A 72,089-nucleotide genomic window follows, 5' to 3' on the forward strand; every position below is an offset into this window, starting at 1 on the left:
GCATGGTGGGAGTAGTAGTGCAGGCCTCCCACCCACAAACAGAACAACCTTGGTAAATGGCTACCTACCTGTTAGTTTGTTTGCAGTGATACAATGGCTGCCACATGCATCTGGGTGGGAGGGAGTGCTCCATATTGATGACCTGGGGAACAAGGGGGCATGGTGGGAATAGTAGTGCGGGCCTCCCACCCACAAACAGAACAACCTTGGCAAATGGCTACCTACATGTTTGTTTGTAGTGATACAATGGCTGCCACATGCATCTGCGTGGGAGGGAGTGCTCCACCCTGCTAAGGGGTGGAATAGGGGGCCTGGTGGGAGTTGTTGTGCAGGCGTCCCACCCCAGACAGCCCTCCCTGGGAAGATGGCTACCTAGGTGTTAGGTGAGGGTGAACCATACAATGGCTGACACATGCTTCTGTGTGGGGGAGTGCTACATCCTGCTCAGGGGTGGGACAGGGGACCCTGATGGAAGTTGTAGTGCTGGCCTCCCACCCACCCACACCCCTCCATATTAAGATGGCTACCTACCTGTAAGTTTGGTTGATTAGATACAATGGCTCCCACATGCTTCTGGGTGGGGGGAGTGCTCCATCCTGCTCACGTGTGTGACAGAGGGCCTGGTGGGAGTTGTTGTGCAGGCCTCCCACCTCCAAACAGGCCTCCCAGGGAATATGGCTACCTGCCTGTAAGTTTGTTTGTAGTGATGCAATGGCTTCCAACTGCTTCTGGGGGGAGTGCTCCATCCTGTTTAGGTGTGTGACAGGGGGCCTGCTGGGAGTTGTTGTGCAGGCCTCCCACCCCCAAACAGCCCTCCCAGGGAAGATGGGTACCTACCTGTAAGTTTGTTTGTAGTGATACAATGGCTTCTAACTGCTTCGGGAGGGAGTGCTCTATCCTGCTCAGGTGTGTGACAGGGAGCCTGGTGGGAGTTGTTGTGCAGGCCTCTCACCCCAAACAGCCCTCTCAGGAAAGATGGCTAGCTACCTGTAAGGTGAGGGTGAACCATACAATGGCAGCCAACTGCTTCTGTGTTGGTGTGGAGTGCTCCATCCTGCTCATGGGTGGGACAGGGGGCATGGTGGGAGTTGTAGTGCTGGTTGCCTGGACACATACAACCCTGTAAATGTTGGCTACCTTTGTGGTGATTCAGATGGGGTGAATGTTACATCTGTGGAACATGTGTTGGGTATTGTGGTGCATATGGATATACTTGGGCCTCTGAGATGTGGCTTTGTAGTTGTGCTGGACAGTACATAGCTGTGTAATGGTCTACATTTGTTTGTACTTACCAGCCTGCACTTCCCCGGCTATTCCTGTGAGACTCTCTGGATGCAGTATGGCAAGCACCTTCTCCTCCCATGCAGTGAATATTTTGGGTGCAATGGGAGGGCCACTGCCAGTCCTCTGAGCCAGCTCATGGTTCTTGCTCCTCTTCTCTTTCACAACCCTCTTCAAGTCATGCCACCGCTTCATGATTTCCTTTTTTGTTCGCGGGGTGGTCCCTACTGGATTGACCTTATTGACTATCCTTGCCCACATTTGTGCTCTTGTGGCTAATGGTGTCTGCTGGACCAGGATACCAAACACGGTTCTACTCGGATTATCTCGTCTACCATGACTGTCAACTCACTCTCGGTGAATTTGGGCATTTTCTGTGTTGCCATGGTGTGTGATGTGCTAAGGGGTTTATAGATGCAGGGGTGTAAGTGGTGGGGGTGTGGGTGATGTGTATGGTGTGTGATGTGCAGGGGGTTAGAGGTGCAGGTGTGGAAGTGGTGGTGGTGGTGTGTGGTGTGAGTAGTGATGGTGTGTTGATTTGCCTCTCTTTTGTGCTCTGGTGTTGGGCCCTTCAGTTGTGGAGTATTGCAAAGGATTCTGGGTAGGGAAGGGGTTGGTTTTATACTCAGTTATGTGTGTGTGTCCAAATGGGGTATTGCTGTCAGGTGTGTAGTGTGGGTTGTCCTAGGATTTGTATTTTTGTAGTTGCCATGTGGTTGTGTCATTGGGATGTGTTAGGTGTTTTTGGGGGTATGGCTAGTTTGCTTTGTGCACTTTGTGGCCTTGTTGTGAGTTTTTTCTGTCGACCGCCATATTTGTCACAGAGCGTCCGCAGCGGTGGCTATGCTACAGCTCTTCCGCCAGCTCTCCCATTCATCACTGTTGACGTACCGCGGTCTCATCGGGAAATACCCTAATTTTCCATGCGGTGTCTCCGCTATCATGCTGCGGTTTGGTGATTTTCTGCCATGAATCAGACCACCGCTGATGGATTTTAGCCTTCTCCGCCCGCTATGGGCGGTTTCCGGGTGCCTCGTTCCACCGCGGCCTGATTTTTTGGGCGGTTGATCATAATTGTGCCTCCGGTCTTTCCGCGGTACCGGCGGGCGGTTGATTTCCCCTACCATGGCGGTCGGCATGGTTTACCGCCCGTCATCCTAATGGGCCCCTTAGTGTGCATAGTCCAATCCTCCTCCCACCCTGAGCCACGAGCCCCACCCTGCCCTTACCCAGCCCACAGCAACTAAAAATAAAACAATGATAACCTTGTTATTATCGTTTTATTTTACCCCTTTTCACTGTTCTAAAAAAAGGGGGGAGATGCTCCTCCGCCTTAGCACTGCACTGCACTGCAGATTCAAGACATTTGAGAACTTCATTTATATTTTAGTAATTCTTTTAAGATTGTGTATCTTGTGTGTAGAATGAATGTGCACAACCCTCATTACATGTGACCTATTAATTCCAATGGGGCAGATAACACCAGTTCTGGTTCCATAAAAATGATGAGATCCAATGGAACTGCGCCTCTCTGCTTAATATGGCATTCTTAAAGCAGTCAAAATCTCTGTGAAAGAATCCAGGAAGAAATGAGCAACTCCCATAGAAATCAGACCAGAATTACCAATACCTCTGGTAATTCCTCATTTCTAAAGGCACCTTCAGGTTCCGCAACATAATCCCCTGTAACTTTTGCACTCCATAGTAACAGGTTCATCTGGTATTATTATGTCCGGGGTCCACAGTTACCAGAAAGATTACCAGGCAGCTCACCATGAGGGCACAAGTGAGCAACCTATTATTACTCTTATTTTCTTACTTATGGCGTCATAAGTTTCCAAGCAAAGAGTGAAGGACGTGGATCTCTAGGGCCACGCTGGTACTTGCGACCACCTGCTATGCCTTCCCTAAATGAAGAGTCGATCAGACAGTAGAGAATGAAAACTCACGTTATTTATTATATATTCTCTGCAGAGGAGCCCTGTCAGACCTTCACCCTGAGATGGATGCCGAGGGACTAACTCTCCAACATTCGCTAATAGATGATAAACCCTTTAGGAGACTTCGGCCACGCCTCTAATGGAAAAGTACCGGCCTGAGCTAGACACGAACACAGAAGGCACAGAAAGATGGGCTAACACCTGCCAGATGAGCGCACATCAGTGACCCAAGGCCACTGTGCCAAGTCTCAGCGTCTCTTAACGTGGTAGCAGAATTACATGTATTCAATGGAATGCAGAGCAGAATATTAGTCCTATTGGCAAGTCGATTTGTAGCCTTGAACATGAACAGAAAATGTAATGTTCTGCTGAGGCAAGTTATTCTAAATTCTAAGACCTAACATGAGCACTGCACAGTTATTCTCATAAGAAGTGCTAAATACAAAATGGAGTCACACTGGCTAATGGAGCCTGCATACTGAGAGGAATTCTTAACGGGCCACTGGATGCGAGCATCAATTTATTTATTTATTTTATTTATCAATACATGTAATTTAGCCTCACACTGCTAATCTAAAACAGCACGGCAGAGGCATCATAGGAAAGGGAATTTTAAATCTAACAAGAGGTTGGTCAAACCTCCATGTCACACATTTGAGCTGAGTGTCCTCCAGTTTCTGCACAAAAAACGGCAAATAAGCAATCATTTTATACAACCTTTTGCTTGATTTGCCTTGGCAGTTGCTGTCAGCTAAAATATGGTGCTAAGTCCGAGCACTAATTGTGAGTGCACACAATTTGCTGTGAGCTGTTCATACACGCTGATGCTAAAATGTATTCAAAATATATAATGTCTGCTCCTCTTCAGCACTATCACCGGGGTCTATTTGATTCCATTAGTGAGGCGAGTGACATAGCCCCCGCGAAACAGTGTCACAAAGCAATATTCCTGCCACTTCCCGCACTGAGCCTGTGCAAATACTCAGAAATATCCATGCAGGAATGATACGCCTGTTTTCAGTCTAACTGATACAACATAGGTTTGAATATTTTGTTTTATTTCAAAACCTTGCACGTTGGTAGTAAAAACTACCTGAAGTCCCTGATAACAAAGTCAGTTAAATTATTATCATTATTAAATAAAAAAGTTATTTTACAGAAGTCTGATAACTATTTTAAAAAGGCAGGATTTAGATTATCAATTCGAAAGGATTAAATTAGAAAAGAAAACTCTCCCCCCCCCACCCCCCCGAGGGAACACAGATGCTCTAGGTGACTTGTAACCGAGCAGAAAGAGGTTTACATTTTATAGGTAATAATAAAGATCAAGATAAAGAGTTCAATTTCCCCTTTGTTCTGCTCCCCTGAGCCCAGTAAGCTATAACTTTGATTTAGCATGGATGGGCAAATTGCAAATGATAACACAGCTACTATTCATAATATGATACAATTTGATTTTGCATAACATTTTCTGACAGCAGTGCAGAATTTGACAGCCAAAGCCATCACACCCCAATGAAGAAAAAAAGATGTAAAAGCCAATACTCAATTTAAGACTTTGATAACCTATTTTTAATGCTGTGCACTGTAAAAATACGAGGTATGGCCAATGCAATTATTGTTTGGTATGGAACACGGTGTACTGCTGCAACAAAGCAGTCTATGAAAAATCTGTATGAGACATATGCTTTAGGGCATCAGACTTTTCCTACCTCGCCTTTGAGATTTTACCAAATCACGGTCCTGATTTCGCCCAAATCTGGGCAAAGTTTAAAAGAGTTCAGTGTCATTCTCCAATTTAGAACAGTCTGAGAATGGCCAAAAGTGAAACAAATTAAATAAGCAAATACATTATTACATAAATACATTCATGACCTGTGTGACTTTAGGCAAATCATTGTTTCTGCCTTTATCCTACATTACACATATATGTTTAATTACGTAATGCAATTTAATGGTACAGTTTATTGTATTGTAATGTTTGAGATGCATTGTTTCACAGTGACTTCGCATCACCTCGTGGGTTCTGGGGTTTGGTCTTAACCAGAGCCCACCTATGGTACTCTTTGTTACAAAACTGCTTTGCTGCACCTTGGAATTACATCCAGTGGTGTAACACAAGCCCCGCATCCCGCGGTGCGGAGGGCCCAAGTTCCATGGGGGCCCCTCAGCACAGAATTCTGCTTGGAGAGCTCCTTAATCAGACCAGAGGGGGCCCCTCCACGTACCTTGCAGGGGGGGGCTCAAGTTTCATTACACCAGTGATTACATCTGCAGTATAGCAAATATCAAAGATTGATATGTTGGTTTCTCCTTGTTTTCCCTTTTCTTTCCTAATTATGTACCAAACTAAATTTTCCCTGTGCCTCCTTCAATCCCTGTGTAGAGTAGAAGCACCTATTTTTCTGCCTCTCTCTCTATAAAACAGAGAGCCAGTTGAGACCACGCTGTTGCAATGTTACATCATTCTCTTTGATATAAAGTGCCCAATTATTAATAGTTATTTCCTTTTTTACTGGATTGTATTTTACACCTGATTTGGATCATGAATAAATGAATGGAATTTGCAGTTACTAAGATGTTTGATCAAGCTGCCTCAAAATTTCCAGAAGATCGGCACACGCTCAGCATATTTTCTCTTCTGCTCTGAGCAGGGCAATGGCTGATTTTTGTGCTGAATGCAGGACTTCATCCTTGGCGGTCCACAGGCTGACATTATAAGTGATGCTTTCTAGTTTCAAGATTGGGAGGCAGAGTATTGCTCTCCACCACACAGCTATAATGGTGGATGGCCTTCAGCTAGAGATTGTCAGAATCCAGATCCTCAGATGCCATGTTTTGAAAAAATAAATAGTAATTACAATCTTGAAGAAAATGTGCGCCAAGATGCATCTATAATTAAAAAGTATCTTACACCATTTTCGCCAGTGATCTCACATACTTTGTTACACCCCTAATCATCAATGCCAGCAACTTCATCTTCCTCAGAGACCTTAACTTTCACTTAGAAGACCGCAGCGACCCAAACACTACGGACGTTTTAGAAAACTTTGGAAACCTTGGCCTCACCGAGCACATTACCAAATCCACCCGCACCACCAGACACATACTGGACCTAATTTTCTCCTCGATCAGAAACATAGCAGTTGACAAGCCAGTAACTATGACCTGAACAGACCACACCCTTCTCAGTTTCAGCATATCCATAACGGACCATGACAGTCCTTCCACCACAGAATCGTCCACAGCAGCAGGAAAAGCATCTCAGAAGAGGGATAGGCAACCCAAAGGACGAGAGCCTGACCACAGGCTAGTTGGTATACAGAAGAACTCAGGCTGACAAAATGTCAGTACAAGCAACTAGGGCACAAACTGAGAACAAGTCAAGACAGTGCACATCTTTAAATAAGCCCTAAGATACAACCTCCAGCAGATATTGAACACTGACTGAACAGCTCTTGCAGATAGCATTGACCACAGCACTAACATCAGCAAGGAAATCGTCTCCATAATCAAAGATTTCACCATGCCTCCTGCTGCCTCTAGCAACATCACCTCCTCACAAGACCTTTGCAACAAGCTCTGAAATTAAGTGGACAGCCATCACCATTGCTACTCAACTTCCCATAATGACTGATAAACAAACCCATATCTCAGGGCCTGCCATCACCACAGTCAAAATTGCTGCAACTATGAAGAGCATTCACTCAGTGGCTCTATCTGACACTTGCCACCACCACGCATTCACTAAAGAACTCCTACCAATCAGTGATGCACTAGCACCCATCCTTAACTCCTCCAATGACTCAGCCATATTTCTGGACACCTGGAAACATGCTACCATCATTCCCCTACTCAAGAAACCATCCGCTAACACAACCACGTTTTTCAACTACAGTCCTATTTACTTCTGACCGTACCAAACAAAGCTCTTTGAGAAACTAATCAACCGACACTGCAGTGACCACCTCAGCAACCATCATTTCCTTAACGCCACGCAGTCAAGATTCAAACCAAACCACAGTACAGAAACAGCACTCATCTCTGCCACAGATGACATCCGCATAATCCTTGACAGAGGAGACACAGCTTCCCTCATTCTCCTGAACGTGCAGAATTTGAGACTGTCTCACACTCCATCCTCATTAGGTAACTACACAAAATTGGCATCCAAGGACCCGTACGCCGCTCTATCTGCTCCTGGATAGAACACAAGCTATCAGCCTGGCACCTTATTCCTTGGAAGCCCACAAACTCATCTATGGAGTGCCCCAATGCTCAGTTCCACTCTCTTCAATGCATATGTGATCCCTCTGGCCAATGTTATCTGCACACCCATCAACATCCTCTCTTACAGAGATGACATACAACTCATATTCTCCTTCTAGGACAAGATCCCCCAAAAAACGTTCACTGGCTGCATAACTGGAGTCACTAACTGGTTGAAAGCCAACTGTCTCCAGCTCCACACTAACAAGAGATAAATAGTGAACTTGGACCCAGGACCCACACCAGGAACCTCGGAATAATCATCAATAGCAAACTGGACATGACCACACAAATCAATGCTGTCACTGCATCCTGCTTCCACATCCTGATGATACTGAGGAAGTTCTTCAAAAGGTTCACAGGAAGCACCAGAAAAACTATCACTCATGCCCTAGTCACCAGCAAGTTGAACTATGGGAACGCCGTTTATACGGGGGTCGCCAAGATGCACACTAGAAGGTTTTGAGCTGTCCAGAACTTGGCAGCCAGAGTTATCGTCAACCTCCCACACAGAACTCACATAACACCACACTTCAGGGAACTACACTGGCTCCCAATACACAAATGTACTCAATTTGAATTCCCCACACACACAGTCAACATAACTCAGGCCCCACCTATCTGAACCGTCGCATCTACTTTCACCAGCAATCCAGACACCTCTCCTCAGCAGGACTTCTTCTCACATCCCATATATATACAGAACCAGATCAGAAGGGTTGGTGTTCTCTTAAATCACTAATAAAGCATGGAACAACCTCCCACTCCACATTGGAGCCTCCTTTACTCTTCTTGAATTCCATAAGAAGTTGAAGACCTGACTTTTCAATTAACCAACCTATCATAGGCAGGGTTAGACAGACACCTGCTTTGCGCCAGATACATAGAGGTTGAAAATGACCTTTACAAATACACATTACATAAAATACTATAACATTTTTGGATTCCGTTCAGCATCAGGACCACTGAATCAGGTTTGGTGCTGCAGATAAAAACATACCAAAGTTACAGCGAAAACATGCCCAATGGCGATGTACTCTAAGCGGACGGACTTGGCAGGTTGGCCCGGTCTTCTGTCAGTTCTCCAGGCAAAAAGTCTTGAAAAGTTTTCTACATTCCAGGTTTTAGATTTAGGGAAGAAGAGTGGGCTGCTTGCAGCTTTTGTTTCCCTGTATATTAACCGGAGGTCATCCAATTGACACTTGGTGGCCAGTTCTTTGCTCTTTGTACAAGTAAGAGCAGATCTAGCCCTTAGGGTACTCCTCATGGGTCTCAATAGCAGGTGCAGTCCATCTTGTGCCTTCCACAGGTCTAGTAGTGTTCTGAAGAGTGTGGCCAGGGCTGCCAATTTATGCCTGGCACTAGCTTGTTGATGGGGGTGATTCCTGTCATCTCCCAAACCAAAAGGGATAAAGTTCCCAGGGGCAACTTTACCCTCTTTTGCAGCATTTCCTGGTAGTCTGGCAGCAAACAACCCACCATGTAGGAAGCTGGCTCTGTATATACTATACCAAAATGAGGCATAGTGTGCACAGAGTCCAGTGGAACCCCAAAGGTAGGCAGAGGTAAAAGTAGATAGTACCTTACTCTCTAATTGTGGTAGTGTGGGCGAGCATTAAGGCTTTATCAGAGGGTAGTGTTAAGCATTTGTTGTACACACTCAGGCAAGAAAGAATGTCACACACTCAAAAACTGAACTCAGACAAATTTGTTTGTATCAAAAATATTATTTAGTTATTTTATTTCTAGAACCAAGCCAAGTCTGGTGCAGGTAAGTGAAATAATACTTTACAAAATCTTATGCAGTAATTTACAGTTGAATGCAGGTTCAAATGCAGTTGGTTGAGTTACAGGTAAGTCAACAGCTCAAAATAACTTTTTAGTTACTTTATACAATACAGTACACAATACTTATTGGATTACTTTTTGAGTTACTTTTGCTAATCAGTGTGATATGCCTACATATCGCACTGAAACATTTTCTAGACAAAAGGTAGGTAAATCCGTTTTTACAGTTATGCAATTTTTCAATGTTTCATACAAACCAACTCCACACTTAGAAGAATTTTCAAGGAAAGCAGTTAATGCAATCCGATGGGAGGAAATGAAGTTAACAGGTAAGTACCTATTTGTGGGAGTTGAAATCTGGGGTTACAACCAGGGTTTCACCAGGGTCGAGGATGCACTCTCAGCGGCACTGGGGCGGCCTAGTGCAGAGTGCTGAGGCCCAATGCTATCCAATGGGTGTCAGGGGGCCTCCGGTGGGTGGCTGCTCACGAGCAGGCCACAAGGTTGTGGGAGCGAAGCTCCTGGTGTTAGGCTCAGGGCAACGGGGGATCTGGTTTAACACACAAAGTACACCCACAGAGGCCCAGGGGCAGCTGGGTGCAGGGTGCTGATTTGGCGTCGGGGGCCCAGTTGTTTGAAATGGGGATTTTCCGGTTGCAACAAACACTGCAGGCTTGTGGACGAAGATCTTCTAGAGGTGACCACCAGTTGGAGGGGTGAGTTGGGATGCCTGGGGTTGCTGGGATGGTTGGGCCACCCAAGGCAGTGGGATGTCGGGTGCAGGGATGTCTTTAGGTGTCGGATTTTCTTACCAGCTCTGGTCGTGGTGGTCCTCCAGAAAGGGGCTGCAGGCATCGATTGGAGATTTGAGGCAGGTCAGAGATCATCAGATCTCAGGTCAGGATTGGCAGGGAGACCACCTTGTTGTGCTGGGCCACTCAAACTCGGGCCGTGGGTGTTGGGTGCAGAGTGGTGCAGACTTGCTTATTTTGCCCGAGTCTGAGGGTGAGCAAATCCGGTGCTCACAGGATACAAAGTCTTGATTTTGGAAGTAGGGCAGGTCCTTCGGGTTGTTGAGGGCTGCTGGCTGCAGGACACACTGGGATTTCGCTGGAGCAGGTCTGAGGTGCGGACAGGCTGGTAGGGTGTCCTCCTCTTGTAGTCCAGGATGGCTTCTTCGGTCCTTCTTCTTCACTTCTTCTGGTTGGTTCTTGTCTGAGGAGGCAAAGTTTGGGGTTGCCCCTAAATACTAGATTTTGGGGCGTTATAGGTAAGTAAATGTCGGGACTAATGGGTCCCTTCCTTACAGTGGGTACACTTCCTATTATGTCACCCTCCAGTGGGAGGGGGGCATACGCCTCTCTCTCTGGTTGGCTGGGTCCCCCCATCTGCAAGAGGTGGAGTTGGCAAAGGTGAGCACAGCTCCTTTCCTCACTTGGTTTTCCCGCCAATTCTCCCGACCAAAGTGGGGATCATAACCGGTGGGGGGCAGTTGCCGGAATCAGCAAAGGGCTGGGGTAGCTCACAAAGGCAGAAAGCCTTTGAAACTTCCCCTTTGTGGACCCTGCCGATCCTGGGGAAGAAGGCTTGGTACCTCGTCCAGGATGTGCATTGTTTCAGACCAATGAGAGCAGCAGGTTCTCGACCAAGGGGTCCAAAAACATGTCAGGTAGTAGCAGCTGGTGAGCAGCCACTCACCCAGGGCACTACAGCTAGGTCATTCTTGCCCTCTGAGCGCATTTTTCATGAAATCTCACACTGGGAAACTCCCAGCTACTCTTAATGGCATTACTACACTTACAATGTCCAAGAATTGGTTTAGACATTGTAGGGGTACAAGGCTCATGCATCTGTACCCTCACCACTGGTATAGTGCACCCAGCTAGAGGGGTGGCTTACTTATACCAGGGCAGTGTTTTGTAGGCATAACACACAGGGATGTGTGCCATGTTGATTCTTTGTTATGCACCAAAACATGCAGCCTGCAATGACACGGTGTGTGTAAAGGTACAGGGCCTCTAAAGGTGGCACATTAAGTGCTGCAGCCCTTAGAGGCCTTCCCTGGCCACAGTGCCCATGGTACCTATGGTTCCATTTACAAGGGACTTACATGTGGCCAAAGAGTGCCAATTGGGCTTTGATCAATGCAGTTTTAGGGAAAGAAGTAAGGCCTGGGTACCTGGTTGGCAGGAACCTAGGGCACACTCAGTCAAAGTACATCAACAGTTTAGCAAAAATTAGGGGCACCATGCAAAAAGAGAGCACTTTCTTACACACCCTGCACCTCTCTACCCAAAACCAAAATGGCAGAACCATTCTTCCTCTGCGAAGAGCTCCTGTGCCCACCCTAAGGTGTGACCAGGAAACCTAGCAACCCCTCCTCTGTGATCACTCAAATTGGGTTCGGGGGCAGCATGTCTCCCACTGGAATTGGAGCTTGGTTGGCTAAGAGGACAAAATAAGGAGTAGACCCAGGTATTAGCTAATATGCTAAGATAATTAAGTTCCTGGGCACTTCCCAGATTGTCATCCTGTGAGGGGAACATAATATCTCCCCACACCCAAGACCTTTGTCTCAGTCCTGGGAGTAGGTTCACACCTCATAAAGGAGCAATTCAGCTCTTAAGTGACAGTTGGACTCTCAAGCAAATGGGCCTTTGTACCATGAATAAGGGACGTATTGGTAAATGACATGTGCCAATTGAGAGTGTAGTCAAATTTGATATGTTTTAGTGGTAAAAGAAACAGCGGCATTGGTTCAAGAAATGGGAAAGATGATGCAGAAAGAGGCTTTTTATTAAAATATGCTTGATGAAAGTATTAACGCAGGATTAACTGTTGTGAATTTACTTCCAAACCATTGGCCATGTTGAAGTTTTGATTAATTGGTCCTTTCTCTTTTTTTAACCCCTCAACCTCTATTTTGTAGCAAGGCAACACCTTTGGCATGTTTGCTCATGCAGATGTGCCAGTTCCTGCTAACACATTTCTTTTCTGAATACAGTAACGATCACGCTTTTCAGCTTCTCTCCTGTAGCCTCTCCAAACAGTGAGTACAGCATTCCAGTTGTCCTGCCTGTCAGTGATTTTTAGAGGGCTTCCGTTCTCTGGCCTCAAGCATAGCTCATTCAATCAATTTTCTTTTCCAGGACAGTGATTTACACACTGCCTTTTAAAAGGGATTTCTATTATCAAGACCTGTTTCTTCCATTCATGTAGAGATGAGGCCAGTTGCTTTGTCTTTTTTTAATTGAATCCTTGACTCTTAAACCATGATCACTGAGGAGATCTCTTTATACCCACTCACAAGTCCTTACATTAAAATGCCACTTCAACCTAACCAGCAGCTGGGAGTAACTCCTTGCTGCAGGACCTTATGTTTGAATCTGGGAACAGTTACATTTTTAGGTCGAGCTAGACAGCACAGTTGTCTCTACGAGATTTGCTGTAATCAGGTTGTGGGCATCAAATCCATCCCGTTTTTAACATTGCTTGTCATTTGTCTATATCATAGTCCTTCAAAAATCCCTACTTGCTAATGGTCAGTCCTGCCTCTTTATCCCTACTTTCTCTCTACTGTTCCTCCCACAGAGTAGCGACTTAATACTGTTTCATTCCGCTATGTTTCTTTAAATGTTCTGCGGGGGACTATTTTTTTCTTGTTTTATTTGTCCTCTAACAGCGCTCCTGCTCTGCAGATGGCTGCCTTTTCTTTCTTCAGTGCGAGCTTCAAAGTCGGCCCCTTTCATGATCTATTGCTTTCCCTCTCCTGATGAAGCCTTTCCTCCCACCCCCCTCCCCTCCCAGCAGCAATGCAGCGTTTCCCTCCTCCCACCCTTTCTGTGTCCATTTCGTCCAGGGGCTCCCTAAGGCTAGCGCTCACTTAATGATTGCCTTTAATTTTATTTAACTGGCACAGCTTCATATTTATTGCCACTACAGTATCCCACCTGGGAGCTTCAAAGCTGTCCGCTCTTATGAAAATGTAGATTTTCCTAGTTGTTATGACGGAAAGTCTTAATTTTATTAAAGACACGGAGGCGAGTATTATGCTTACTTATCTTGCATTTTATTCAACAGCAGCCAAGATAAGTGAGAAAACTACAGTTCCCAGGGGCCCAGGAAGACCAACTGGCCAATGGGAACACAGAAAAAACGAGAGTTAGGAACCAATCATGAGCTAACTTGTCCGTAAAACGTCACATCTGACTGCGCAGCTTCCTCTTTTCGCTGACAAGCAGATCAGATAAAGTCTGAAAACAGTGGAATAATCGCCAAAACTATTGAGAACGCCAAAGTCCAGGAACAAACTTCTTGAACCAGGTCCATCCAGAGGAAACGAACAACTTGATGCTCCGAGAATGACTCCAAACAGGAAGGAGAGATGCTCTGATGAGGAGAAGACCACATCCGGTGATGAACTGGACCTTTACGAAGATGCCGGTGGCAAGGCTGGATTTGCTGGAAGGGAAGGAGAACACAGGTTAGTGAACTAGAGGCGGGATAATACTCACCTCCGTGTCTTTAATAAAAATGAAGACTTTCCGTCATAACAACTAGGAAAATCTACATTTTATGTCAAGACCGGAGGCTCCTATTATGCTTGTTTAAAGCATATCAACTACTAAAGAAGCCACAGTATAAATAGGTTTGCAATAAAACATACGAAAAACATTGTCATTAGTCCAGTCGGCTGATCTCAGAATGTCCTCAAGGCTTTAGAAGCCATGGCTCCCCTGGTGGAATGAGCTCCAAAAACGGAGACATCAATGCCTGCAAGGGACATAACCCAACGAACCCAACGGGCAAGAGTAGCAGAAGAAACAGATAGGGGAGGTTTACAAAAAGAAATGAGGAGCTGGGAATGAGAAGGCATTCTGAGATCAGCAGTCCTTTGTTCATACATTTTAAGATATTGGCCTATGCATAGTTTGGGATGCGAGGGAAAGTAAGGATAAAACACAGAATTCAAATTTGTTTTGGTTCGTCTATGAATCTGAAACACAACACCTGTAGGAGAAAATTGACGACCTGAAATATCTAACGCTTTAACATTCAGAAACGCGTTTAATGGAAACAAGGCACAAAAGCATGGTAAGTTTAGCAGATAACATTTTTAGAGAAAGAGAAGCATAGTTTGGCCAATCAGAAAACAACTTGAGCCCTACAGAAACATCCCATAAACTGGAATACTTAGCCAACGGAGGTTTGGAACAACAAACTCCCTTCAGAAGGCGACATATCAAAGGGTGAGCGCCAACTGGTTTGCCGTCGATAGGAGAGTGGTTGAGGGAAATGGTAGATCTGTATAAATTAACTGTTCTGTAAGACTTACCCGCACTAGCTTCAGAAGCCAGGAAATTGACTACAAAATTTAGAGGGACTGAAAGGGGATCGACATGCCTTTCCAGACACCAGCTTGCCCAAAGAGACAAAGCGGACTTGTAAGCTTTTGAGGTCCCAGGGGCCCAGGCTTTGCTGATAAAGAGAGAAGCTTCCTGCGAAAGGAGGATGTCAGAAGGGGCAGACCGGAAACCTTCCAGGCGGACAAAATCAGAGAATTGTTCAGGATGAGGCTGTGAGGCTGACCCAGGGGATTGAGAAGTAAGTCTTCACGTGTTGGAAGAAGAACTGGAAAGTCCTTGGTCATCTCTAAAAGAGACAGGAACCAAATCTGAGATTGCCAGAACGGGACGACCAGGACCAGGGATGTCGACTGACAACGCACCTGGGACAGGACCCTGTTGATCATGAGGAAAGGAGGAAAAGCATAGTTGAGGTGGAGAGACCAGTCTTGAAGAAAAGCATCCGTCGCAAGGGCTGAAGGATCTGGATGCCAACTGAAGAAGCGGGGTAACTGAGAGTTGAGACAGGAAGCGAAGAGGTCTATATAAAAAGGACCCTATTTGAGAGAAAGGGATCGGAAGACGGATGGCAGCAGCTTCCAGTTGCTGGAATCTCGAAGATATCGAGAATGCCAGTCTGCCACCGAATTGAGATTTCCCGGAAGATATTCCGCCGTCAAGGATAGTTGGTTTGACAGACAGTATTCCCGAAGGCTCTTTGCCAATTCCGCCAGGGGTTTGGATTTGGTACCGCCGAGATGGTTGATGTAACGGACCGCAGAAACATTGTCCATGCGAAGGAGGATGGAACATCAAACTCTGTTCTTTGAAAGGCTTTGGATCGCAAAGGAACCTGCAAGCATCTCTAAACAGTTGATGTGCAATTTTGACTCCTCTCGAGACCATGTACCGCCAGTCGAGATTGGACCACAGCGGGCGCCCCAACCCGCCAGGCTTGCATCGGATTCTAATACAAGATCTGGGGCCGAAGCGAAGATAGTGCGCCCGTTCCACGCATCTAAATGGTCGATCCACCATTGCAGTTGTTCGCGTGATTCTTGATCCAAGACAATAAGGTTGCCGTAAGCCAAGCCCTGGCGAAGGTGTCTGATTTTTAGGCGTTGAAGGGCCCGATAATGCAGGGGGCCCGGAAAAATGGCTTGAATGGATGCAGAAAGGAGACCGACTATTCTCGCCAGCGATCTTAGAGAGATGAGAGAAGTCCGAAGGACGGAAGAAATTTCCGCCTTGATTGTTGAGGCCTTTGACTGAGGAAGAAGAAGAGAGGCAGCCGCGGAATCAGAAAACCCAAGAACTCGATGTTCTGAGACGGGATAAGCATAGATTTCTCGAGATTGCGGAGGAAACCCAGATCCAAAAGCAAGGATTGAGTGGTGCCAAGTTGAGACAGAAGGAGTTGTTTGTCTGAATTCATGATCAAAATGTCGTCCAAGTAAATGATTAGTCTGATCCCGAGGGATCGTAGGAACGCCACCACTGGTTTTAAACATTTTGTGAAGCACCAGGGTGCTGAGGAGAGGCCGAAAGGAAGAGAGGTGAAACAATAGGTCACGCCCGACCACTGGAATTGAAGGAATTTGGAATGAGAAGGATGAATGGGAACCGTGAGGTAAGCGTCTTGCAAGTCTAATCGTACATCCAATCGTTTGGACGAAGGGTATCCCTTAAATGTAGAATGGTCTCCATTTTGAAGTGGCGGTATACCACAAACTGGTTGAACCATTTCAGGTTGATCACTGGACGAAGTTTTTTGTTCTTTTTTCGAACGAGAAAAATGGAACTTAGGAAACCCGTAGGATCGAAAGGAGCGATTTGAATGGCTTGTTTCTGGAGAAGGGCGTGGATCTCCGACGAGATCAGAGAAGCCATGCTTTCCGAAAAAACTAGAGGAGGGGGGAACATAGTTTGGGAAGGTGGCGAGTAAAGCTCTATAAGATAGCCTTGAACGGTATTTAGAACCCAAGGATCGGAGCTGATTGGAAGAAACAGTTTTAAGCGGCCTCCCACAGGGGGACGGTGCAAAGGACCTACCTTGCTGATTGAAGTTGTTGTTGCAATAACTTTTCTGGCCTCGACCTCGGAAACCCCTACCCCGCTGAGGGTAGAATTGAGGCTTGTATTCTTGGGTGGAAGAGGAGGATCCCCTGGAGCCTTGGTTGTGATAGGGACGGCCGGAAGAGAGACCCCTGCCTCTGCCGGCCCGTCCAAAAACCCGGGGCAAAAAAACCTTTTTTATAGATTGCTGCGCCTTGTCTAGAGACGCGAAAGTGGACACAAATCTGCTGAGATCTTTAATTAGAGATTGTCCGAAGAGAAGACCATTAGCTTTACTGCCCGGATCCTGAGGGGCTAAGTTGGCCAACTTGGGGTCCAACTTGATCAGCGGGCCTTTGCGACATTCGTGAGTGATGGAGGCATTGGCGTTCCCAAGCAGACAGAAGGCGCGTTGGACCCACAAAGAGACATCCTCACCTGACAATTCAGAGCCTTCTAAGCGAGCAGACTTGGCCATATCGAAAACGCATGCCAAAGGACCCACCACGTCGAGGAGTTTATCCTGACAAGTGGACCAGGCTTTGTCCACTCCTTTACGCGGGTCCTTACCAAACTTAGAGAAGAAGTTAAGTAAGGGTTGGTCGATAGCAGGGACCATGGTAATCTTTTCGGGCAAGGAGGGTTTGGGACATTCTGATTTCAACCTTGACCTGACCGAAGAGTCTAACGGGAGGCGAAGTCTGGCGGAAATGTAATCTCCCACATGGGAGGCAGGCAACCATTCAGTGGAGTTGGGATGACGTATAGACGAGGGATCGAACATAGGGACGCCCTCGGAGTCTACCACTGGCTCAAAAGCAAAAGAATCCAATTTAGATTTTTTTGGAAGGAGGAGAGGGAGGGTCAGAAACATAAAAAAGATCAAAGAGATCATCTGCGTCAGCCATGTCATCATCAGTGTCCAAAATGGTGGAAATAATCAATTTTTGGGGTAACTCTGCATGCTTGGATTTGTATTTACATTTGCCCTCGGCACCTAAAGTCCCCTCCCTAGAAGGAGGCCTGGGAGGAACTAGGTCCTCATTCAAGCACGAGGAAACCTCGCCAGTCAACAATTACGCAGTTTTTGAAGCATGAGAAGAAACAGAGGAAACCACCTTTTTTGATCTGCTATCCCCCGCAGACTGGGCCAGAGCTTTGGACAAGAGACTTAACATGGAATTCTCCATGCCCTTGGACATGCACCTCATGGATGCCTCCACAGCATTCTCCACTGAGGAATTAATAAATGTATTTAAATCATGTTTGAAGGCTTCGCCTTCCTCATTGAGCTGAACATGCTCAGGGGAGCTGTCTAACTCCATAACACAGAAGTCAAGATGTGCATGGCAAGAAAGGGTTAACAGTCAGGCAGTGGGAGGGACACAATGGCACAAAGAACACTCCCTGGGGGCGTGACTTAGCCTTCGAGCGTGACCGGAGCTCAGAAAGTCAGTCGGGAGTGAAGGGGCTGAAGCGCTGGTGCCAAGAGCGCTGAAACAGCAGAAAACACTCAAACGCGAGAGTCAGGAGCGCTGAAGGGGTAAAGGAATCAACAATGCGTGTGTGGAGACCGTTAACGATAGGCGCGAGCGCTCAGGGAAGACGGAGCGGGAAGAGCGCGTCGGCCCGAACCACGGGGCAAAATCCGCAGGGGGAAGGGGAGAGCTGAAAGCGGGACCGCGGAAGACAGAGGGAAAAAGCACTCAAGAGCGCATGTGTTACCAATAAATAGCGCATAAAAGAAGTATTACCACATAAACCAAGTCAACATATTAAGTACAAGTATTAAAGAAGTTGAGGAAGTCACTTATCTGACTGCGAGCAGCAAGAAAAGAGGAAGCTGTGCAGTCAGATGTGACGTTTTACAGACAAGTTAGCTCATGATTGGTTCCTAACTCTCGTTTTTTCTGTGTTCCCATTGGCCAGTTGGTCTTCCTGGGCCCCTGGGAACTGTAGTTTTCTCACTTATCTTGGCTGCTGTTGAATAAACTGCAAGATAAGTAAGCATAATAGGATCCTCCGGTTTTGACATAAAATTGTTTTTAGCCTCCCGAATCGCGTTGAGCCCCCCCAGCACAAACAAAGCATTTTACTACCCCCCCACCTTTCCCATTTGCATCAAGTGAGGCACTATCTGTGTCGGTATGTGGAAGCAGGGAACATATAGGCTCTTTTTTAAAGGCGATGGCCAAGGTATAAGCTCATCAAATCCTGCCAGGAAACTAAGTTCCTGTGTGACAGGTCATTCCACTCCGTTTCCCTGAAAACTCACAACTCCACACGATTTTTTTTTTTTGGTAAGCGGACAGTGATGTTGACAAATTGTTGTTGAAGACAGCAGCAGGATTTTTTTTTTTTAGAAGGGTGCACGTTCACTTGTTTTCATGACCTCAGTACGTTTTGCATTCATACATATTTTGGTGCACGCTTTTGATAAAATAAAAACATGGTATATGCTTGGTGCATTATGTACGTTTTGCTTTACGTTTTTTTGTCACCTATTAATTGGCCAGACAGCTGTATGTGTCCAGAATAAAGGATATAATGATGTCATTGGGTGTTCGGGCCATCTGGAGTCCTCCTTTGAGAACACTTGATGAGAGGACTGGGTTCTGAACAGCAAATGGCCAATGACAGCTTTCTGTGGGACACACAGGTGTGATTGAAATGGACATTCTTTTGATCAAATATTAATCTTTCTGATACTACACAGCCAAGCTAAGCTAACTCGTAAATATTGACTTGTATCTCAAGGCCTTATTTTTGGTGTGTCACACTCTGTTTTCTTCACATGCACAAGTCACTTAAACTGGGTAGCAACTGAGGGGCAGATTTACAAGCCCCTTGGGCCACTTTTGCGTCATTTTTAACATGGGAAAAGTGACGCAAAAGTGTCGCAGGGGGCTTGTAAATCTGCCCCTGAGAGTTTTAACACCACTGCACCAGAATACATTTGGGTCACTTTGAAGTGCTAACAGCTGTGATACTTTCAAACTCGTCCATGTGAGGTGCTACCACCCATTACAAAAGCTGCTTTTTCAGGGTAAGTGAGGCCCTCATGACCCTTTTGCCGTTTTTGCTAAATGCAATATGCATACGTATTTATGTGTTAAAATTAATGCAGTTAAGCAAAAGAAATAAAACATTGCATTTGAAAGCATGTAGTACATTTTCAAATATATAAATACATTTTCCTGAAGGAAAGTGGTGCCCGGGAAATGTTACCGCCTGGGCTTACTGTCCACTTTTACCCCCTGATGACATTCCCGTCCAGAGGAAAACCAAAAGCAAGAAGTAGGGCTCACTGACTTATTTCAAAATATGGTGATTTGATAGGTGTCTTTTGATGGCTTGGATTTGCTTTGTGTGGGTGATGTAGGTCCTTTGAGTAATCATGGTGCCATACAGTGTTCTTTTACAGTTTTAAGTCGCACATTGTCTGATATTTATATTGTTTCTTGAAACTCAATTGATATTATTGCTTGAAAAGAACGTAATCAGATTAAATTAAATGTATACAATTACTAGGAAAAGAACATAATATCAAAGAATAGTCATAAAGTTACAAACTAACATCGTCATTGCTTTGCAATAACTATTCATAGGATTTGAATGATTTTCATTCTTTGAAGTTATTTTCTTTTCAAGGTGTTTGTTATAATTATATCATTGACAAAATATGTTTGTGTCTATTTTAACACACAGAATTAATCAGACAATCTTGTCATATTCTTTCTAGTAATATTATGAATTTAATTTGATAAATCAGGTTCTGTCCTTTTCAAGCAATATCAATTGAGTTTGAAAAAAGAATACAATTGATTCTACCAAAGTGAATATTTGTCACATGTATTATGTAAGGAGTGTTTTTGCTCCCCCACTTGATAATCGTAGAGTAGTATTGTAAGCAGTTGGTCTAACACAACAGCAAGGAGTCCATGAAGCCTTAAATCATTTTGGTGTCTCAAACAGTACTCTTTAACAAAAGATCTCATTATGAATAACGCAGTGTGGAAATTATAAATAGGGGTCAATCACCCAATAGAGGGCTTGACTCCAAAGAAGCAGTGGTCTTGAAGATGCACAACGGGATCCAGAGATATATTGGGGGAATTGGTGTGGGTAGGGCCAGGGAAAGGGGACAAGAGGTTATAGGAGACACATTGACACATTGCCCAATGCCGCTATGTATAATAAGATGCACATATATGCATCTTCCCTAAGGTATTTAATGTCTTCATGTTTGGTCTCGGGCAGTCCAACTTGATGGTGTATTTCTATCCACACCCTCAGGAATGATCTTTTGGCTGATTGCAATAAGGGTGAAGGGCATGATCCATTAACATGATTACTAAGGCAAGATTAAAAAAAGAGATGAGTCACACCACATTAATTTAAGAAGGCACCCTGAATTAGGTAACACGGCGCCTTCTAGTCTGGTAGACTATCTATAACGTGCTTGTGTGTTGCAAGATTTAGGAGCTCAGTTAACCACTCAGTTTGTGAGGACATTTTGGCTGATCTCCAGTGACTAAGAATACAGACCTTAGCAGCAGAACGTAATGTAGCTATCCATCTGTGCCCTTGTGAGAAAGTGTCCTCTAAGTTGGAGGTGTTGTGTCAGATGGCAAATGTAGCCTAGGGTTTGAATGGGCAATCACTAGTGGCATGCAAGACATGCAAAACTTCCTGCAAGAATGTTGACAGTTGGGACAGAAACTAAGTGTGTGCAACAGGTCACATCCTGGGGGATTTGCATCTCCAGCATTGCTCATTCATACACAGTGCTTCACGTCTTTCTCTTAGATTTGTTTTTTAATATGTAAGTTATTTCAGTTGGTTATTTATTGGCCATGGTTTCTTTACTTTGTTGTTGCACTTTACGTGAAAGACTTCATTCAAAGTAAGTAAACATAATACTTTAATATGTTCCAAATGGAGCTGTTAGACCCGGCCTCGTAGCATGGCTCTTCCGGTCCTCGCACTACCTAACCTGGTACCAGGGACCCCAAGCACACGGCCCAGCCGATCCTTCCCACCAGAACACACACACACAGCCCGGGCCTCCCTGTCCATGGCCTCTTTCCTTTCGGCCACCCCGGGCACACGTACCCACTTCGTGCACCAAGATGGCCGCCCGGCCCCAGCACAACCCGGGCCTAGAGGCGCCACTCCGGCTGGAGGACATCACGCTTCCAGGGGATGAGAGAGGGAGGAGCAGTTTCTATTGCACCTCTGAACTCCCCTGGGACGATGGGTTTCGATCGGCCCTCCGGCCTCCCTGAGGGCTGGCTCTACGCCTGCTGGGTGTCTGGGACTCCTCCCGACCCGGCCCTGAAAGGATCAAAAGACAATAGCAGGAAACCTCGACAAGCGACCCCCAGGTGACAAGACCCCTGCCTGCACAGACTCCGGACATCAAAGAGGGGTCGACCTATAACAAGGGGTGCTCTGGGACTGTCCGGCAGATTCGCCTTGGAACATCTGAGCCCTGCTGAGTGACTCGCGGCTCCCCGAAGAACGTAAGACCTCCGAACCTATGCTTGAGCCCTGCTGAGTGACTCGCGGCTCCCCGAAGAACGTAAGACCTCCGAACTTGTGCTTGAGCCCTGCTGAGTGACTCGCGGCTCCCTGAAGATCGTAAGACCTCCAAACTGGTGCTTGAGCCTGCTGAGTGACTCGCGGCTCCCCCTGACTCTCTTTGGTCCCGCCGGACCCCTCGACGACAAGCGTATCCCCCAGCTCGAGGATTGTGAGCTGTGCACCGGGTACGCTCCTGCATTTGATCCGATCCCCCCAAAGACTGTCCCGCTACCTCCTACCCCTGCCAAGACTCTGTGAGCCCACGCTCTGCTTGTAAATATCTGCCTTGCTGATCATAAAGATCCTACCACTTCGATTTGATAAAGCTTGAATCCTAAGAACCCTCGGTGTGGTGTCTCTTTGTCGTGTGGTGCCAAGTGTACGATCCTAGGTACGAGATTCCTCCCCTGCGGAATCTCCCGCCAGTGCCCGGCTACGATACCTTGAGGGTGGGTCTCAGGACAGTCAGGGCCCCCTCTGGGCTCCCCTGAGGTCGCCTTCTAACATTGGTGGCAAGCGACGGGATTCGGGCCCATAACCTAGAGATCGTACCGTGAACGACTGACACTACCGACAAAGATGGCAGAAGGAAGCGCCATGAGCCCCGCAGAAACCAACACCAACAGGGTGTTCCAGGTGGAACAACTAGAAGAATACACGCACAAAGAACTGAAGCAATTCTGCAAAGAACTTAAAATCGCTACCACCGGTCTCAACACCAAAGAAGATTTGCAGAAAGCACTGAAAGCTTGGGTGGATGCCGGGGCCTCCCGCCCAGAAGGCATGGGGGAGCGACACGACGAAGCAGAACCCACCCAAGGCGAAAGCAGCAGCAATCAGGTGCGAGGCTTCGTGCCAGACGGGGGCCTTTCCCCGGAAGAGCTCGCAGACAGAGAGAGAAGTCGCAATCACGAACTCGAGTTAGCCAAACTCAAAATCGAAGGCGAATTGAAATTAGCAGAAAAAAAGCTAGCAGTAGAACAAATACGCGTACAAGGCGAATTGGAAGAGAAGAAGCTCCAAAGGGAGCATGAAGGAAGGAAGCTTCAACTAGAGCACGAACGCAGCTTGAAGGAGATCGAGCTCAAAGCCAGAAACGAGGAAGGGAGGCCCCCGGGGAACCGAGAGGCGACCTCCCCGGCGGAACAGAAGGTCCACATCCCCAAGGACGTGGTCAAAGAATATGAAAGGATGATGGACAAAACAGGAACGCTTGAAATGTAGTTTAATTGAATACAGAGAGCCGCCCCTGATACAGCCAAGGCACAGGTCGAAATTGTCAACCCTGGAATCCCTGGAACCATGTGGTCCCGTACACTCTAAATGACATAAGAGAGTTCTTGCAACTCTTTAGTTACATGACATCACCACATTTCCCCCTTTTCAATAAAATAACACTAAGTACAACAGGAAAAGAAAAATGAGAAAATTATAAAAGGAAAAAGGAATACCGGAAAGCAAGAAAGTAACTGAAACACCAGTTTTAAACAGAATTAAACATAATCTCGTAATTTGCTAGGTCTAATAGTGATCCTGGAGCTTTTCCTAACACCATCCCCCTTTGAAACATTTAGATTTGGCTTAATAGTATTAAAAGAACTAGAGGGATCCTTGGCAACACGTGAAGTACTCCACCAATTACCATTTGACAACTTTACAGCATTCTTCCGCATCTCCACAATTTGTTGTGATTCAAGAAACTTTGAAAAACCTTTTCTCACTGTGACAGGATTTTTAACTCTGACCCAATCTCCAATTCTGAGTCTGTTTGTTTCTTTCATGTTGGTCAAATTATGAGATTTTGAGCAAACACCACTAGAAGTTTCCCTTGCAGATTCCCACATGCACTTCATGTCACAACCAGAATGAAACGATTTTACCATCCAGAATGGATATACTTCCGATGACGCTTTTCTACCTCTCATAAGCTCGAAAGGAGAAAAATTGGTTGCAACATGAGGTGAAGTGCGGTATGACCAAACAAGATCTTTAACAGCTTGTAAAATACAAAATTTTGATCTAAACGCTGCTTGCACACATTCTACTACAACTCTGTTAAACCTCTCAGTTTTACCATTACTTTGTGGATGGGACAATGGAGTCCTGGTGTGCTTTATGCCACAAGAAAGTAGAAATGAAGTCATTTCATGTGACACGAATTGAACCCCATTATCAGTGAGAATCTCTTCTGGATACCCTTCTCTCAGAAAAATATTATTCAAACAATTTATGACACTTTTAGAATCAGGTATAGAAATGGGTTCAACTTCAACCCATCTAGAAAGATGGTCAACCAAAACCAAAAAATATTTTGAACAAGAAGGAAGAACATGGAAAGGTCCAAGAAAGTCCATACCAAGTTTCTGCCAAGCCCTACTGGGAGGAGGAACTGAAGATTCAACAGAACCTTCAAGCACTAAAACTTTGTCGCTAGTGTTGCAACGTGAACAATGCTTGACTGTATCATCAATCTGAATATCCATTCTCGGCCACCAGAAATCATTTCTAACTTTTCTTTTCGTGATGGTTGACCCAAGATGACCAGAATGTGCAGCCAAAATTATCTTTTCGCGATAGTGAGAAGGAGGCACAAGCTTATCACTTCTTAATATCTTACCACTTTCTAAAGATAGTTCGCTATTGACCTTCCAGAACATCTGAAGTTCTGGTGATAAACATTTTTCTTTAGGCCAACCTTTTTTTATTAGAGATACAACCTCTTTGAGAATAGGATCTTTCTAAATTTGATTGATCCAATCCTCTTCAGCAAAAGACAAATTCTCTTGACCAATGAGTGCCACAAAACACTCCTCAACTTCGACTTCCCAGTCCTGATCATCTGTGTCATGTATGGGAAGTCTTGACAAGCAGTCTGCTCTACAATTTTTCCCTCCAGGAATGTATTCCACGCTGAAAGTATATTCCAAAAGTTTTGTGGATAAACGTGCTATGCGTGCAGTAGTACGCTTAACATTTTTTCCAGAGAGAATATCTACAAGGGGACGATGATCAGTTTTAAGGATAAAAGATCTACCCCATACATACGGTTTGAACTTTTCAATGCTCCAAACACATGCTAAGAGTTCTTTTTCTATTATAGAATATTTTCTTTCTACAGAACGAAGAGTCCTGGATGCAAAGCCAATCGTGTACTCCTTCCCACTGGCACATTGTGACAGCACAGCTCCTAGACCATAGTCAGAAGCATCAACAGTGATAATAGTTTGGTTCCCTTCAACAAATGCTTGCAGGGCAGGAGCTTGAATTATGTGATCTTTAATTGTTTTGAATCCTTTCTCACACTCCTCAGACCATACATAATTTGCACCTTTCTTAAGCAATCCTCTAAAACACTCTGTAGTTTTGGCAAAATCTTTCATAAATTTTGAATAAAACTCACAGAGTCCTAAGAAGGATAACAATTGTTCCTTGTTCTGAGGAGGAGGAGCACTTACTATGCTTTCGATGAGACCTGGTCTCGGTTTAATACCATGCTCAGAGATAACGTGGCCTAAATACTCAATTTCTCTCTTTTTAAAAATACATTTACTTTTCTGTAGAGTAACACCTCTGTTTGTTAGAATAGTGAACACCTGATCAATTACAGAATCATGCTCCTCTTCAGTGTGAGTGAAAATTAGAATGTCATCTTGAAAAACGACTACATGAGAGTTATCTTTGAACATTTCCGTCATTAGTCTTTGGAATATAGCCGCAGCAGAAGCAAGACCAAAGGGAAGACGACAAAACTGAAAAACACCATCCGGAGTGACAAAGGCTGTAAGATGACGGGACTGAGGATGTAATTCAACCTGATGGTATGCAGCCTTAAGATCAAGTTTGGTAAACCAAGACGAGGAGCCTACTTTCGCTATAAGGTCTTCTATGCGCGGGAGAGGAAAACCATCAACCCAGATGGCCTCATTAAGACTCCTTAGGTCAACACACATCCTCAAGTCCCCAGATCTTTTTTTTGCTAAAACAATGGGTGAAAGCCAAAGCGTGGACTCCACCTTTTCTATTATACCTTGGTCACAAAGTGATTGCAAATGTTTAGACAGATCACTTCTAATACTCAAAGGTACATTCCGAAGTCTGTGCTTAACAGGTATAGAACCATCTTTGATTTTGATAAAATGTTGAAATTCAGTAATTTTACCTAAACGATCTTCAAAAAGTTTAGTGTACTTATGTTCCCAAACACTGGATGATTGGAAGTTAGATGTAGAGTTGATGTTTTTAATAAAATTAGAATTATTATTTGTGGATTGATGATCGATGAATACAGGGTTTGGTGAGCCAGGTTTGATGGTAAGACCAAATTCTGCTTGATGAATGAGACCAAGGACATTGATACCACGTTTGGCTATGTAAACCTTGCCATTAATAGTTGCATCAAAAACATTGATCATACCCCAAAAATAGCCCAATAAATCAATCCTGCTACCTTCAAAGGCTACCGTGAGTATGTCAGGAGGTAGCAAACATTTGTTTGACCAAAATTTTATATATTTGTCTTGAGATACAATAGTAATACGAGCCCCTGTGTCGACAAGAAGTTGAATAGGACTATTATCAATGATGACCTCAATTTCCGGATCAGGAATGTGTTGAGTGGTACACTTCTCTTGACAGTTCTTAACTACCACAACATATTCCTGATGGGTGACATCTTCATCAAACTGCTCATCAGACTCATTGAGTACACATCTTACATTTCCTCTTTTACCTCCCATGCAAACATTTCCAAAATGGCCCCATTTACCACATTTGCTACATTGCTGGTGAATAGCAGGACAATTTTTAAAAGAAGAAACATGTGTAGATGAACCACATCTGTAACAACTTATTCCGTGATTAAATTGTCTATTAGATGAAAATGTTTTGCCACCTCTGTTTGGTGTAAAATTTCTTCCACCTCTAAACGTGGAAAATCTTGCAGGAATATTTTGGGAAGAAGAAGGTTTGACACTAACAGCACCAGAAATAGTTGAATTTGATAAGGCAGATTCAAGTTGCTTTGCATCCTCCATTGACCTTTCAATGCTCTTGGCAATGTCTACCGCCTCATCAAGTGTAGGATTTTTGCAAGTGAGTAACTTTTGTTGTACTTTTTTACAGAAACAACGCGCCACAAGTTGATCTCTAACAAGTTGAGAAGTAAAATTGTCAAACTCACACTTAGCTGCAAGAACTTTTAATGCAGTAATAAAAGTGTTAATGCTTTCGTTGGGTTTCTGTGTTCTAGTGAAAAAGTTATATCGATGTACTACTATGTTTTTTGTTTTAGTAAAGTATTTATCTAATCCCATTACTGCTGATTCGAATTCATCTGGATCTTCACCATCAGGTGGATCGAGAGGAGGCAAATGGTCGAATACATTTTGACCTTCAACTCCTAGATGATAATACATAAGATTTTTTTTTCTTTCCGGTCTGTACCGTTGGCCATCAATTGCACCTAGATATGCCTTAAAAGATCTAATCCACAGTTTCCATTCCAATTGAGGCTCCCCAGGTTCTTGTAAAAATGGTGCAGGAGGTGTAACACTCTGCATGTTAATAATAGAGAAGGAAAAAAAAAACTAAGAGAGAAAAGAAAAGAAAAAGAAAGCGAAAAGAAAAGAAAAAAAAAAAATAATTACATGAATGAAAGGGAATAAAGAATAATGAAAATGAGTGTACCTCAAAGTTCCACTAAGAAATGCCTCTGTTAAAAACGAAGAAAAGTACAATAATAAATTTGGCCACCAGATGGTAGTATTGAGTTACAATCTAATTAAGGTTTCCAATGTCATCTATTTATAAATCGACAAAATGCTGTGCGTGCCAGCGAAGTAATATGACAAAATTAGGAAATATATTCAAAGCTGAGCGTGTCAGCGTTAAAATTGTTTTTAAAGGTAAAATTGACACGCAAATGCTGAGCGTGTCAGCGATGAAACAAAATTGACAAGATTAGATTTGAATGTATATGCTGAGTGTGTCAGCGATGCAGTAATATTTGAATCTGACACACAAAAGCTGAGTGTGTCAGCGTAAATTCATTTATCCAATTGAAGACTCCTCTTGACACAAACGCTGCGTTTCCCAGGGCAACCACGTGAAAACGCGTTACGTCACAGAGGAAAACTGCAATGAACGCACATCAATAATTCCAGGAGCGAGCGAGACACGAAGAGACGCTTTTCCGCTTGTCTGCAGCTCGAGGTAAGGCGCGCGGAGTGGCGCGCGGAATGGCGTATGCATCCAATTCAATTATGTCCAGTAAACACTTCGTTAGACTACGAGTTAAAACGCGCGATAGAGTGCGTGTATATGATCCAAATATGTCCGGAAAGCACTCCCGTGACACAGGTGCCAAGGTGACAAGTTCTCGTAGTGAACACACAGTGAATGAACTAAGTTCAGAATTCGAAGCAATCAGCCTCCTTCTCAGTGACGAAAGGGCACGGCGGCTCTCTGTATATGTGTGCATGTGCCCCGAAGTAAAAAAAAAATTACTCACAGTTGACCCCAGAAACACCTCTTGTTCAACGGAAACGACGAACGCGAGGAAGTCAAATGATGCGATGCTTAGATGACTTAAAAACACTCTCATCAAATTCCATCTGTAGTGAGCTCGCTGTGAAGTCGTATCCCATCATCTGTCGCCAAATGAAAGGATGATGGACAAAACAGGAACGCTTGAAATGTAGTTTAATTGAATACAGAGAGCCGCCCCTGATACAGCCAAGGCACAGGTCGGAACTGTCAACCCTGGAATCCCTGGAACCATGTGGTCCCGTACACTCTAAATGACATAAGAGAGTTCTTGCAACTCTTTAGTTACATGACATCACCACAGAATATTATAAAAATGATGACATTCAACAATGGTTCAGGGCCTACGAGGTCGCCATGACCTCTCATCGGGTCCCGCAGAAGGACTGGGGGGCAGGGCTGTGGGGACGGTTTCTGAGCGAAGGAAGGGACACCCTGCTCGACCTACCCCTCTCCCTGCAGACCTCCTACAGCCACATGAAAGAGGCTCTCCTCACTAGGTACGGCCTCACCCCAGAGATGTACCGTCAGCGATTCCGGGACTGCAGGAAGATCCCGGGCACCACCTGGGTGGAGTATGTAAACTTTTTCAGTCGGGCATTCGATGGGTGGATCAAGGGCAGCAAGGTCACCACCCTCGAGGAACTCACCGACCTCATGTTGTGGGAACACCTGGCGGCGAACTGCTTTGTGGAACTACGCCAGCATCTGCTCGACAGCAAACTCACCGATCCCCGGAAGCTGGCTGTGGAAGCAGACCGCTGGACCAACACCCGGGTCCCCCGGAGCAGTGTAGGAGAATACCCCCGAGCCAGTCAGGGACCACCCCGCCAGAGAGGGGGAGGGAACCAGGGAGGGCAGAGAGAGTCCCAGTCGAGTCCCCCTGTGGAAATGTGGATTTTCCTGACCAGTTATGTCCCCTATCTTGGACCCCAACGGTTCTATATGCATGTTACAAGTACATGTATGTTCCCTCCAGTTCCAGTTTCCAAGACGCAAACATATGTGCGTCCACCATCAACATGTTCTCTGTCAGATCCGCCATCAATGGGCTGGATATTCAATTCCTAAGTATGAAAGGCCACCGACTTTATATGGCTAAGTTACTCTATTTTTACAGTTCAGGCAGAATAGGCCCGATTCTGTCCTCAAAGCCTTTCTCTGCTCTCTGTCTCTGACAGCTTCAGTTTGAGCTCGCATCTGTATCCATGAACTTTGTCCTACTCCCTGTGCAGCTAACGGTGCCTGCCTCGGCCAGTTTCGCCTGCCTGCCAAGAAGCTGTATTTCACCTTCGAATTATCTACTTTGCTTTTCAGCCGATGCATTCCTGTCTAGTGATTTAGGTAAACATTTCCTTTAGCTCCCAAGCAAAGGACTCGGCCTTTCCGTCCTCATGCAAGTAATTCATAGCCCTGTCACCATGGAATATTCCCATCCTCTCGCATTCAGTGTAGACACTTAGACGCTTGTACACACACGCACAGTCAGTATAGAATAGATTCTGTCCGAGAGTCCTTCTTTGTGGATAACATAGTTCTCTAAACATAGGATGTTAGATATGATTTGGGATTAGGTTGACTTGACCCCCCAGACTTTTCGTCTCCACATGTAGAGCTAAATGTCAAGTCCCCTTCACCCCCTAGTTGCACGTCAATTACACGTCATGCTGCTGCGCGCGCATCTATGTTAAGTATTATCTTATAGATCCACCTATGTATGATAATCAGAGCCAATCATGTTTCTTTTTGCTCATTATTACGCCTAGTTTCGATTACGTATTTACTATGTCATTTCTCTTATCAATTGTTACGCCTTCTACATTCGTTTCATTGTAATGTATGACCTATAAAAGTTACTTCTTGTCAATAAAGTATTGTACTTCACTTCCTGAACCCTCGTGGTGACGGAACCTGAAGGCCGCCACTCGAGTCGGCCATTTTGGAATAAAGCCCATTCAGAAAACCTCTTATACCACGGATTCTGCCTCTTATTATTCTGAGCTATTTTACTTTATTTTAGATTCCGTATGAAATTCAGTCTAGGTAAAAGAATATTTACCACAAAATGGCGCCCGAATAGGGACACTTTCTCATCTCACGCGCCGGCGGTGCGTTGCAGGCCCGGTCTCCTGCCACAGCTGGACGGACCATAACGCGTACCAGCAGGATTTCCTGTAGCTCCCTCCGGTCAAGCGGGGGCGACTGAGGCTGCGATCAACCCAGACGAGGCGGTGAGAAGTGCGAAGTATCCCGACCAGAGCCTAGCTGAGAGAGCAAGATCCGAGGTATACAGAGGCCCACCAGGTTTTCGAAGTCCCGATGTCCATTCTCTGAGGCCTTCCGTTTCAAGGAGCTACTCGGTGAGTACCATCGCCGGGGAGGCGTGTTGACGCGCACATAGGTTGTGCCGGTCAAGACGGATTTGGGTACACAAATCCGGTCTGCACTGTTTAGCAGTGTATATGTACTGTTTAGCAGTATATCAAGTATTCCGAAGTATTCAGTTATTGTCAAAGAATTCAGCTTGGTGATTAGTTATGCAGACTGTCATCATTGTCGGTCATTTTTAAAATGTTTAATGTTTAATGCTTAAAATGTTTAAATGTCTTGCATATCGTGGTATGAATGATTGTTCATTGTTCACTGTTCATTATTGTGTTTTTTTTCGTATTAAGTGAGTTCAAGAGTAAGTATCAGATCAGTTGTCAATATGCCACTCTTCTCGAAGTTAAGACAGATTACTACTAGAAAAGGGGTGCTTGAAGAAGCAGTTCCTATTCCTCCTAGGGACACTCCAGGGCATTTTATGTATCACAAACATGGCTTAGATGCCATATTATTTCTTGATTTATGGGTAGATTATACCAAGGGATTGCCAGAAAGTCAAAGGTGGCCCGCAGCGGGAACCTGGGATGCAGAGTGCATCATGAAAGTGGAGGAAGAGTTATGGAAAAGAAAAGTCAGACAGTCACAGAAAGACGCTGTTGAGTTATGGCGTAAAGAATCTCATAGACGTACAGAAAAAGCACGTAGACAAGAAGAGAGGAGTAAAGAAAGTTCAAAGGACGTTCAAGAAAATCTATTAATTGAGGAAGGTATCCGAATGAAATCAGAACAAGTAGATAGACAAAGAAATGCTCTTATGAATGGTATGTATCCCCTTCTAGCCGAAGGACTACCTAAGGCTGTTCCAGAAATGCCAAAAGACTTGCCACCCCCATTATTTCCAATTAAGGTACATCCTAAAGGGCATCCCAGAACCGCAGAAGATGTTTTTCTTTCCTCATATCTAGATGACGCAGCTCCCGAGTATGCTAACCCCGCACCACATAGACCGTCTGGCGGAGGGGTTCAACGTCAGGATCAGGTATCTGTTCCTGTGCAACAGCAAGTCCCGACACAAGCTCCGGCAAGCACATCTGTTTCCGCATCTGTTTCCGCAATCGATTCTACAGTGGTATCGACACCTATAGTTGCTGTGTCACGTTCGACGAATCCATTCACACCCGACGCCCCAGATGGGGCCACGGGAGGTGCTAGCAATACTTTTACGCCACCTAGAATAAATAAACTTGTTTTTCAAGAGTCAGCGCATTCACGTACACCCAAATTCGTAAGTGAACGTGCGCTTAAGGAACTCCTTATAGATTGTAGATATGACCCGGTGGTCGGTAAAGAGGACGAAATGGTCCTGGCATCATTACGTATCAGACGAGCCGCAGAGTATTTAGCGAGGTTACCAGGAATGACTACGCATCTAGATAAAATATATCATTTTGTTCAAACAGGGCGAGATCCAGAATGTATTAACAGAGCTATGGAATTCCAGAAAGTAGAGATACAGGGGGAACTGTTACGTTTCCTCATAAACTGTATGATCAGAAATCAAGACCGACCGGGGGTAGACCCGAATGCAATGCTTATTCTTACAAGATGGAGCCAGAATATATCAGAAGGGAGACACGATAAGCAAAACTGTATAATAGCCATGTGCCGAAAAATCCGTAAAGAAATAGAACGTATTCATGAAGAAAGATTGGAAACAGACGAGTTCGAGCAAGATGAAGTGTCCGAATCAGGGAATTCCGCAAGACAGTCAGAGACCATAGCCTACGTAGGCAGAGGAAGATCCTGTAATAATACTAGATGCTTTTCTGATCCCATACACTCTGTATGTCCAAATAATAGCAGAACGTATCCGACGCCTGTAATAAATCTGAAGTCTCCTGAACATTTGTTTCAAGCCGCAGATAAAATACTACGAGAACGAAGGGGTTACCACCTCCTCGATTCCATGGATGAGAAAGAATTAGCCAGATCAGCCGTTCACTGGATTGACAGTCCTGAAAAATACGGTGATGAGACCGTAGCACACACGTTTTTTAACCTCAGTGCAGATGAACAACGTTTAGCTGGAATCTATATGATTCAGCAACTCCTTATATTATATAAGAGCCAACATGCTGACCCTGGTCCTTTACCTAATATATTAACGGAACTACTCGCGAACAGATGGAGAGGTTCTGGTAACAAGTTAATTAAAGAAATATTAGTGTCACGTAAACAGTATGTCCTTTTTGTAAGTCCGGATTCTTTCTCGCTGCTCCGCAAAGAAAGAATGCCGTATTATATGGATAAACAAAATCCCTTACGAGAAGTGCACCCAATAAAAGGCGAAGACAATCAGTTTCACCGTGTATTTGTATACACACCCATAACAAAAATTGAATTGTTAGAAATGAAGAAAGTAGTACCCAGTCATGACAAAGACCCAGCGGGTTTCCACCGAGAAATTAAGGACATGTTACTGATGGGAGAGTATACCTATCCTGATATTATGACGATATTAAAGGTGCTCTTGCCTGCTGGCATTTATGAAAAACTGAAAGAAAAAGAGTGGGAAGTGGGAGACCAAAAGATAGATTGGACAGCATTAGAAACGGAAGAAAAGGCCCGAACTGCAGGTTCAGGGCTCGGGGATAAAGTTAAAGCATTACCAGGTTTACTAGTACAAGTACTGCCACGTTTATTAACTACGAAAAAGGAAGATTGGGGTGCAATCACAGCCTGTAAACAAAAGCATGATGAAGACACAAGTGATTATTATGCCCGATTTGAAAAATGTTTTGGAATAAATAGTGGTATAAAAACAAGTAGTGAGTCGTATCCACATTTATTTGTGACAAAATTAGTAGAAAATGCATTACCTCCAGTAAAGAATAGAATATTGAAATTCGAGAGTACCTGGCAAAGTAACACTCCGTCACAAATGCTACAAATGTTACAGTATCATCACAATAGAATTAGAGATGAACAAGAGCACGAACAAAGACGTATGAAAGATACGAAAATGAAAATGCTAGTGTCTCAGACAGTACCAGCTGAAGGACATAAAAAGGGTATGATACATTCCGATTCAGCAGGACCGGTAAAAGGGACATGCAATTATTGCAAAAAGCCAGGTCATTACGTACACGATTGTCCAGTTTTAAAACATAATATCGCCATAGGTAAAACACAAGAAAGACAACGGCCACTCAGACAGGATCAGAATGAACAAGGAGCTATGCAGCATGCCCAGGCCATGCCAGCCGCACAACAGCCAATACAGTTTGTGCCAGCTGCACCACCGTTGCCTGCTACTGCCACACAAACCACAACACGACAAATGTATCAGACCGCACAGTATGAATACCCTGAGTATCAGCGTTACGCATGAGCCAGCCTAGAGAGGGAAGTTGACTTACCCCTTATCGAGATCCCTGTAGATCAAGAAGGACCTTATGTACATAGTGAATTATTAGGTCAAGATAGAAAATTCTTACTCGATACAGGGGCAAGTCGAACAACTATAAAACGTAGTGAAGTTCCAGGGGCACCCCTCTCAGGCTCTCAGAATATCTCCCTTGGTTTTTCAGGAAAACCTATTGTTAATGAAGTATCACAGCCTCTTCCACTTACGATAGGACCTTTGACACGAACTACAGATTTATTGCTTACTAAATCATGCCCAGAAAATCTGTTAGGAATTAAAACTCTGAAAGCCCTAGGAGCCATAATATGTTGTTCTCCGGAAGGAGTAAGGTTGTTTTTACGCGATTTTAAAGGTCACTATGTGTCTAGAGACATGGATCCCCGACTACAGACTTTACCTACACATCTATGGGCACAAGGCCCTACTGATGTTGGTTGCATGAATATTACACCATATCGAGTCACACTCAAGGCAGGAGTGGTACTACCACGAATGCGACAATACAAGTTACCGCAAGATGCTGTAGTGGCTTTGCTGAAAATCATTGATGAGCTAATTGCGCAAGGAGTAGTTGTAGAAACAGACTCCAATGTATGTAATTCACCGATAATTCCGATTCTTAAACGAACTGATCCTACTGCTCCGCCAGTATACCGATTGGTTATTGATTTGCGTGAACTAAACAAGTGCATTGTGCCACAATTTCCTGTGGTCCCCGATATATCATCATTATTGACAGCAATTGATTCCGAAGCAACATTCTTTACTGTAATTGATCTCAAGAATGCTTTTTTCAGCGTCCCCATAGATCCGGAAAGCCAATATTTGTTCGGATTCAGTTTAAATGGGCGCAGTTTTAAATTCTCACGCGCTCCCCAAGGATTCACAGAAAGCCCCAGCATCTACAGCCAAGCACTGAAACGAGAACTTGACAGTATCCACATGCCAGTCAATACTGCACTACTTCAATATGTCGATGATCTACTGATCACCGCGAGAAGCGAACCCGAATGTGAAAAGGCTTCTCTGACAGTTTTACATTTTCTAGCCGACAAGGGGCACAAGGTGTCTCCTTCTAAGCTGCAATTCTGTGTCCAGCGAGTTATTTATCTTGGTCACTCGCTGTCCAAGGAGGGAAGGCAGCTTACACCAGATCGCATCCAGCTAATTGCTAACATGTCAATACCCCAGACACAAAAGGAGGTGCGGGCTTTCATAGGCCTCACTTCATATTGTAGGCAGTGGATCCCTCAATATGCATTCCTAGCAAAACCACTCATTCAGTTAACCACACAGGAGGCAGCCACATCGACTGTTCTCCCTTGGACTCAGGAACATACACAAGCTTTTGAAAGCTTAAAGAAAGCTTTATGTCAAGCACCTGTTTTAGCAACACCATGTTATAGCAAACATTTTACACTCTTTGTTACAGAACGCGAAGGTACTGCCTTGTCAGTACTCACTCAGGAACAAGCAGGATCACGCAAGCCATGCGCTTATTTTTCCAGTACATTAGATCCCGTAGCTCAGGCTTTGCCTGCGTGCCTGAAATCAGTGGCAGCAACAGCTTTAGCAATCAGACAAAGCGATGCCATAGTGTTAGGACATCCATTGACAGTACAAGTACCACATGCAGTAGAGGTTCTTGTGAACCGAACGCAAACACAACACTTGACCATAGCAAGACTTACCGGTTATGAACTGACATTGTTTCAGCCACACATAGAGATCCGACGTTGTAATACATTGAATCCTGCTACACTGTTACCTGTAATTGGAACAGACCCACTAGCTCATGATTGTGTTGAGATTATTGAAATAAAGACGAAACCTAGACAAGACTTGACAGACGTTCCATTGTTAGATCCAGACCTGACGTTGTATGTAGACGGATCGTGCATGAGAACAAGTACAGGAGATTTAGTGGCCGCGTATGCAGTCACAACAGACACTGAAGTTATTGAGACAAACTGTATAGATACTTTGTCAGCCCAAGCAGCAGAACTTATTGCTCTAACACAAGCCTGTATTCAAGCCACAAATAAGAAAGTTAATGTATACACTGACTCACGTTATGCATTCGGAGTTGTACACGACTTCGGCGTGCTGTGGCGAGAGAGAGGTTATTTAACTTCCCATGGTGCCCACATTCAGCACGGACCCCTCATTCATGCCTTGTTAGACGCAATACATCTACCCACTGCTATATCGATTATGAAATGTAAAGCACACACGAAGGTTACTGATATCATTTCTCAAGGCAATGATTTAGCTGACAGAACAGCTAAACAGACTGCTCAGACTCGCACATTCGACATGACAAAGCCAATAGTTCAGACACCAACACAGTGTATGACAATTAAGGATCCCGCACTTGACGTAATTGACATACAGACACATGCTACTGCAGAAGAATTAAAGAAATGGACTGAACTAGGAGGGATCCAGACAGATCAGGGATGGATGACGAAGGAGAAATCTGTATGGTTTCTTCCTGACTCTATGGTCCAAGCCATTATAGCTACAATTCACAGTCCGGCGCATTTAGGGGAGAAAGCTATGCTAGATAGCATTCAACACATTTGGTTCAATAAACATTTACGAGCAGCAGCTAAACAAAAAGTCCGTACCTGTATGATATGTTGTCAGTTCAACCCAGGAAAAAGTGTTCCCGTAGAACAGGGTGGATTTCAGACTCCTGATCATCCTTTTGAAGTGATCCAAATGGATTATATCCAGATGGAACGATGTCGAGGATTCAAATATGTTCTTGTAGTTGTCTGCGCTCTCTCCCGATGGACTGAGGCGTACCCAGTATCAGATTACACGGCCCCGACTACTGCCAAACAGTTAGTTCGAGAATTTTTCCCACGGTACGGTTTACCACGTGTTATATATTCAGATAACGGCCAGCCTTTCTCATCCGAATTAATGAAACATGTCTCACTTTTGTTGGGATATCAGTGGAAATTCCACTGTGTCCGACACCCCGAGGCAGCAGGTCTCGTGGAACGACATAATCAAATTTTGAAAATCAGATTATCTAAAATATGTAAGGAGAAAGGTGTTGACTGGATAGTAGCCTTACCAGTTGCACTATTTTACATAAGAATGGTAGCACACTCTCGAACAGGGCTATCCCCGTATGAGGTGATCTTCGGAAGACCACCAAATATGTGGGGGACGCCTATACCACGTAAAATAACTGATGTTAATTGTGATATGCTAACAGATTACTTGGCTTCCTTGATGTCTGCACTACAATCTTGTCGTTCGCAGGTAGCTGCAGCCTTTCCTGACAACACTGAGGTGAAACCCCATGACGTTGCTCCGGGTGATCTGGTGTTTGTGAGGAATTTCGACCGCAAGACCCAGTTGGAGCCCAGGTGGAAAGCACCGAAGCTAGTCCTGTTGACCACAAGAACAGCAGTGAAAGTTGAGGGCCGCAAGGGCTGGATACATTCCAGCCACATCAAGAAATTTCATGGACTATCCTCGGATATAGACACTGTGCCCTGCACTCCCTCACAGACTGATTCAAAACTTCCCTTTGTTGAACAGAATGACTCTCAGAACTATAAATTAAAGCTTAGGCCCAAACAGTCGAGCAATTTGATTGTTTAAGTCCTCTCCAAGGTGAAGCGGTTGAATTGTCTCTGACATGTATCCCTTGGACCTGAGTAGAGAAAATACCCGAGAAATGTTGAAACGACAGGCGTATTGTAAATCACTGCGTAGCTACTGTATGAGGACATTATTAATTCTGTTTTTATTGAGTCTTTTAATAATTATTACGAGTGTGATTTTGCACATATATCATCCTATTTCTAGACATGTTTATAATGTTGCTGCTGAACATTCTTTTAGTGACCTACCGCCACATGAATTATCTTATAGACTTGCGCTGCGCAATAACACTTTCATTAGTATGTTACATCATTCCCATCAGACTAGTAATGCCACCAATTGTTGGGTGTGTGGCCGACTCCCTCCCTATCAGAATAACAAAGGAGTTCTGCCTTTCTTTCCACATCCGTTCACACATAATGGCTCCTGTGGAGCATGGTTTAGCTTACTAAATTCCATAGACCCAGACACAGCAGTTTATCAACAACATTGGATATGGGGAAATCTGAATCTAGTTTTATTCAACGTCTGTCACCCTAATAAGGAGGGTCACCCCAGTAGAACAGGAACTGATCTAGAAAATGAAGTGTATAAATTAGGTAATTTTACACCTAATCTTATGATTCTGAATGTCAAATCCGAAGTTGAACTAATTCTGCCCACTATGTCAGTATTTCCAGTTAAGGGTGAATTATGTGTAAGAAAAGTTGGTTCCATACATATGGGCCATAGCAAATGCGTTACTACAGTAGAATATAGTGATCAAGGTAAATCTTCATTTAGAGCTTCTCGCCATTCTTACTTTATATGTGGTCAGACGGCATATATGCGTCTGCCTCTAGATTGGGACGGTACCTGTTACATAGCATTCCTTTTGCCACCTGTTTTCCTAGCTCCTCCTGATTATTATCGAAATGTTCATTTAGTACACAATAGAGAGCGAAGAGATCTCCCAGTTGTCGATTATACTGAGACGGCATGGGACAAGTATGTAGATTTCAATAAAGGTATCTTTCCCTATATAGGTACAATATCAAATAGTAAGCTGATACGTAGACTAACCAAGACTCTTGAAGCTGTAGTAAACGAGACTATAGCCGCCCTAGGCAATCTGACAGAGGAACAATCAGTGATGAGAATTGTTGTTCTTCAGAATCGTCTTGTCCTTGACGTCATCCTGGCCGATAGGGGCGGAGCTTGCAGGGTCATCGGATCCAGCTGCTGCATATTCATACCAGAAAATTCGCCATCTGTATATAAAGCTATAACACGCCTTCATAAGATTGTGAGCCAGATACACGAGAATCCAGGCACTTGGACGTGGTCCGGGTGGTTTTGGAGTGTGATATCAGCCTGGGGATGGAGAGTTCTATCCTTCCTAGGTATTGGTCTTCTTATGCTCTTCAGTTGCTGTTTATGCCTGCAATGTGGACCAGCGATTTGTGGTCTGTGTGCCACATCGTGCATTCCATATCAAGGTTCTCGTTCAAAATGCCGGAAGAAGAAGGAAGAAGAAATGATGCTCCATGAGCAAATCGATGGAATAATGAAGATTGATATCTCTTGAAGGGCAAGTAGGGGACAAGGAGGGAATGTGGAAATGTGGATTTTCCTGACCAGTTATGTCCCCTATCTTGGACCCCAACGGTTCTATATGCATGTTACAAGTACATGTATGTTCCCTCCAGTTCCAGTTTCCAAGACGCAAACATATGTGCGTCCACCATCAACATGTTCTCTGTCAGATCCGCCATCAATGGGCTGGATATTCAATTCCTAAGTATGAAAGGCCACCGACTTTATATGGCTAAGTTACTCTATTTTTACAGTTCAGGCAGAATAGGCCCGATTCTGTCCTCAAAGCCTTTCTCTGCTCTCTGTCTCTGACAGCTTCAGTTTGAGCTCGCATCTGTATCCATGAACTTTGTCCTACTCCCTGTGCAGCTAACGGTGCCTGCCTCGGCCAGTTTCGCCTGCCTGCCAAGAAGCTGTATTTCACCTTCGAATTATCTACTTTGCTTTTCAGCCGATGCATTCCTGTCTAGTGATTTAGGTAAACATTTCCTTTAGCTCCCAAGCAAAGGACTCGGCCTTTCCGTCCTCATGCAAGTAATTCATAGCCCTGTCACCATGGAATATTCCCATCCTCTCGCATTCAGTGTAGACACTTAGACGCTTGTACACACACGCACAGTCAGTATAGAATAGATTCTGTCCGAGAGTCCTTCTTTGTGGATAACATAGTTCTCTAAACATAGGATGTTAGATATGATTTGGGATTAGGTTGACTTGACCCCCCAGACTTTTCGTCTCCACATGTAGAGCTAAATGTCAAGTCCCCTTCACCCCCTAGTTGCACGTCAATTACACGTCATGCTGCTGCGCGCGCATCTATGTTAAGTATTATCTTATAGATCCACCTATGTATGATAATCAGAGCCAATCATGTTTCTTTTTGCTCATTATTACGCCTAGTTTCGATTACGTATTTACTATGTCATTTCTCTTATCAATTGTTACGCCTTCTACATTCGTTTCATTGTAATGTATGACCTATAAAAGTTACTTCTTGTCAATAAAGTATTGTACTTCACTTCCTGAACCCTCGTGGTGACGGAACCTGAAGGCCGCCACTCGAGTCGGCCATTTTGGAATAAAGCCCATTCAGAAAACCTCTTATACCACGGATTCTGCCTCTTATTATTCTGAGCTATTTTACTTTATTTTAGATTCCGTATGAAATTCAGTCTAGGTAAAAGAATATTTACCACACCCCGAAGGCCCAACCTCCACCTTTCCCGGCGCCCCCCCACCAGTCTCCGGACCCCCCGGGAGACGGGGGCACCGGGTAACCATCACTTGTTTCCGTTGTCAAAGGCCCGGGCACTACGCCAATGACCCGGAGTGCCCCATGGCCCCCCAGGTTCCCCCTGCTGCAAACCCTGCTAGACAGATAGCCAACGTAGCCCTGGGGGAGGAGGTTGAGGACACCGGGGAGTGGGAACCCGCAGCTATGGCCCTAGTGTCCCTGGGAGACAGAGAGATGGTCCCTGGTAGCCTCCTGCCCTCCAACACGAAGAAGTACGGGCAGCTCGTCAAAATCAATGGCCACCAGATAGAAGCCCTGCGAGACACCGGGGCCAGCATCACCGGTGTCCTCAGGCACTTAGTCCCCGAGGAGCGGATCCTACCCAACGTCTTTTGCCCCGTAATTTCCGCAGATAATAGAGAGAGTATGTGTCAGGTAGCCCTGGTGCCGTTTGAGTGGGGAGGGGTGATAGGTAAACTGAGGGTTGCCGTAAGAACCTCCCAGCCGGTCGACTGCCTCTTAGGGAACGACCTGGAGAGTTCTCCCTGGAAGTACGTCGAGCGCAAGGCCCACCTAGAGATGATGGGACTCCCTGAGTGGGTGTGCGCCACCACCCGATCTATGTCCGCCCGACTCACCCCCCTGGGGGAAGTCGAGGACCCCCCGACCGAGGGAGTCAGAGCAGTCCCCGCCGAGGGTCCTCCCGTCCCCCCATCGGGAGGGTCAGTCACCAGCGACGAACCCTCCGACACCACCCCGGTCCCCGAGTTAAGCGATCTGGCCGAATTGGCCCCGTGGCGCCACGAGGGCGGGCCCACCCGGGAGGAGTTCTGCCGGGAGCAAGCCACCTGTCCTTCCCTGGTCGGACTACGGCACCAGGCCGAGGGCCAAGCCGCAGGCGACCAGACCGGAACACACCGAGTTTATTGGGAGAATAACCTCTTGTACAGTGAGCAGAAGTCGGTGGAGCTAGGATCCGGCCGGGTGCTGGTGGTACCCCTACACTTCCGAGACTTCCTCCTGGGCTTGGTCCATGACGTCCCCCTCGCCGGCCACCTGGGTCAAGACAAAACCTACAGCCGCCTCGTGACTCACTTTTACTGGCCTAGGATGAGAGTAGCTGTAGAAGCCCACTGCAAGTCCTGTCCCACGTGCCAGGCTAGTGGGAAGAGTGGGGGGAAGCGCAAGGCTCCCCTCCAACCCTTCCCGGTCATCAGTACCCCATTCGAAAGAGTCGGAATCGACATCGTGGGGCCCCTGGATCCCCCCACCTCCCAAGGTCACCGTTTCATTCTGGTCCTAGTGGATCACGCCACCCGATACCCTGAGGCGATCCCCCTACGCACCGTCACGGCTCCCGTGGTGGGCCGAGCCCTGATGGGGATCTTTTCCCGGGTGGGTTTTCCCCGCGAGGTCGTGAGCGATCGCGGAACTAATTTTATCTCGAAATACATGACGTCCCTGTGGCAACAATGTGGGGTGTCCTATAAGTTCACCACCCCGTACCATCCCCAAGGGAACGGCCTAGTAGAAAGGTTTAACCGGACTCTGAAGGGGATGATCCATGGCCTAGAAGAACCCCTCCGGCGTAAGTGGGACGTCCTGCTCCCCTGCATCCTGTTCGCTTACCGGGAAGTCCCACAGAAGTCCTTGGGGTTCAGCCCGTTTGAATTACTATATGGGCACCCCGTCCGAGGTCCCCTCAGTTTGGTTAAGGAAGGGTGGGAGGCAGCACCCCAGACCCCCCCACGAGATGTGTTCCAATACGTTCTGGCCCTCCGGAACCAGACCAGGAAGTTCCGAAAGCTGGCCGAGGCCAACCTGGAGGCCAGCCAAGAAGAAATGAAGCGCTGGTACGACCAGAATGCCACTCTGGTCGAGTTCCAGCCGGGCCAGCAGGTATGGGTCATGGCCCCCGTGAAGCCTGGCGCCCTCCAGGACAAGTGGACCGGGCCCTTCAAAGTGATTGAGCGGAAGAGTCCAGTCACGTACTTGGTGGACGTCCAGTCACCCCGGGATCCCCTGCGGGTCCTACACGTGAACCGCCTCAAGCCTCACTTCGTACGGACAGAACTGAGCCTCCTGCTGGCCACCGATGACGGGGCCGAAGATGAGTCCGATCCCCTCCCGGACCTCCTGTGTGTCAAGGAGAAGGATGGCTCTGTAGAGGGAGTGAACCTCTCCCCATCCCTCACTGACCAGCAACAAGCGGACTGTCGCCAGCTCCTAGGACAATTCTCCGACCTCTTCTCCCTGATCCCCCGAGTCACCGACTGGTGTGTCCATGACGTGGACACCGGGGACAGCCCGCCAGTAAGACACCGAGCCTACCGAGTCCCTGACCGAGTCCGGTCCTGCATTCAAGCTGAAGTCTCGAAGATGTTGACCCTGGGGGTGATCGAGCCATCCGATAGTCCCTGGGCCAGTCCCGTGGTCCTAGTTCCGAAGGCAGCGGCCCCCGGTGTCACCCCCGAGCTCCGATTCTGCGTGGACTACCGGGGGCTCAATGACGTCACCCGGGCCGATGCCCACCCCATACCCCGAGCCGACGAGCTCATTGACCGACTCGGGGCGGCCCGGTTCCACAGCACATTCGACCTCACCTACGGATACTGGCAGATTGCGCTCACAGAGGAAGCCAAGGAGCGATCCGCCTTCTCCACCCCAGATGGGCATTATCGCTTCCGTGTAATGCCCTTCGGAATGAAAAATGCCCCGGCCACCTTCCAGCGACTGGTGAATAGGGTCCTGGCCGGGATGGAACAGTTCAGTGCGGCCTATCTAGACGACATCGCTGTTTTCAGTTCCGGATGGAGTGAGCACCTCCAGCACCTCCGGAGAGTGCTAACCGCCCTGCGCCAGGCAGGCCTCACAGTAAAAGCCAGCAAGTGCCAGATTGGGCAAGGATCAGTAGTCTACCTGGGGCACCAGTTCGGGAGCGGTCAGGTCGCCCCTCTACAGCCAAAGATCGACGCCATCCTAGCCTGGGAACCACCCACCACCCAAACGGAGGTCCGAGCCTTCCTGGGCCTCACTGGCTACTACCGAAGATTCATCCGGGGGTATGGCAGCCTGGTTGGCCCCCTCACCGAACTCACATCAAAAAAACAGCCCAAGAGGGTGCAGTGGACGACTGCCTGCCAGGAAGCGTTCGATGCTCTAAAGAAGGCCATGTGCACGGCCCCCGTCCTCCAGGCTCCCGACTACTCCAAGGAGTTTGTAGTCCAGACCGATGCCTCCGAGCATGGCATTGGGGCCGTCCTATCCCAGGTGAATGACCAAGGCCTAGACCAGCCCATCGCCTTCCTCAGCCGGCAGCTGTTGCCCAGAGAACAGAGGTGGAGCACCATTGAGCGCGAAGCATTTGCCGTAGTCTGGGCCCTCAAAAAGCTGCGCCCTTACCTGTTTGGCATCCATTTCAAAGTACAAACTGACCATCGGCCCTTGCGATGGCTCATGCAGATGCGAGGAGAAAACCCCAAGCTACTGCGGTGGTCAATCTCCCTCCAGGGGATGGATTTCACCGTAGAACATCGCCCTAGTACGGACCACGCCAACGCGGACGGCCTCTCCCGGTTCTTCCGCCTCAGCGAAGAGAACCCCCCAAGATGATGGGTAGTTCTCTCCGGCTTTCAGCTGGGGGGGACGCATGTTAGACCCGGCCTCGTAGCATGGCTCTTCCGGTCCTCGCACCACCTAACCTGGTACCAGGGACCCCAAGCACACGGCCCAGCCGATCCTTCCCACCAGAACACACACACACAGCCGGGCCTCCCCGTCCATGGCCTCTCTCCTTTCGGCCACCCCGGGCACGCGTGCCCACTTCGTGCACCAAGATGGCCGCCCGGCCCCAGCACAACCCGGGCCTAGAGGCGCCACTCCGGCTGGAGGACATCATGCTTCCAGGGGATGAGAGAGGGAGGAGCAGTTTCTATTGCACCTCTGAACTCCCCTGGGACGATGGGTTTCGATCGGCCCTCCGGCCTCCCTGAGGGCTGGCTCCACGCCTGCTGGGTGTCTGGGACTCCTCCCGACCCGGCCCTGAAAGGATCAAAAGACAATAGCAGGAAACCTCGACAAGCGACCCCCAGGTGACAAGACCCCTGCCTGCACAGACTCCGGACATCAAAGAGGGGTCGACCTATAACAAGGGGTGCTCTGGGACTGTCCGGCAGATTCGCCTTGGAACATCTGAGCCCTGCTGAGTGACTCGCGGCTCCCCGAAGAACGTAAGACCTCCGAACCTATGCTTGAGCCCTGCTGAGTGACTCGCGGCTCCCTGAAGATCGTAAGACCTCCGAACTTGTGCTTGAGCCCTGCTGAGTGACTCGCGTCTCCCCGAAGAATGTAAGACCTCCGAACTTGTGCTTGAGCCCTGCTGAGTGACTCGCGGCTCCCTGAAGATCGTAAGACCTCCGAACTGGTGCTTGAGCCTGCTGAGTGACTCGCGGCTCCCCCTGACTCTCTTTGGTCCCGCCGGACCCCTCGACGACAAGCGTATCCCCCAGCTCGAGGATTGTGAGCTGTGCGCCGGGTACGCTCCTGCATTTGATCCGATCCCCCCAAAGACTGTCCCGCTACCTCCTACCCCCGCCAAGACTCTGTGAGCCCACGCTCTGCTTGTAAATATCTGCCTTGCTGATCATAAAGATCCTACCACTTCGATTTGATAAAGCTTGAATCCTAAGAACCCTCGGTGTGGTGTCTCTTTGTCGTGTGGTGCCAAGTGTACGATCCTAGGTACGAGATTCGTAGGTACGAGATTCCTCCCCTGCGGAATCACCCTTGAGGGTGGGTCTCAGGACAGTCAGGGCCCCCTCCGGGCTCCCCTGAGGTCGCCTTCTAACAGGAGCACTACCACAGAGTTTGAGTTTTACATTTCTTACTTTGCATGGTACCCATCTCACGATCGCTGTGCTTTATCTAAGGGTGGGCGTAGTTCGCGAAGTAGCACTTCGCGAAGCTACGCAAAGTGAAGCTCGCACTACGCGAGCTACGCGTAGCACTTCGCGAACTGCGTAGTAACATGTTCGCACTGTGCAAGATGTTGTTTTCAATGATTGCACAGTGCGGACAAGCAACCGGCACTGTGCAATCATTGAAAATGGCATCTTGCACAGTGCGAGCTGTAGTTTTCTGCTGCTCGCGTAGATTTTTACTCGAGCGGCAGCTTTCTCAACGCGAACTGGTAGTTTCTCATCGCGAGCGGTCGCGAGCATACGCGACCCCTCGCAATGAGAAACCTCGCGTTGGGAATCTCGCCGGGAGGAATATTTTCCATGCTCGCGATCGCCAACTTGATGTTGCTGATCGCGAACAAGGAAAAAGTCTCGCCGGGATGTCATTTTGCTTGCTCGCGGTCGCCAACTTGACGTTGAGGACCGCGAGCAAGCAAAAAATGACCACAGCACTACGCAAAACTACGCTACGCGTGTTCGCACTGTGCTACGTGCAGTTCGCGTAGCGCGAAGTAGCGCGAACTTCGCAAACTACGCGAGCATAGCGTAGTGCTTCGCCCAGGCCTAGCTTTATCTATTATTGCGGCATGTTCGTCAGATGTATTTAGGTTGGCCAAAGGATTAATAATTTTTCAAAAATACCTACTGCAGGATATGTTGTTTGCTGAGCTGCTTCTTTTGAAGAACAGTAATATTTTTATTTTAAAGGCATAACCCTCAGAGGCAACTTTTTATCTTTACAATGTATTCTAGAAATATTGAGGTAAATATGCTGAGAATGTTGCCCTAGTGCTGTAGAGGTTGCTCAAACGTTTTACATTTTATGCAGCTAGCCGCTAACAAAGGACCAAACTTCATGGAGATTATTGCTAATAAGGGGTTACACTCAAAGGACCATTATTCTTTATCAAGCCTGGCAGGATGAAAGACAACATGGCCCCACTTGAAGCTCAACCTGACCCCTTCAGTTTACACAAAGAGCTCTGCAGTCGATGCACTGGTTTAATTGCGGTCTCGCGGGCATTCATTACATTACTCACAATATCCTCCTCTTCTTGGGGTGTCTTCTGCGTACACAGGCGGTACCTCTTTATGTGTTTGTGGCCTGCTCTCCCCCTCTTTCTCTCTTTTTCACACACTCCTTCAGCTCCTCTGTCTGAAGTTCATTCATCACTTCGTGCACAAACTATTTATACCTCTCTCTGTTCCTTTCTATCTATTCTGTGAAGCTCTCACTCCTATCCAACATGCCACATAATTCCAGTACACAAACACACTACACACCGCACAAACCCACACAACACAATTCCACAACGAACAAAATCCAATTCAACCCACATAATTCCACACCAAACTACATACATCCACTCATTGTCATTTACAATGCCAATAGCTCTAACTCTAGCACATGCGAGACTTATTGCATTGCAAATGCGTGTTATTTATTTATATAAACCCAAAGGTAAGGTCCTATATTCACTACCTTATTTAGTTCTATACCTACCTAGTGTAAGATTCTCAATTACTTCCAATTTCTTTGGCAGTGATACATTATTACCTATCATCTTATCATGTTTAATTATCGCATCACATACGTAAATTGTTGCTTCACGTACTTAATATAATATATACTTAGTAGACTTCCTTTTACTCTCTTTCCTCAACACACCACCCTCTAAATTCTAATACATTCCAGAAATATCTCATACAGGGACACTTTTCCCTCAGATCTCTTGATGATAAAAACTTGAAATCTCTATTACTGGTTCTAAAAATTGATTAACCCCTCAGTCTTCAACTGCATATATAAGCTACCCACAATTGAGGTTGCTAGTAGGAAAGGGGATTGCATTTACTCCCCTATATCCTTTGAAAATGCAGCAGCCACTGAATATCTCTTTCCATGTACTTTCTTTTCTTCACTCATCTGTACATGAATATTACTTGAGCACTGCGCTATTGCCTATGATTTTTTTTAGCATTCAGATTATTTACAAACGATTTAAAATGTATTTCTAATTGTATATCTTTGAATAATTTTTGGTGTGTGTTCAGTAAGTGCTATAATACTGGGTTACAATTTATGTGCTTTCTAATTTTTAAACAGTTTCAGTATTTTCACAGAAGGATCTACAGTTTCTGTAATTGTACTGTTTATCCCTTTGCTTTTAGGGGTATTTGGGTGGTCCTGTCTTTTTGTTTTTTTTTGTTTGTAGTTGCCATTTGAGATGCTTTTGGACCCAAGCCACCTCTCCAGACGTCAGATACACCACATCAGTTCTTCTATGCCCGCAAAGTTTCAATCTCACTCACTTTCCTGATTGTCCAATTTTTGAAAAAATGAGACATCCAGTAATGAAAAGGAAATGAAAGTAGATAGCCTTTTTGTACCATTGATCAAGTATTGTAGCAAAGATTTACTCATTAGAGGATACAATCTCATTTGTATTCACACAAAAGATTAAGCTGATGTTGACTATAGCAGCTGCTTCTTCATTGACATTAGTATATGTTTCACCTTTTCAAATGATCCTACAACATGGGCAACATGTGCAACAATAGGATGGGTTTATTCATATTACATTTCTGCTTGCAGACATTTTGTGTCAAGATATCAAAAGACAGTAGCAATTGGATCTGGCACTCTGTTAATCCCCTTTTGTCAATCTCTATTATCAGGACTTTGCTAGTTGCATCCCCTCTCCTACGTAACACATAATCTCTATTTTCCTAAATTGGTGAAGGATTGATCTTGTGTTGTGTTTTTAATTTATTTCTATTTGCGTGCTGATTAAATGCTTTACACGTTGCTTCTAAGTTAAGTCTGACTTCTTTTTGTGCCAAACTACCCAAGGTTAAGCACAGGTTAAATTTAGTGAGTTTTTGATGTTCACCCTGTGAGGGATTGTGGCTGTTGCTTAACCAAGGTCCAAACTCCCATCAACAACCCAATTTCTCACACTGGCCCTTAAACATTTTTGGATATGATGCACAGACTTTCGGAGGGGGCTGATGGAGGAAGCTGGTTGTAGGTGCGCTGATCCCTTTGCTCACTTGTTGTCAAGAAAAGGCACTGGTCAAAGAGGGTACAGACAACGTTCTTCATTTTGGAACTCTTGCGATGTGCCTATTGATTGCCAGGTAATGGTGGTCCTCCCTCAGTTTGCATTTGAAAAAATGGAGAAAGTTATGAAGTATGGGGAGGTATCTCACAAGCCCCTAGGAAAGACGTTAAAACGTTTTCACATTTGGGTTAAATTTCATGTTTCTTTTTTGGATCTCTTCTGATGTGCCTATTGATTGCCCGGTAATGGTGGTCCTCCATTGTGCTTGTGTCTTCTGATTCACTTTGCAGTTAAAAAAATGAAGCAAGTTATGAAGCATGGGAATATATGGTACTGCCTTTTAAGACTGGGGTTCACGTTTTTTCATTTGGGGCAAGCTTCATTATTGGATGATTAATCAGAGAAAATTAGGCTCTTATTTACGGGGATTTGCCATAGTGCAGTGCAGCAAGTCATCCTTCTGCATTGCCCTACGCCATATGAGAAGGGCAGAAATTCACCGTATTTATGCAATACAGTGCATTTCTGTCCTTTCTCCTTGCGCTGGCTCCATTTCGGTTGCCTGTCGCCAATACAGGCACCCTCGCACCAAGGTGCTACAGTGTCTATGTTGTTGGCAGGATTGTTTTTGTGCAGAAAGGGTCAACTTCCTGCACAAAAGCAATCATTAGAGGCGTTTTCCTCTTTCTATGTGCAGCACACATAGAAAGAGGAAAAACGAGGAGAAAAAAAGACATTTCTCCTTGTTACGCCTTACCTAAGACGGCATAAGGATTTGAGGATTTGGTGCTTCTCTAGGTTTACCTAATCTTTTACATCTGAGGCAACATCAAAATCCATCGGTGTTGAGTGGCAAAACCCACCACAATGCCATTGGAACGCCTTCTGAGTGCAGACTAAGGCAAGGCAGCGCCTTGCCTTACTAGATCTCTATGAGGCCATCCAAAGCCACGCATAGTGGCTTTGAGTGGCCTCATACATATGATTTAGTCATCTGCGCCACAGGAGCGCCACAAAAAGTGACGCTCTGGTGGCACAGGGGGATCATAAATAAGCCCCTTATATTAGATACCAAGCTTTAAAATCTTTCAGTAATTGGATTTCTGAATTTGAATCTCAGCGTTAGGCATGGCTTTTACTGCGTTTTTCACATGGCATTTTAAAGCAGTTGAATGATCTGATGATTTTCTTGCCTGCTATTTATATTTCCTCTCATCGGATGTATTTTTGACGTATCTTTAGAATTGTGCCTATTTTATTATTTTGTATTAAAGAGTGAGGTTTTTATTCTCTCAAGCAAAAAAAGACATGTAAATATTTCACTCCTTTTAGAAATAGATGTAAGTGAGAACATCAGCATGAAAGCTGTGAACATAAGTATTCAGCATTTTAATGAGCTGGAAGGAGAAGCATTCTGGTTGGTTCTACAGAGTTTTTCTTCAAGAGAAATGAATCATGTCAAAGTCTTTAGGTTACTTTTTAAAGTTTTGCAGTAAAACTGATTATAGGGATTTTTCCAAATGAATCATGTCCCACATGCTCTGACTTTATTAAAGAAAAAGCAAAGAACAAGCCAATGCTGCGTGTCGAATTACCTGCAATTCTCGTGACCTGAATGAAACAAGGGCACTGACAACCAATTATTTCGTTGGATTTAATCCTGTGAAAAAATCTTTCTAATTCACGTTCAGAAACATTTCAAACTGAAACAGTACATATTCATTGGACAATACATAAAGACCTTAACTTGAAGGTGACAATATTGGAAACATTTAGACACCACTGTAATCATTCATACACTTGCCCATGAGGCCAACATTCATACCGTTCATCCTGCTCATGTACCCACAATCACATACACCATAAAACAGAAATCTACAATTAATAATCTTTACAGAAAGGCCATCAAACCACTAATATACATCATAATGGGGCTTAATGCTGTTTTTTACAAGATTGACCGTAGAAAAGACAAGGTCTACGCGTTTCGAATCCCTTAGTTGGCAGGGATTCTCATCAGGACCGACATTAAACTTAGTCTAAGGGACGGAGAACTCAGCCCCAGCTCTAAAGAACCAGCTCTCCACAGGAGGAGAGGATGGCGGAAAGTGCTGCGTCTCGGTTATCTGAAACCCGAGCGAGGACTCGCGCGGCGCGTAATTCGCCGGCCGTGTTAAAATTCGGTCAAGTTATCTGGAGAATCGGCGTTGTCCGTGTCTTTGTGTAGCTGGGAGTAAATCACCCGTTATTGCCTGCTATTTATATTTCCTCTCATCGGATGTATTTTTGACGTATCTTTAGAATTGTGCCTATTTTATTATTTTGTATTAAAGAGTGAGGTTTTTATTCTCTCAAGCAAAAAAAGACATGTAAATATTTCACTCCTTTTAGAAATAGATGTAAGTGAGAACATCAGCATGAAAGCTGTGAACATAAGTATTCAGCATTTTAATGAGCTGGAAGGAGAAGCATTCTGGTTGGTTCTACAGAGTTTTTCTTCAAGAGAAATGAATCATGTCAAAGTCTTTAGGTTACTTTTTAAAGTTTTGCAGTAAAACTGATTATAGGGATTTTTCCAAATGAATCATGTCCCACATGCTCTGACTTTATTAAAGACACGCAAACTGGTATTATTATGCTTGGAATATTGCCCCTTTTTTCCCCAGAGTTTTACATAGCACGAACTTGACCTGAAGGTATCGGGTATCAGAGCGCTTTACATGAGCAGCAGGTGCATTACACAAGGACACATTCATTTTTGTTAGGCATGGAGAGATTAAGTAACTTGCCCAGAATGACAGGATGTTGAGCGTTGTTGCTGAGACTCGAACCCGGTTCCCCAGATTTGCAGTTGACTGCCCTAGCCGTAAGGCCACATCATCTCCCTTAATTGAAATTGCTTCCCAAGAATAGATATAAACTCAAACATTTGCACATTCTTTGCTGCACAGTCACTGTACCTAACAAAGCTAGGGGCTGCCTCCAGCAAGTCCTCTTCTTTTGTTTGAAACTAGTGTATGATAAACAGAGGAAAGTTACTGCATGGGCAGTCAAACAGATACAAGTTCCAAAATCCAGGAAAATACCTCTTCCTCTATTAGACCCTGATACAGTGGAAAAAGGAACTGTTAAAGGGAAAATAATGAGAAAAAACTGCAGAAAATATTTTAGGACAAGATGATCTATTTACTGCTCGCAAAATACTAGTAACAACCTGTGACAAGTATTTTTGGACCGGTGAATCATTTTCCAAGCAGACATATGTACTGATAGGTTGGCTTGAAAAATTCAGATTGTAGAGTCTTCTCAGCCTTGGTACCCACCAATGCCTACACCACACACAGAGCTTGGTATCACACGTCTTTATTCTTCTGCAAGCAACTGAGAACTCATTGTTTTAAAGTAGCCTTCACTGCACTACCCTCTCTACATTACATCATAGCTCCACAGAGTTCATCAGGAGCCATAAGAGTTCCATCATTGTTAACTCGCTAGACACTATGGGCCCCTTTCACAAAGGTAAAATGAGGCAAAAATCTAAATTTACGACTTTTGGTATTCACAAAGGGCATTACTACTCGTAAATGCCCTTTGTGAATACCGAAAGTCATCAAGTTCAACTTTTGGTATTCACAAAGGGCATTTACGAGTAGTAAATGCCCTTTGTGAATACCAAAAGTCATAAACTTAGACTTTCGTCTCAGTTTACCTTTGTGAATCAGGCTCCCTTCTGTTAAATAAAAACATACCAATTTTATAAAAGATACATACAGTTAAAATTCTTCAATTAATATCTTTGTTACTGTAATTATTCGTCCTGAATGTGTTATGCGAAGTTGAGTCCTGTCACCATCATGACCCAAGATTTGCTGGGATGGTGAAAAGGCAGAAGCAGTAACTGGTGCTTCAGAATCAGTCTTTTCTTCACCATGGCAATCTGGTGAGTTAGGAATCAAATGTCAAAAGTGAGAAGAGTCTCTGGTAATAGACTTCCCACTCATCATGTGTCCTTTAGTCAACACCACTTGGAAAGGTTCTGCATTAATAGTATCATCAGATTTTCTTTTCTGTGTCTGACGTGCGAGCACATTGCCTCCTTTCTAGAAGATGATGTAGTTTTGCATATCGTGTTGCATTCTCATCTATTTCTCTCTGATTGGTCCACTGGGGTATCTTGGTTGCCACTGATCTCCTGAATATCACTGTTCATGAACTTTCACTAGTTGTCGATTGAATTTATTTTTGTCAACTCTCTCAATGGAACACTTGCAGTGGCAAAGTCTCCTATATATCTAGAATAGTACTTGGCCATTCCAAGAAATGAACTCACCATGGACACCTCTGGTGGGAGATCAGCATTTGACAGCGTGTGTACTTTAGCAGGATCCGTATTCATACACCCATCAGAAAAGATATGGGCAAAAAACTTTATCATTGTCTTATAGAACTCACATTTGTCTGCATTCAAAGTCAAACGTGCCCCGGCAAGTAAACTACATACTTCTGTAAGAACTTTATCATGTTCTTTTTAGGTAACTCTAAAAACCAATATATCATTACTCAATTGAATGGGGCATGACAGGCTGTGTGATATGTCAAATTATGTCTTGAAGCAGTTCTGCAGTGGATGACATACCAAAACATAGTTTTTTGTATCAAAACAGACAAGCATGTGTAGAAAAGGTTCTAATGTACCTGCAATCTTCTTTGAGTTCCAACTAATGATAACCTTTATTTAAATCAAGGCGACAGAAGACCTTTGCACCATTTAGTTGCGTTATGTCACCAATATGTGGACCTAGATGTCGTTCTCGTTCAATTGCCTTGTATGCCTGACACATGTCAACATATATATACATACCACTCCTTGACTGCCCTTTATGGGCACTACCACAATGTAACCCACAGCGTTGGACCAGCTGAATACTCAATGATATCATGCTTAAATAATGATTCCAGTTCTTTTTCAAAAGCATCTTGTAAATGAAAAGCAATTTGCCTATGTCTCTGAGCAATAGGACGGTTGTCCTCATTAGTATGCAACTTTACTTTCATAGTCTTAAGTTTACCAAACCATAAACAACAAAGGGAACTGACCTAATATTTCATGGTAGACATATAGTAAATAGGCATTCAACGCTGTCCCTTGAAGTATATGGATCGGTGCTTGCACCTTTATTTTATTATGTTTCATTGTGGGTACTAATGAGCCTTGACTTTTTAAGGGTGTTGATGTTGGCCATGTATACACTTTGGTTTTTAATGGCATACGTTGTGGTGAAGGGATGCAATTAATTTTATTTTTCCTCAGACGTAATAATTATCAACCCACCACTCTCAATGATGAAAGGCTTTGAACACCAATTTACATTCAGTGTAATTTTTCGATTGGACAATGTTTGAAGGAGTTTGGTGCTTTGGCATGTCGACTTTTCTTTGACTGACATTTTTTATCACATGCGGCCAGTTCAACATGCATATGCTCTTCTGAAGAACGCATCCACATGGCACAATCATTTTCTTTACTTTAAACTTGACAGTGATATTGAGGTTTGACGATGATTTAGATGGCAATTGACTTTGTTCAGTGTCAATTTGTTGTACCTGACGTCCCCATGGCCTTTTGGGTGTGTGTCGAATGTTGCCTCTGATAGGTTCCAGCATGCGAATGTTGTCTTCCCATCATGATGCACTTGTTTTTCCCTTTGCTTTGCACACCATCAAAAATGGTTCTCCTACCCACAACCCCTACATATCTGTCCAATGACAGAACATTTGTCATCATGTAGAAATGAAAATCCACATCTAAAACATAGCTTGTTTTCTATGTGTAGACATTACCTTGTGTTCTTCAGTCTTTTGCTTTGACTTGCTTTTCACAATCATGACTGATTCATTCCGGGCACCATGGGCCTCCATATCAGCAGCTTGTCGATCTGCATGCTCCTCAGCTCCAACAGTCATTAACACATCATTCAAGACTTAGAGTTTCTCTCAGCATTCACCGTCTGAATGAATCATACAAGCATCCATCAATGACCCTGAGATCAATGGCTTTTTCATCATTAAATTAATTGAACTTACAGTGTTTGATGAGTGTGTCAAGTCTCTCTACAAATTAATCGATGGTTTCACCAACTTTTTGCTGTTCTTGACTGACAATATATCTTTCATTGTCAACATTTGACATTGGATTAAACTTGAGGTTCAAGGTTTTTTTAAGCTGACTGTATGAGATGTCTTTGTCTGTTCATGGCATTTTCTTTATGACTTCCTTCATTCCATTACCAGAAAGATGTTTAAGGAGTTTGATAATCTTTTTGTTGTCATTCTCTTCAAGTGCATCAATGAAATCTTTATCTGTCTCTATCCACATAATCCATTGGTTGCCAATATTTTGCTTTTTGGTGGTATCGAACGATTATGGTAGTTTCCAGAAAGCAGCAGCGTTGTAGACCAGTATGGAACTTAATGAGATGGGATGTGGCGGTCTTTTGGCAACTGTTTCTAGCTCATTCTCTTTGCGACCTTGTGACATACTGGCCCCTGGATCATCCTTTTTTGTTGTTGTCCTCATTAACCTCAGGCTTTGATGACTTTTACCCTAGCCAATCCTTTGCAAAGGAGGAGACCACGGATCTCCACCAGGGGTGGAGAAAAGAAAGGCGCTGGGTCAAAAACACCATCCTCCTTCTGGTATATCTCTCTCAGACAGAGTCCAATTTTCCAGCTGCTACATTAAGTGTACTGGGAGGCCCTTGCAGCTGAATCAGAGAGTTCTGTTGTCTTAATCATTGGACAGAGAGTCTTCTTATCTTCTTACTATCCTTAAACCACTCATTGGCTTTGGTTAGCCCCTTCCCAATTTTATGATATATATATCCCATAATGTTTTCCTCTTTTAGGACCCATTTCCCAACAAGACCATTCTTGACATATAAAACATGGACTCTAACCATTTTGCATGCTGCGGCGGTGTTTCTCTTTTCCAGTTACGACAGATATTCCTTCTGGCAAGCAATAATGCATAGAACAAAAAGTTCCTAGTTACTCCTGACACACCCTCCTTCACCCCAAAGATAATTTGTGCAAGGCTTACCTTTATGTGTATTCCCAAAATACCTGTGAGTGTTGATTCAACTTCATGCCAGAAACTTTGTATTTGCGTACATTGAAAAAACATATGTACATCTGTCGCTTTTTCCAGGCCACACTTTGCACAGGCAACCGGCTTTCCTTTCCCCATTTTGGACAGCTTCTCAGGTGTAATATATATGTCCTATGAAGTGAAAACAAATGGTTTCTTTTCGAAAAAGCAGGCTTGACAATAGTATAAAGTGTATGCATCGATACTTGCCAAATATGTTCTAAATTGCAGCTCAGCAAGCATCTTCCCCATAGATCTTCTACCAGGGTGAATTCGCCATCGATGGTGTCCTGTAAACCCCAACACCAGAAAGAGACTTCTTTCACACCTAGGAGTGTGCTGGCCAATTGTTCCTCCAGATCGTTGGCTACACCCAATGGTGTTTTTCGAGCCAGTGCCCAGCTCTTGAATTGCATATACTTAAAATGGGAAATGTTGTCCTTTATAAGATTGTTTATCTCACTCCATGTGATTAGCTGTCCATCCTGTGTAATCTCACCCCAGACAAGTACACCCGTCTCCCTCATTGATAAAGCCAACTTATCCTTAAGGCATTCAGGTGACCCTGGAGAATCCCAGATTGCGGCCGAGAAAGAATAGTAATCTACTTTGAGCCGCCTTCTTATCGTATATCACATTTTAGTAAGCACTTGTAATCTTCTTGAAAAATGTTGGATCCCCAAACTTGAAAAGAAAACCGCCGGTTCCCCCTTCTACTCACTTTTAGCATTGCGGAGAACATAAATCCGACATCCGTGTCATCTGGGGTTCTAAAAAGCATTCCCGAGTTGGTAATTTGGAAAGCCCAAGCGTATAACAGGATATCCGGTATCTCCGCAACTTTTTCAAAGATATCCGGACCCCTTCATATGCCCAGATAAGAGAGTTTATTGCCTTTTGGATTTTGCATATTGTTAATTTGTCAAAATGAAGAGGTATGGTGTTGAATAGATAAGTGATTTTTAGCAAAATCACCATCTTGACCAAGTTCACTCATCCGAAAATCGTATGGGTAAGATGTACCCAGCTCTTCAATAACTGCACTATTTCCCTATAAATTCTCAGTAGGTTAATATGTGGGATTTTATTTATATCTTCCACTATTCAAATCCCCAAGTATTTCATATCCTTTTTAATCAACAGGTTATATACCCTCTGATTCCAAACCATGATCTCTGTTTTGGCCTCATTTACCTGTTAGCCTGAAATTCTACCAAACCCCATAGCTAGCTGTAAGGTGGGAGATAAAGCGGCCTCTACGTCAGAAGTGAAAATTACCAGATCGTCCGCATATAAAGCAACTTTCTTCTCCCAAGTCCCCCAACAGAAGGCGGGGATGTTAGTTGTTGTCCTCAATTTCTGGGCAAATGGCTCTATGTACAGATTAAATAGCAGCGGGGACAAAGGGCATTCCTGTCTTGTGCATCTTGAGATTTTGAAAGGGGCAGTTAGGTTCCCGTTTACTAGAACTCTCGCCGTGGGGTTTTGATATATAAATTGTACCGCCCTACAAAATGTATCCCCTAGCTCCAGTCTCTTCAGGACCACTAGCAGAAAAGACCACCTGACCTGTCGAAGGCCTTGGAGATGTCTAACATAATAACAGCGAGGGGGGCAGAATAAGCTGTTGCCACATCAATTGCTCCAATGAGCCCATACGTTCATTCATGAATGTGCCTCCCCTTAATAAATGCCTTCTGGTCCTTATGAATTATTCCCCCAGCAACCTTGCTTAGTCTCCCCGCCAGGATGGTGGTAAAGATTTTATAGTCCGCGTTCAGTAGATATATCGGCCTATATGATTCGCGGTTAGTGGGGTCCTTGCCAGGTTTTAGGATAAGGGAAATTGTCGCTTCATTCCACGATCTTGGAAGTTGCATCCCATTATCTAAGATCTCTCTAATTACTTCTGTCATAAAGGGAATTAGGACTTCCTTCAGGACCTTTTAGAATTCTGCTGGTATCCCATCCGGTCTAGCGGCGTTCCCACCCTTAGATGTTTATATGGCCTTCCTCACTTCTTCATCTGTTACATCTTGATTAAGACTCTCTTTTTGCTCTTGATCCAAAGGCTTCACGGACTCTGTTAACCAAGTTACCGCCTCTTCCTCTGAGACCTCCTCCTCTTCGGAGTAAATATTCAAAGAAGGCCTCTTCCACTTCAGAGGCATGTGTTAACATTACATAGGACTGCCCCAGCTTAATTCCATTGATGTAGTTTCTATTTTGCTCAGTTTTGATTTTCCAGGCTAAGAGCTTCCCTGCTCGCTCCCTTTACTCGAAGTGGGCTAGCTTGCTTGCATCCCATCTTTTCTTAATCCTATTTTGTAGGGTTTCTTCCACTTGATTTTTAAGTGATATCAAGCTCTCTTCCCTCTGGGTATTACTGCCAGAGGTCATGATTCTATTTGTTTCTATCTTTCTTATTTCAGCCTCTAATTTGCTCAGCGCTGCTCCCCAGGTGGCAATCCAGTATCTGGGTGTGACAGTATTCCCCGCAGAGACTGCATCGTGGGACAAAAAAGGAGTGCACTCCGCAGTAGCAGGAGGAAAGCTGAAGAGAAATATGGTAAGGCTGTCACAGGGGAAGACTGTCTGGAGCTTTCAAGGCCTGATGTGCTAGTGGGGATGCAGCAGGAGCAAGTGTGCAGATTGGTAGAAGGACCTATTGTTACTCCAATGAAGAAAGCTTTGATCCCAGAAGCAAGTGGCCCCCTCTCTCTTGACAAAGGTTATATTATCCCTCTTTCTCTCAAAGCTAGCACGGAGGGACCCAGAACTTAGGGAGAAGTGGACCAGGATTTCTGGGAAGTACGGAAGGGTGGAAAAAACAAGGGTGGGGTTTTAAGTCGCAAAATTAAAGTTACCCCCACCCTGCGGACCTTTTTAAGGTTTTCCCACCTGTTGTTACCCTTAAAGGTAAGGAAAAGGACATGGAGCGGCAACCTAGGAATCCAGAAACGCTTGACCAGGGGGAGACTGCCCATTCAATGGAGCCACAAATAGAAGGTACATCAGGAGGGGTGGCAGGTGAGAAAAAGGATGCCCGCAAGGACGGACTTGCGCTGGATAGCAACAGGGGTACTGCCTCTTCAGAAGGGCCCCCAAAAAACCGTGGTGACCAGGAAAAATACACTGGTACCACTGGTACCTGGGCTGGGGGTGGTTCGCTAGAGGATATGTTTGCCTTACTCTCTGGAGACATCCGAAAAGGTTTTGCGGTATCGGACGCAATCCAGTGCGAGATAAGCAACTTTTGCGAGGTTCTAGAGAAAAAAAAATAGATTTCCTGTCAGCGAGAACACAGACCCTGGAAACTAGTGTTGGTGAACTAAGGGAGGACCTAAAGGACAGAAGGAGAAAGTAGCACTGCAGAGGGTGGAGCAAGCACTGCAGGAGAAGGTGGAAGAGTTGGAAAATAATTCTAGGAAGAACAACTTGCGTATACTGAATGTTCCCGAGGGACGAGAGGGGGACAACTTGAAATCCTTTGTGGCTTCATTAATAAAGGACACCCTCCAGATAGAAAAAAGAGAGGCAGCAATAGCACAGGACATTCAGCAAATACACAAAGATCCATTTAGGAGAAACCCGAATAGGGCAAAGCCACGGAAAATCCTTCTCAATTTCCAAACGTACATCCTAAAAGAAAAAAGACTCCTGGGTGCGCTGAAAATGAAAACTCTAAGGTGGAAGGATTTCTCCTTTGAAATTAGGTCAGACCTGACCCGAGTCACCATGGACAGACAATGCGAACTCAGAAAGCATCTCGAGGACTTCCAGAAAACAGGAGCCTCGGCACAGCTGAAATTTCCAGCTGCCCTCAGAGTCATGCATAACAACAAAATGCACTTTCTGAAAGCTGTTAGAGAGGCCAATGATCACCTTGAAGTAAGTAAGAAGGGGGGAGGTACACAGAGACGGACATATGACACAAGAAATGAAGGATTAGGAGATGAAGTGAGGGAATAATAGGGGTGGTATTTCAGCCATGTAAATATAGGTGGTGGTGGGCAACAAGGGGCTGGGAAGAAAATGGTACTAGTGGTAGGTCCAGTAGGAAGTAGGGAGGGGTTCTCCAGAGGGGGTAGAGGGCACCGGGTGGGGAGCATGTGGGAAAAAAGTAAAAGAAAAATCCTCAGACACCTCAAATAGACAGAAAGTAGATGAGTTACAGTATGACGGTCTGCATGCACATTGGAAAGATAATGTAGGAAGATGACACAGATGACGCACAAGGGGTAGAAGAGATAGGATCCTACAATACCTCAAAGATTCCCCAGCACAAATTCTAATTTTACAGGAAACTCACTTAGTCAAAGAAGAATGTATGAACTTGTATAAAAAAAAAATTGGGTACAGTTGGTAGGTTGCACAGAACAGACAGCTAACATAAGAGGGATAGCTATGGTCATTCAAAAATAAGATTATTAAATACATGGGTAGATAAATCCGGCAGATGGATTATAGCGGACTTAAATATAGAGGACCACCCACTAACCTTAGTAAAATGTAAATCCAAATGTAAAATCCAGTATTTGTAAAGTGCACAGCTACCCGTAGGCAGATTAAGCGAGCTATTGCCCAGAGTCACATGGTGCTGGGCTGACCTGTCACCGGTTCTGGGGATCGAACCGTGATCCCCAGTGTCCGGCATCAGTCACCCGGGCCGCTGCGCCACACCTCTTCCCTAGTAGGGTATTATCGCCCAAACCAGGTTGACTGTGAACCCTTAAAATCAGTATTTACAAACATAAGAGACTTTCCAGGCCCGGTGATAATGGCTGGAGATTTTAATATCATCATGGATCCAAAGTTGGATAAATCCTGTAATAGTAAGACTATACCCACTCCAAAATTTTTTTAGATCTATGATGAGGCAGCACACTCCTAGCGACTTATTGAGAGAGAAGGTGGGAGGTCTACAAGGTACAGCTTTCCATGATAAAAAAATATGGGCATAGATCAAAGATCAACTATTTTCCGGTAGAGCGAATCTTAAACAAGAGGTGCTAGAGATCAAATATCTTCCTGCACATTTATCTGACCACTCAGCAATATTACTAACATTCAGGAAGGATAGTTGGCACAAATATAATAGATGGACGTTGGATCGCACCATTTTTTCAGAGACAGAAACAATGGATGCCCTAAAGATAGATGTAGGTGAGTTTCTTCACATTAGTTGTGGCTCCGCCCTAATCGGAATAGTGTGGGATGCGATGAATTTCTTTTTTAGAGGTAGGATTACAAGCATACTCTGGATCATTCTTGATGGCAACTGGAAACATGATTTTCTTCTTGGTCTCCACTGGAACAACTACCTGCCGCTATTCTGAACCCCTCACTGACTTTCATTCTTCAAGAATCATAAAGGTGTTCTGAGCCCCTTTCAGCTGCTATGGTGGCTTGCCTCTCCAGGTATGGATGGCTCCATAAGCACAACCCCAGGCACTTCTCCTTAGGCTGCTGTGCCCAGTGCTACAATAGGTAGACTCTCTTTAATAATTTCTGTGTTGCATTAGCATTAGTAAGTAGAGCAAGGTTATGGAAGAGTAATAAATAGAATGTGTAATGTCATAAAGGTTTGGAATGTTGTGATATTAATGAGCGAATGGTAGAATGTTGAGCATTATGATTAGGTGGTTGGAGAGGATAACTTTATTGTGATCATCCGCTGTATTGTGGGTCTTTAGAATTTGGAGAATAAATCTATTTGTTCAAGACCTTGCTGAATCCTATAATTGCACACTACAATGTTGGTGATGAGCTGGGGAGCGAGGAAAGCCCACCAAGATACTCTTTTGTTCAAGGCCAGAAATGGCTGGGGTTCTAGGCCTGAAACTGTTAATTCTGTGAGAAACATATCTAAAAAATGTTCTTTTTTAAAGTGCAGATGCGGCCCAAGCGAAGATGAAGCTATTGTAAATTTGAAACAAATTACCTGACTATGAGTTATGCACATTATATCGATTACATTTCTTAAAAATAAACAAAAATGTATTTTTGCATGTGCATGTACTGTTGGTGCTCGTGGTAACAGAGAGCGCCCAGAAGAGAGGAGAGTTGTTTGTGGTTATGAAGCGAGCACAGAGTAGGCGACAGGCGCATATGTATCCAAATATTGGAAGGTGAATCAATAAACGGACGATGTATGCACACGGGAAAGACTAGTGTGTGCTACCATGTGTGCATTGTTACTTGACAATAAAGGAAAGAGAGGAGTGTGGCTACACGTGTGCATTGTTATGTCAATTGCCTACAACATGGTTGTCCAACACTAGAGTTTGCATTGCAAAGTCGATCACCTGCTGCATTCCAGATAAACACTAAAGCGCGAACTGTAGTGTCTACGTGGCCTGAACTTATATGTTCACAGCATCCAGATTTGCTTTTTTCAGCATACTGTGCATTTGTACATGCTCGCGAAAGGAAAATAATATGTTCAAACAGTTTAATATCTATTTATTTTTTAAATGGACTGCTTATGTTCTGACAGGTTCAGAATTCATGGCCTCAATTAACTGCAGAATTTTGTTATTAATGTACAAGTGACTGCCACACTGATTGATATGAGTATTAACATTGCTGTTTAAAAAACAGTCATCACAGCATTTCCTCCTTGAAATAAAATACCAAAGCAACAGCAAGATAGTTTTTTTTTGTTGAACAATATTAAAATAAACTTGGCCACAGAGCATTTAAATTTCTGTTTACCTGCATTAAACAACATGGCTCATTCAAGCCTTTTTTACCAACCTACATTAATATATATATTTTTTTAAAATTGAAGGAAAACCAGTGATGAAGTGGAAGAACTTGCACACGTCATGTGAGAATTATTTGAATAATATTGATGGAAACATTTTTGACCCTGGAAGGAAGAAGGCTTAAATGTTTGGTTTGTTAGGAAATTCAGGCCAAGAGATTTTTGAAAATCTTCCCTAGGTGGAAGCAGCCCCAGGACAATTTGCCCCAATGAATGAAAATGTGGAGGCAGTAAAAAGGATGGAAAAATAATTTACAGAGGCACCAAGTGTTATGGTTGAAAGACATAGGTTTGAGAGAAAGCAGCATGAACATGAAAGCATTGAGGAATATATTGCAAGTTTGCGAATATTAACTGCCTCATGTGAATTTGGGGATATGATGGATACTTACCTGAGGGCGTGCCTTGTTACCCTCATCGGTGATAAGCCGTGCTTTACAAGTACTGTTTGATTTGATTTGATCAGTTTGTGTTTCATTGCTTAAAAAGAAAACTACAGGAACAACTCTTTGCCTGTAGGAACCCAATGTTAAATGAGGTCATAGACATAGCTTAGGAAATTGAAAGATCCTTACTTTTGACAAAAATAATATCTTCAGAAAGTGCACAGAGTCAGTCCTCTGGAGGGCTGAGGGTGACCGCTCAGCCCTCCAAAGGGCTTGGTCGCCCCACTCACTGCTGCCGCTCCTGCCTGCCTTTGCCGCCTCCTGCCTGCAGATTCCTTCGCTCGCTGCCCGCTGCTCCTGGGAATTTCCCGCTGCTCCTGGGAATTTCCCGCTGCCCGCTGCTTCTTGGAATTTCCCGCCGCTGCCTCCCTGCGGCCCCGCCCCCCTGTGATTCCATTCGCCTCCCCGCTCCCACCACCCAGCTGCTCCTCCCTCCCGGCTCCTTACTTATGATGCCCCAAGAGCGACCGCGCAGCGGACGCGCGCAGCGGGAGCGCCGATTGAGCGCCGAAGGTGTGCCAAAGGTAAGCCCGTCTGCGCCCGTCCGCGCCTGGACCGCGCCCAGCGCCAGACCCCCTGGTCCTCGCCCTCGCCAGCACACCCTGCACATCTACGACGCCAAAACCCTCCACGCACTCAACGCCGGCCGAAACACCGCCTGCTACCGAGCCACCCCGAGACGCACCCACGGACCCTTCACCTGCCTGACCTGCCACTTCACCGGCCTCCGACCCAACACCGCACCTGCTAAACCGAGCCTCAGCAACAAACACCTGATGTGCATCCTGCTCAACAGCCGCTCCGTTCACAGGCATGCCGTCAAACTCTGGAACCTCCTCAACTCAACAGCACCAGACATCGCCTTCCTGACGGAAACCTGGATGAATGCCTCCTCAGCGCCCGACGTCACCATCGCCGTCCTGGAAGGCTACAAAATCACCAGGAAGGACCGCGTCAACCAGACAGGAGGAGGCATCGCCATCATCCACAAGAACACCATCCGCATCACGACCAACTCCGATGACACCTTCACCTCCGCCGAACACCTCCACTTCCAGATACACACCGACCCCAAGACCACGCTCAGAGGCACCCTCGTCTACAGACCACCGGGACCACGCACACAGTTCAGCGAAGACATCACAGACTTCGTCAGCCCGCACGCCATCAATTCCACCGACTACATCCTCCTGGGGGACCTCAACTTCCACCTGGAGGACAACAAGGACCGCAACACCACTGCTCTGCTGGACAACCTGGCCAACCTCGGACTCAAGCAACTGGTAACCACCCCCACCCACTACGCCGGCCACACGCTTGACCCAGTCTTCTCATACAGAAAATACGTCACCTTCAGCCACTCCACCAATCTCCAGTGGACTGACCACAGCTGCGTCCACTTCAGCTTCAGTAAAACGACGACTCACCACCACCCTTAACAAGCCCCCCGCAGGAGCTGGAACAAGATCACCGGCGACCAGCTCACCACCTTCCTCAGCTAGAACCCCCCCACCAGCTCAACGGACCCCAACGAAGCCGCCAACAACCTCACACAGTGGATCACCAACTGCGCAGATGCCCTCGCACCACTGAAGAAGAACCCCCCCAGCAGACGCGGCAGCAAGAAAGCCTCCTGGTTCACCAACGAGCTCATCACCTCCAAGAAGAACTGCCGCTCCCTGGAGAACACCTGGCGCACCAACCAGACCACAGACAACATGACGGCCCTCAAACACGCCACCCGCAAACACCACCAACTGATCCGCGCCACAAAGAAGACAGCCTTCAAGGAACGACTGCACAACAACACCCACAACAGCAAGGAACTCTTCAGCATCGTCAAAGAGCTCTCCAACCCCGACGCCGGAAACAATGACATCATGTCAAGACTTCCAGAACCATAGCCAGCATTAGATCAGTGCCAGCAAAAACTCAACGGTCATTAAAGCAGGGTTCCAAATATCCATGTTGGCGAAGGCAGCATAGAGTCACCACGTTGTTCCTGCGGCGCTGTGTACAGAACCTGAAGAAGCGAGTATTCCAACATGGCCGCCGAAGGGGATTACAAACAGCGAGGAGTGAGCGCTCTAGTCTTCGAGAGCGCGCGAGCAGCTGTGGAGATGAAGCGCCCAGCTGCTCAGGAATCTGCGCACTTCAACTGACCTCTTCACCGGAGTCACTGCGCGGCTCTGAGTGAAGTTCTTGTTCTGAGGGAATTCCTGTCAGCGCTTCTGTTTTGGTTGTTCTTATCGCATGCGCAACGTGGGATTCTGGCAAGTGACTTAATTGAAGAATTTGTAGTATGTATTTAGTTAGTGCCACTTCACGAAATTCTAGTTAATTATCTCTGGTACCAGAATTGGGGGTCTGTACTCCTTCACAGTTCAGTCAGTTCAATAGGACAATATTAGTTTACTCATAGCTAGGGTTTAAGTCATAGTGTCTACTTCAAAGTTTATTCCTTGAGTCGGGACTACTCCATTACAATTCCTTAAGAGTGTTGTCAGTCCATTCTCCATTGTTCCTTCGATTGACTGTTGTGAGGATAACAGAACATTGCCTGTCACCAATCACCTCCTGGGGCTTGTACAGATTATATTGAGGGTAAGAGACTTCGTCTGTTATTTTCCATTTAATTCACAGCAATTGTCCAGAGTGTTCCTTGAGTTCTTTTTCAGAGGTAGTGGGCATAGGAGTCAGTGTCGACTCCAGTGTTACTTGAAGTTTTTGACAGATTGAAGTGCCAACCTTTCACTCGAGTCGACATGGCTGAGGGATTTGATATGAACTCCTTGGCGGGAATCCTAGAAGGGTTACAGACCCAACTTACACGTTCCACAGAAGAGAATAGAGTCCTGAGGGATGAGGTAAAAAGGTCCCAACAAGAAACTCGTCACGTTCAACAGAAATTAGAGGAACTCTTAGCGGGAACAACTCCTTTACCTAGCTTCAACTCCTCTCAGAACTCGGGTGCAGAAGTGGCCACGCAAGTAATTCATTCAGTGGCACCTATTGTCCCCTTAGCCAACCCAGAACGCTTTAGCGGGGACCCCCATAAGGCCCAGATTTTCCTGACCCAATGTTCTCTACATTTCTTGTGCAGATCAGTAGTGTTCAAAGAGGATCAAGCCAAGGTCGCATTCATGTTGTCTTACTTGAGCGGCGACGCCGCAGCCTGGTCTATGCCGTTGGTCTCTCGAGACGACGCAGCTTTGTACGATTTCAATCGTTTCAAGAAGGAATTCCTACGAATATTCGACAGAAGAACGGCCAATCAAGCCACCGACAACGAACTCCTAGACCTTAAGCAAGGCAATCGAGAATTGGTAACATATATAGCTCAGTTCAACAAACTAATCGTCGAGACAGATTGGCCCGACAGTAAACGTGCGGCGATATTCTATCGTGGTCTCAAAGATGAAATAAAAGATGCATTGGCGCAGATCCCGAAACGTCCTCAGGAAATCTCAGAACTTATTGATTTAGTTCTTCAAATCGAGCATCGATTGTTTGAAAGAAGGTCAGAAAAGAAGCGAGACTACAAGTCGTTTGTGCCACGCCTAGACCGTATGAGACCCGAACCCTCAAAACCTGATACGGGTACCGGAGAGGAACCAATGCAAATAGGTTCCATCAGGGGCCCTCTCTCTCAAGAAGAAAAAGATAAAAGGCGAGCAAATCAGTTGTGTTTGTATTGTGGTACCTCGGGACATTTTGTGAGGGAGTGTCCGAAGAGAAACAAGAGTAACCAGGGGTTAAAAGATCGATCCCACCAGTAACAGGAGTTGCCCTGGTGGGATGTTCCGAACAGTCAACTCATGAACCTCAGCAACTGATTAACACATTACAGTCAGCGGCCCCCCATCTTACAGTATTTTTTACAGTCAAATTCGGAACCCAGAATTTGGAAGAAGTCTCAGTCATGATTGATTCGGGGGCCACTGGGAACTTCTGTGACCTGAAATATGCGCAAGAAATGGGCATAAGGGCGATCAAGAAGAAGAATCTCGAAGTCGTAAAGACAGTTGACGGCTCCAATTTGACTTCAGGACCCATAGTAGAAGAAACAGAGACCTTAGAATTGGAAGGATTGCAGGGTCATCGAGAATTTATTAGATTTAACCTCATAGACGCACCCCAGTTCCAGCTGATTTTAGGGTTACCATGGTTGACCACGCATAACCCGATTATCGATTGGGAGAGGAGAACAGTCAAGATGAACTCGGAATTTTGTCAGAGGAATTGTTTTACTAAGAACTCAGAAGAGTGCGAGGGATCGCCGGCTACGGGGTTGGCCAAGTTGTCGCTCCGCATCTGCACTGTTAGCGCAGTGGAAATACCAAAAGAATACCAAGATTTGGCGAGTGTGTTCGACAAAAGGAATGCTGAGAAATTACCACCACACAGAAGCTATGATTGCAAGATCGAATTGGAAGCCGGTGCCAACCTGCCCTGCAGTCGAGTTTACGCACTCACTGAAAAGGAGAACATCTACCTCAAAGAGTATTTGGAAGAGTTTACCAGGATGGGATTCATAAGGCCATCACAGTCTCCAGTTTCGTCTCCGCTTTTCTTCCGGCCAAAGAAGGATGGGACTCTCCGCACGTGTATCGATTACAGAGCCTTGAACCAAGTTACAGTGAAAAATCGGTACCCATTGCCACTAATCAATCAACTATTGGATCAAGTCAAAGGAGCAAAGATTTACACCAAGCTTGACCTGCGTGGAGCTTACCATTTGGTGAGAGTGGCCGAGGGTGATGAATGGAAAACAGCCTTTCGAACCAAGTATGGGTTGTTTGAGTATCAAGTGATGCCTTATGGGTTGAGCAATGCCCCAGCAGCATTTCAAAACTTCGTTAATGATGTTCTGAGAGAATTCTTGGACCGAGTGGCTGTCGTCTATATTGATGACATATTGATTTTTTCCGACAACATGGAAGATCATGTCAAGCATGTGCGAGCTATACTCCAGAAGCTTTTGGATAACCACTTGTACGTGAAATTGGAGAAGTGTTCTTTTCATGCCGAGAAGGTGGAGTTCTTGGGATTCATGTTGTCCGCAGCTGGGGTCGAGATGGATAATTCCAAGGTCCGTGCCATTCAGGAGTGGTCATCGCCAGGAAGTGTGAAGGAAATCCAAAGTTTTATTGGTTTTGCCAATTTTTACCGGAGGTTCATTCCTAATTTCTCGTCTAAGGTCACTCCCATCACTCACCTGCTAAAGAAGGGACAAAAATTTGTGTGGACTGCAACTGCAGAACAAGCCTTCCAGGACTTGAAGACGGCCTTCATTAGCGCCCCCATTCTAATGCACCCTGATCCGGAACAAGCCTTTTTCGTTGAAACTGATGCATCAGACTTCGCAACCGGAGGAATTTTGTCACAGAGGAACAAAACGACGGGACAACTGCATCCGGTGGCCTACCGGTCCAGGAAGCTGTCGGACACGGAGCGCAATTACTCCATCGCCGACAAGGAATGACTGGCTGTTCGAGAAGCATTCCAAGATTGGCGACACTACTTACTGGGGGCCAAGCATACTGTCACTGTGTTTACAGACCATCGCAACCTCCAATTCCTAAAGTCTGCTAAAACACTTTCGCCACGTCAATTGAGATGGTCCTTGCACTTCTCAGAATTTGACTTCGTGATCACGTACAAACCAGGTGCGAAAAACGGGAAGGCCGATGCTCTATCGCGCATGAACCCAACTGCCGAAGAGAAACCTTCAGCCGAAGAACCCATAGTCCCATTGAAACAAATAATCGGAGCCATGCAAATGAAAGAATTCGATGAACAAATTCAGCAAGTCTGCTCAGAAGAGGATCCTCGTAAGTGGGCCGAGGCAGATGGTAAAAGAAACCTTGTCGAAGGACTCCCATATCATGAAGGCAAGCTATATCTTCCAACCAGAACACTCCAAGAAGAGGCTTTGAGAGGTTGTCACGATGATCGGATGGCAGGCCACAAAGGGGTCAAGAAGACCGAAGAACTGGTCCGGCGACACTTTTGGTGGCCAGATCTGGCAGCCCAAGTAAGACAATATGTTTCGACCTGTGAAATCTGCATCAAAGGGAAGCCCAGTCGTCAGGCCCCGCAAGGGTTATTGCAACCCTTACCTAACGCACCCTACCCCTGGCACACCGTGACTTTAGATTTAATAGTGGATCTGCCCTCTAGTCAAGGTAACACAGTGATTTTGGTGGTGGTGGACTCATTTTCCAAAATGGGACATTTCATTCCTTTCAAGACTGTACCCACAGCTTCGCAATTAGTACAGACATTCAACCAGCACATCATTCGGGCACACGGAATTCCACAAGTAATCATTTCAGATAGGGGGTCACAGTTCATGTCGAAATTTTGGAAGACCTTTATGCACAACTTAGGCATAGACGCACGTTATTCAACTAGTTATCACCCCGAGACAGACGGTCAGACCGAGAGGTTGAACCAGGAGCTAGAACAATATTTACGCCTCTATCTGTTAGAGCAGGATGTTGAAAGGTCCGAATTATTGTGGACTGCAGAATTCGCATACAATAACGCAACTCATGATTCCACAGGGTTCACTCCATTTTACTTGAACACAGGCAGACATCCGGCTATCACACTGGGGAAACAGATTGGGGAGGTCCCAGCCGTGGCTAGAGTAATGGAAGAATTACAGAGCTCTTACAAAAGAGCTTTGAGCAATTTAATCAAGGCCAAACAATCCTATAAAAAGCAGGCAGACAAAAAGAGAAGACAAGGCCACAGTTTAAAAAAGGTGACCAGGTGTGGCTATCCACTAGGCATTTGAGATTAAAGGGTAATCGGAAGTTCCAGCCTAGATTCATAGGGCCATTTAAAATTCAGAAGATCATAAATCCTGTAGTGGCGAAGTTACAATTACCAAAGTCATTGAAAATTCATCCGACCTTCCATGTTTCCCTTCTGAAGAAAAGTCCAGACAAGGTCAGGTTAAAAAACTCTCCACCCGCCATAGTGGTAGAATCGAGCGAAGAATACGAAGTCAGCAGAATCTTAGATTCCAAGGTGGCGAGAAACAAACTGTATTACTTGATAGAGTGGAAGGGGTACGGACCTGAGGAAAGGTCGTGGGAACCAGCAGTCCATGTAAATGCCCCACGACTAGTGGAAGCCTTTCATCAGGCACACCCCAACAAGCCCGCTGTGGAAGGGACATTCTTGAAAGGGGGTACTGTCAAGACTTCCAGAACCATAGCCAGCATTAGATCAGTGCCAGCAAAAACTCAACGGTCATTAAAGCAGGGTTCCAAATATCCATGTTGGCGAAGGCAGCATAGAGTCACCACGTTGTTCCTGCGGCGCTGTGTACAGAACCTGAAGAAGCGAGTATTCCAACATGGCCGCCGAAGGGGATTACAAACAGCGAGGAGTGAGCGCTCTAGTCTTCGAGAGCGCGCGAGCAGCTGTGGAGATGAAGCGCCCAGCTGCTCAGGAATCTGCGCACTTCAACTGACCTCTTCACCGGAGTCACTGCGCGGCTCTGAGTGAAGTTCTTGTTCTGAGGGAATTCCTGTCAGCGCTTCTGTTTTGGTTGTTCTTATCGCATGCGCAACGTGGGATTCTGGCAAGTGACTTAATTGAAGAATTTGTAGTATGTATTTAGTTAGTGCCACTTCACGAAATTCTAGTTAATTATCTCTGGTACCAGAATTGGGGGTCTGTACTCCTTCACAGTTCAGTCAGTTCAATAGGACAATATTAGTTTACTCATAGCTAGGGTTTAAGTCATAGTGTCTACTTCAAAGTTTATTCCTTGAGTCGGGACTACTCCATTACAATTCCTTAAGAGTGTTGTCAGTCCATTCTCCATTGTTCCTTCGATTGACTGTTGTGAGGATAACAGAACATTGCCTGTCACCAATCACCTCCTGGGGCTTGTACAGATTATATTGAGGGTAAGAGACTTCGTCTGTTATTTTCCATTTAATTCACAGCAATTGTCCAGAGTGTTCCTTGAGTTCTTTTTCAGAGGTAGTGGGCATAGGAGTCAGTGTCGACTCCAGTGTTACTTGAAGTTTTTGACACATCACTCCCTCGCAAGACCTCTGCGACTCCCTCGCAGCCTTCTTCCACGACAAGATCGCCAACATTTACAACAGCTTCGGCCCACCAACCACGAACCCCACCACCGAACCGATGCCCCCCACCGCCACCCTCCGCACCTGGACCCCAGTCAGCACCGAAGACACAACACGCACAATGAACACCATCCACTCCGGATCCCCTATGGACCCCTGCCCACACCACATCTTCAACACGGCCGACCACATCATCGCACCCCACCTCCGCGACATCATCAACGCCTCCTTCAACACCGCCACCTTCCCGGAGTGCTGGAAACACGCCGAGATCAGTGCCCTGTTGAAGAAACCAACTGCAGACCCCTCTGACCTCAAGAACTACCGCCCCATCTTGCTCCTCCCGTTTCCTGCCAAAGTCATCGAGAAGACCGTCAACAGACAGCTAGCCGCCTTCCTCGAGACCAACGGATCCCTCGACCACTCGCAATCCGGCTTCCGAGCCAACCACAGCACGGAGACCACCCTCATCACAGCCACAGACGACATCAGATCCCTAATGGACAACGGGGAAACTGCGGCCCTCATCCTCCTGGACCTCTCCACAGCGTTCGACACTGTCTGCCACCGCACCCTGGTACAGCACCTGAAC

The sequence above is a fragment of the Triturus cristatus genome, chromosome 2_1 (genome assembly GCF_964204655.1).
Source record: "Triturus cristatus chromosome 2_1, aTriCri1.1, whole genome shotgun sequence".
Classification (NCBI taxonomy): Eukaryota; Metazoa; Chordata; class Amphibia; order Caudata; family Salamandridae; genus Triturus; species Triturus cristatus.